At 48.0% G+C, this 72,089-nt stretch overlaps 1 protein-coding gene across 1 annotated transcript; it reads left to right on the top strand.

Moving 5' to 3' along the window:
• Window positions 1-38,250: 38,250 nt before the first annotated feature.
• On the top strand, window positions 38,251-67,460 carry KCNK5 (potassium two pore domain channel subfamily K member 5). Its single transcript, XM_073556290.1, has 5 exons — window positions 38,251-38,724; window positions 60,001-60,112; window positions 60,355-60,521; window positions 62,123-62,291; window positions 62,919-67,460. The coding sequence occupies exons 1-5, from the start codon at window positions 38,539-38,541 to the stop codon at window positions 63,722-63,724; spliced, it is 1,440 nt and encodes a 479-aa protein (XP_073412391.1). The 5' UTR covers window positions 38,251-38,538; the 3' UTR covers window positions 63,725-67,460.
• Window positions 67,461-72,089: the final 4,629 nt, after the last annotated feature.

Below are 72,089 nucleotides of genomic sequence, written 5' to 3'. Positions count from 1 at the left end.
TATTTTGAATGTGTACGCTATCCATACATGTTATCTGGGGATACGGTACCCTTTCTCACCTTTGTGCAATCACGTGTAATCCATACTGGGCGTGAGAACGGCTGGCGAGCTGTTAAGCAAGCTACAGCACCTGTGGTTTGCACACGTAAGTTTTTCATTTTTTCAGGAATGACGGTTAGGCCTAATTCCGGAACTGCGGTTGACCTGCACTTACTGGGAAATCATCGTTCGCGGGTAATAATTGTAATCAGTGATCCCCATCACTAACGTTGTTCAGCGGGTTATCTGCACCTGTAAGCGACAAACGCTGGCCTTTTCAGTGTAGCGCACATGCAGCCACGGACATGTAAGGGCATGACACACCAGTTATTGGCCAATCTCATGTGCCAGAGCCTCACGTGTCCCTCTAGTAAGCCGGACTCGGACCGCGGGGCATGACGGAGTCTCGTTCGTTAACGGAATTAAGCTTGCAATGTGTGCATCTGTTCTGTAGCTGGCATGGTTGAGGTTTCCCAGGTGGAGTCGAATTTACCCGTAGGCTCCACTCCTGGTGGTGCCCTTCTGGACATTCCTTTAAGGTTCAGCTTTGCAACCATACTGCCCATGTAAAACAAACACTTTGCCTTCATGAACGCTGTTTGGAGGGTCATGACTCGTGGGAATAACGCCGCCCAATCAGTTAACCTGCTAGAGAGATCCTTCGTTGCTCCCAAGCATGACATCACACTCCCTAGGAGGAAGGTAATGCCACTGTGGCGACCGTACTCCTGGGGGCGACACAAGTGCACTGATGCCCAGCCACTGCTCGATGAATCTGCTGGTACATTGACCCAGACCACTACATTCCCCTCGCACGCTACACGGCCTGAATCTGACCCTGATGAAACTCAGGTTACCCTTCCCATATACAGTTCCATCTTACACGGTGACAAAGAGGAAGCTGCTGATGAAAGTGCAGGTTCGGCCCACCCGCCATCAGACACACCACCGTACTATCAGGGGCCCTGTGCCAGTGCCGTCGCCAACGAGTAGGCCCCCCCTGCTTGCCCAGGATCACAGCACTTGCAAGGTTGAAATACTGTGCAGTGAGATGGAAGATGGGGACGACGAGGAGTCCAGACAAGTACAGGGATTCCCTAGCGAGGAGACTTATTTGATTGTTTTCAATGTTGGGACAGCAATTTTTGGGGAGCACTATACTCTGGAGAATGATAGATGGGGCCCACCATACACTGGAACATTCCAAAGGTGGACATCAGACACTGGAGCAGCATTTACAGGGCCCATTATACACTAGAGCATTAGAAATGGGGCCATTATGTTTGGAGCATTATTTGGGCCCATAAGACAGTGGAGCTTCATCCATGGGGACCAACATATACTGTAGCATTATGTGGAGCTCATCATATACTGTTTCAAACATTATATGGGGCCAATGATTCTGTATGGAGAAATAGATGGGCCTCGTCATGAGATGTAAAAAGTGAGGTATTTTTCATTGTACTATACCGCTATTTCTCTGCCGTATCGGAGCATGATGAGTTGTGGTATGTGTTAAAGGGGCGCTCTTTCGCCCAGGGCACATGAAAACCTGGAGCCAGCCCTCCCCCCCAACTGTAGCCAAATAACCCCCATTTTTCAGTGCGTTACTTTTATTATGAAGTTAATTAAGGTTGACAAGCTTAAGTAAGAAGAATTGATGCTTTTGGCATTCAAATGGGCACTGTAGGTGTGTTTCCTGTCCTCCTCTCACTGCCGACTTTTATTCCCCATTGACTTACATTGGGTTTCGTGTTTCGGGACGACCCCGACTTTTCCCTATAATCGGACGATCTTGCTCCACCCGACTTTTGGAAAAGTCGGGTTTCACGAAACGAAACGCGACCCTAAAAAACCAAAAGTCGCTCAACTCTAGCACTCACTATTCTGCTGGTGCAGTCACTGTGTACATACATTACATTACTGATCCTGAGTTACCTCCTGTATTATACTCCAGAGCTGCACTCACTATTCTGCTGGTGCAGTCACTGTGTACATACATTACATTACTGATCCTGAGTTACATCCTGTATTATACTCCAGAGCTGCACTCACTATTCTGCTGGTGCAGTCACTGTGTACATACATTACATTACTGATCCTGAGTTACATCCTGTATTATACTCCAGAGCTGCACTCACTATTCTGCTGGTGCAGTCACTGTGTACATACATTACATTACTGATCCTGAGTTACCTCCTGTATTATACCCCAGAGCTGCACTCACTATTCTGCTGGTGCAGTCACTGTGTACATACATTACATTACTGATCCTGAGATACCTCCTGTATTATACTCCAGAGCTGCACTCACTATTCTGCTGGTGCAGTCACTGTGTACATACATTACATTACTGATCCTGAGTTACATCCTGTATTATACCCCAGAGCTGCACTCACTAATCTGCTGGAGCAGTCACTGTGTACATACATTACATTACTGATCCTGAGTTACATCCTGTATTATACTCCAGAGCTGCACTCACTATTCTGCTGGTGCAGTCACTGTGTACATACATTACATTACTGATCCTGAGATACCTCCTGTATTATACTCCAGAGCTGCACTCACTATTCTGCTGGTGCAGTCACTGTGTACATACATTACATTACTGATCCTGAGGTATATCCTGTATTATACTCCGGAGCTGCATTCACTATTCTGCTGGTGCAGTCACTGTGTACATACATTACATTACTGATCCTGAGTTACATCCTGTATTATACTCCGGAGCTGCACTCACTATTCTGCTGGTGCAGTCACTGTGTACATACATTACATTACTGATCCTGAGTTACATCCTGTATTATACTCCAGAGCTGCACTCACTATTCTGCTGGTGCAGTCACTGTGTACATACATTACATTACTGATCCTGAGTTACATCCTGTATTATACTCCAGAGCTGCACTCACTATTCTGCTGGTGCAGTCACTGTGTACATACATTACATTACTGATCCTGAGTTACCTCCTGTATTATACCCCAGAGCTGCACTCACTATTCTGCTGGTGCAGTCACTGTGTACATACATTACATTACTGATCCTGAGATACCTCCTGTATTATACTCCAGAGCTGCACTCACTATTCTGCTGGTGCAGTCACTGTGTACATACATTACATTACTGATCCTGAGTTACATCCTGTATTATACCCCAGAGCTGCACTCACTAATCTGCTGGTGCAGTCACTGTGTACATACATTACATTACTGATCCTGAGTTACCTCCTGTATTATACCCCAGAGCTGCACTCACTATTCTGCTGGTGCAGTCACTGTGTACATACATTACATTACTGATCCTGAGATACCTCCTGTATTATACTCCAGAGCTGCACTCACTATTCTGCTGGTGCAGTCACTGTGTACATACATTACATTACTGATCCTGAGTTACATCCTGTATTATACCCCAGAGCTGCACTCACTAATCTGCTGGAGCAGTCACTGTGTACATACATTACATTACTGATCCTGAGTTACATCCTGTATTATACTCCAGAGCTGCACTCACTATTCTGCTGGTGCAGTCACTGTGTACATACATTACATTACTGATCCTGAGATACCTCCTGTATTATACTCCAGAGCTGCACTCACTATTCTGCTGGTGCAGTCACTGTGTACATACATTACATTACTGATCCTGAGGTATATCCTGTATTATACTCCGGAGCTGCATTCACTATTCTGCTGGTGCAGTCACTGTGTACATACATTACATTACTGATCCTGAGTTACATCCTGTATTATACTCCGGAGCTGCACTCACTATTCTGCTGGTGCAGTCACTGTGTACATACATTACATTACTGATCCTGAGTTACCTCCTGTATTATACCCCAGAGCTGCACTCACTATTCTGCTGGTGCAGTCACTGTGTACATACATTACATTATTGATCCTGAGTTACATCCTGTATTATACTCCGGAGCTGCACTCACTATTCTGCTGGTGCAGTCACTGTGTACATATATTACATTAGGACGGTGCAATTCTTCTTTTTCTAGCATTGAAGAACGTGGTTGTCAGAAACTTTATATACTTTGCTCAAGTCATTTTCACATCTTCAGGGACTCAAAAGGGACTTCCAGCTCTCCTCCTAAATTCATCCCAAAACATGACTCTTCCACCTCCTTGCCGTCGTCGCAGGATTGTTGGGACATGGTGGCCGTCCACCAACTATCCATTACTCCATCCACCTGCACCATCCAGGGTTACTTAACTTCATCAGTAATGAGACACAACAAAAGAAAACAAAATGACAAATTTGCAAAAATACTCTGCAGTAAAAAACATGACAGTAATCAGCAAGTGCTGTATAACAAATACAGGGTATTAAGTTGATACGTTTTTTGCAAAAAATGTATACCAAGCCGCTTCACCACGTCATGGTAATCCTTCACGAAGCAGTCCCTATCTAATGTATTTAAAACCTGAACATGTGAACAGTGTCTAAATGAACAGGATACTGACAGGCGCCTCCTAGTATATGGGCTTGTGGTGTAAGACAGCTAATTTATGTGCATGTCACACAGCAGAGGGGTGGGGTCTCCCAAACCATGCTTAGCAAGGAAAAACGGATTAAAAACATATGTGACATGCACAAGTGTGAACAAGTCTGTAAGACAATGCTTACACCACCCAATGGCTGAAACACAACAAAAGAGCACAAAATGACAAATTTGCAAAAATACTCTGCAGTAAAAAACATGACAGTAATCAGCAAGTGCTGTATAACAAATACAGGGTATTTAGTTGATACATTTTTTGCAAAAAATGTATACCAAGCCGCTTCACCACGTCATGGTAACCCTTCACGAAGCAGTCCCTATCTAATGTACAGTCACCACCAGTGCCACCACTACAGCCACCACCAGTATCACCACTACAGTCACCACCAGTATCACCACTACAGCCACCAATAGTACCACCACTACAGCCACCACCAGCATCACCACTACAGTCACCACCAGTACCACCACTACAGCCACCACCAGCATCACCACTACAACCACCACCAGTATCACCACTACAGACACCACCAGCATCACCACTACAGCCACCACCAGTACCACCACTACAGCCACCACCAGCATCACCACTACAGCCACCACCAGTATCACCACTACAGTCACCACCAGTACCACCACTACAGTCAGCACCACCAGTATCACCACTACAGTCACCACCAGTATCACCACTACAGGCACCACCAGTACCACCACTACAGTCAGCACCACCAGTATCACCACTACAGTCACCACCAGTATCACCACTACAGTCACCACCAGTACCACCACTACAGCCACCACCAGCATCACCACTACAGCCACCACCAGTATCACCACTACAGTCACCACCAGTACCACCACTACAGGCACCACCAGTACCACCACTACAGTCAGCACCACCAGTATCACCACTACAGTCACCACCAGTATCACCACTACAGGCACCACCAGTATCACCACTACAGTCAGCACCACCAGTATCACCACTACAGCCACCACCAGTATCACCACTACAGGCACCACCAGTATCACCACTACAGTCAGCACCACCAGTATCACCACTACAGCCACCACCAGTATCACCACTACAGGCACCACCAGTACCACCACTACAGCCACCACCAGTATCACCACTACAGGCACCACCAGTACCACCACTACAGCTGCTACTACAGTTACCATCACTCTTACAATTACTACCACAGCCACTATCAGTGCCACCACCATTAAGGCCCCCATACCTATTAGACTGTCGGCAGAATCCGCCAATATGAGGGTTCAGTTGCTAGTGTGGATGGCGGTGCCGGACAGCCATTTTCTTGGAGATCAGCTGCCGGTGATGTCAGTCGGTGGCTTTCTGATGGAGAACACAGTAGTGCTTGGCCGTGATGGCTGCTGGCCATGGAGGAGAATCATTTCCAGGATAGAGGAATGTTATAATACCTGAGACTTCCATGTTGAGCCGCTCACTCGTCATCCCGGACACCGGGAGGTAACGCTCTGTGATCAATGGTGTGTCCGGGCCGAGTAAATGGATGTTATTACAGGGGAGTTAGACTGCAGCCTTCTGCAGACAGCGGGAGGGGGGCAATTAGATAATTCTCATTTTCTTCATGTTTCCAAAAACATCTCCAAGATATTTCATGAATTTGACATAAAGTTATCTCCACTCCCTCCGTATCCAACAGCACAACCTGCACCACACGAGCACAGCGAGCCGAGCTCTGCGCAACTAAGTAGCCACACAAAAAGGAGCCGAAAGATCATAAAAAGTCATGAAGAATATGAGAACAGTTAAAGGGTTTTTTTTTCTGGTGATTTGGCACCAACAGTGTTGGACTGGGGTGCCATTGACTTTGGGGGGCCCAATTTTCACCTCCATACAAATATTACACGACCCGCAATCACAAATTTACCTGTATCTCTATATAATAATAAGCCGGGTAGTTTTGTTAATGAAGGATGAGATTTTTTCTGCTGCTTTTTTCTGTACAGAGAGAATCAAGTGAATTATGCCAAGTACTGCCCATACGGTAAGGTTGGGGCCCAGATCTGCACAGGGGCCCACCAAGGGATTCCCCCGTTACGCTATGGGCCAGTCCAACCCTGGGCACCAATTTAAAGTTCCTGTAAAAACAAGTAACTTTGCAATTTATTCCTTATTAAAAATCCTGCAGGCTGTCAGCGGTGGCCGGGTTCTTAGGCAAAGAGCGTGCCTGCAAACTCTTTCCTATAGAGCTGGTAAGCGCTGCTCAAAGGCTGACCAGATCTCTGTATATAGACAGTCTCTGTCCCCCTGCCATGGGCATCACTCAGGTACGGACTGGGGCTGAAATTCAGTCCTGGCATTTGAAATCAGTCAGGCCCATGTTGTCCCCATCCCCAAGCACCAGATGGGGGATATATTACTAATATTATCCTGGATGGAGGAAAGGAAGATTTTCTACAAGACCAATATTTCTAATGATACCCGTGGCTGCTGGGGTAAGTGATGAAGTCAGCGACTTTGTGCTCCATCACAACTCTTAACAGTATGGCTGTCTTGAGAACACCAATTCTGTTAACAACGTAGCAGACAGGGCAGCCCATGACCAGACAGGCCCTTCTGGCATTTGCCAGAATTACCAGATGGCCAGTCCGGCCCTGGAAGGAGGACATGATCTCGGGTGCAGATAGCTTTGCAGCTATCACATCACATGGTATAGTGCAGTTAATCAGGAGCAACTATCAAAATCTATAAAAAAAAAAGCCAAGGCAGGAATTGCAGCAGCCATTATGTAGTGAATCTGGATAGTAACAGGACCTGACAGCTTAGCAATGTAGATCGGGAGAGAAAGGAATAAAACACTGAATAAATATCAAAGATATTGTGTGACAGCAGAGAAGTGGAGAAGTTACCACCAACCTTTTACACATAGCCAAACATGCTGAGGTCACTCTGACATTACTAGAGCTTAAAAAGTGGTCACTCCTGTTCATCCAGCCTTAGGAGACCTTAGAGTGTTAGGCTACTTTCACACATCAGTTTTTTGCTGTCAGGCAGGATCCGGCTATTTTTAGAAAAAACGGATCCGGCATAAATTTTGGAGAACTGTAGAAATGGATCCGTTTTTTTGCTGGATCCGTCTCTGTTCCTGGCGGCTGGCCAATTGGATCTGAGCATGCGCAGACTTAAAAAAACCGGATCCGGTGGCTGGATCCGTCTTTTTCTGGATCCGGCGCATTCCGGCGCCCATAGACTTTCATTGTAGCAAAAAGCTGGAAGCGCCGGATCCGGCGCTTCCGGCTTTTTCGCCGGAGACAAAAAACGTTACAGTAGCCGTTTTTTTCAGACGCCGGAATGAGACAAGTTGCCGGATCCGGCAAAAAACGGATGAAACGCAATGCCATCCGGCACGATCCGGCGCTAATGCAAGTCAATGGGGAAAAACTGGATCCGGCATTGCATTTTGCCGGATCCGGTTTTACAAAAAAAAGCCGGATCGCGCCTGAAGGCAAAAAACTGATGTGTGAAAGAGGCCTTACATACGTCTCTTCAGGGCAATTGGAGAACTTGTGATTTGTGGTGAAACAATTTGTTGCAAATCAATTATTGGTGAAAAATTCCCGAAAAATGAAAAACTAGAATTTGGAATTTTAAAGGATTCAGTCTTTATTTTAATTCACCTTGATACCTGAGCCATTCCTCCAGATTGTACGCTGTAAGGACAGAGCTTTCTTCTTGTCCACTTCTCCTATGTTTGTGCCCCCTCTGATGTGTCCCCAAAAAGCTGAGAATATGAGGACTAATTACAATGAAACTGGTTCTACAACACCACCGCCTCCTCCTGAGAATCTCCTTATCTCATCTGTCAAGTACAAAGGGAACATTGTATCAACTGTTTTCTGCCAATTTACAAACAATACAGAGACTCCTGACTGATCCTTATTTACCCCCAGGAGACTTCTCTGAACAAGATCAGAAGGATCCTGGGTGAGTGACCACATCTTTAGCACTTGGTGGCTTCACATGGAGTCTACAACTCCAGATTACAGGAACACTCCACAGTAAGGACAAGGACAGCAGTAATCAGCACTTCATGATGGCCCCTATCCAGGAACCAGACTTACTGACCCCAAACATGCCCTAATTTCACAGAAAAATATCTCCCCACCTGCTTTTATTGTTCACTTCTGATGAAGAGGATGAAAGTGACTCAGTGGCCGAGTGTCTACTGATCTGACAACCAGACACCTATGGGGAGTTGTGAAGAGACAAGTTGTCATCACCCTCTATCCCGAATCCAGGCTCTAAAGCAGGGGTCTCACGCTCAGCTGGGTATATGGGCCGCACACAGGGAAAATGGGAATTTGAGGGGATGCATTCCTTGAAGGACAAAGTGAACTTTTTAGTCATATATTTTTTTTTATTTTTTTTATGTGCCATTCATAGTACGGGTTATGGTACAGTTTATAGCCTGGGTCATTATGGATGTGGCAATAACAAACATGCACTATTTTGTTTAGTTTTAGAGGTAAAATTATTTATTTTGCATTTATTTTTACATTTTTATCATTTTGTTTTCCCCATTTGGCCACATACAGTAATATTATCTTACAATTATTATTATTATTTATTTATATAGTGTCATTAATTCCATGGTGCTTTACAAGAGAAGGGGGGTTACATAAAAAGTTATAGATATTGTTAGCAAATTTACAATGAAAGACTGGTACAGAGGGGAGAGAGGACCCTGTCCTTGCGGACTTACATTCTCCATTCTTAGCACCATATAGTATTTCTGTAAAACATCTTGCAGTAATGGCGCCCATCTTGGTCTTCATCTTGTAGAAACATTCCCATCCTAGTCCTCATCTTGTAGGAATTCTCCATCCTGGTGTCCTTCTTCTAGTAATGCCCCATCCTGGTCTCCTTCTTCTAGTAATGCCCCATCCTGGTCTCCTTCTTCTAGTAATGCCCCATCCTGGTCTCCTTCTTCTAGTAATGCCCCATCCTGGTCTCCTTCTTCTAGTAATGCCCCATCCTGGTCTCCTTCTTCTAGTAATGCCCCATCCTGGTGTCCTTCTTCTAGTAATGCCCCATCCTGGTCTCCTTCTTCTAGTAATGCCCCATCCTGGTCTCCTTCTTCTAGTAATGCCCCATCCTGGTCTCCTTCTTCTAGTAATGCCCCTTCCTGGTCTCCTTCTTCTAGTAATGCCCCATCCTGGTCTCCTTCTTCTAGTAATGCCCCTTCCTGGTCTCCTTCTTCTAGTAATGCCCCATCCTGGTCTCCTTCTTCTAGTAATGCCCCATCCTGGTCTCCTTCTTCTAGTAATGCCCCTTCCTGGTCTCCTTCTTCTAGTAATGCCCCTTCCTGGTCTCCTTCTTCTAGTAATGCCCCATCCTGGTCTCCTTCTTCTAGTAATGCCCCTTCCTGGTCTCCTTCTTCTAGTAATGCCCCATCCTGGTCTCCTTCTTCTAGTAATGCCCCATCCTGGTCTCCTTCTTATAGTAATTCCCCATCCTGGTCTCCTTCTTCTAGTAATGCCCCATCCTGGTCTCCTTCTTCTAGTAATGCCCCATCCTGGTCTCCTTCTTCTAGTAATGCCCCGTCCTGGTCTCCTTCTTATAGTAATTCCCCATCCTGGTCTCCTTCTTCTAGTAATGCCCCATCTTGGTCCCCTTCTTATAGTAGTGTGCCCAGCCCTGTCTTCATATTGTAGTAATTCCCTATTCTAAAAAAATAAAGAATTCTTCTCACCGGTTCCACGTTCCCTCTGCATCCTCTTTTCTGCACATGCAGCCCCGCAGGCACTGTAGACCCCTTGACGATCTCAGCCCGGCCTTGGGGCCCTCTGACATTGGCGCGTCCCTGTCACGCAGAGAAGAGCTCCCTCCACAGCAATACCAATGCCAGCCGCCGGCCAATCAGAGGCAGGCCGGTGACATTGGTGTGCCGGCACATGGCATACATTCAACTGAAATAAAGCGTCGGCGGGCCCCAGGACAAGGCCGTGATCATCAAAGGACCTACAGTGCCTGCAGGACCGCGTGAAGCAGCATTAGGGGCCACATGCATGTTTGAGAATGGAGAAATATAGATGTAATATGTTGCCAACTTGTTCCTTCGAGGCTTAGAAGACTCGGTGCCTCCTCACACATCATGGAGGCCACACACAATACTAAATGTAGGAGGTTTTGATGGGGGGTGTACTAATTTTTGCATCAACTAATTTGAGTAAACCTGAAGATTTTGAGATAAAAGTTCTATTACTGACCTCGTGTTAGGGGGTAAAAAATGCTCAGTGACACTCAGAATTGTCAGAATGTGGAAATCGTTCTTGTTCTCAATGAGTTATTGATTAAAATGTCACATTACAAAGGGGGTGTACTCATTTATGCTGAGCTCTGTATATAGGTAATCGGTATAACCATGTATATATATATATATATATATATATATATATACACACACACTGTACGGTCCCGCTCTCACAGAAATCACGGGATGGAGACGTTACTCATCTGCAAACGAACAAAAAATGGTAACAAAATTTACAACACTTCCGGATTTATTCAATATGGTGGATGACCCACGTGCAGAGATCCCAGCACTTACAGCCTTCTCATGATATCAGTGAGGATATTATTGGTGCCTCCATTTCCTCAAAGTGTCCCAGGAGATACTTTTCCACACAACAGCTCCAGGCCGCGTGATCCTCGCACTACTGTGAGCCGCCTGTGTTGCTTAAATCTGCTCCCGTGGCTGCAGCATCTCCGGACTTGTCTCCATCGAGCCCATTGGGGACGTCATTAGTCGGTGATCACACAGGAGCTGCCGGCAGTAGATAATGATGATTTGTACATTCAGTGGCATAATCGTCCTCAGATGACAATAACCTCAGTGACAGCAGCCGAGGCCGGAAGTACTGGGATTGCAAAATAGAATGACTACAGACTCATCACAAACTTGAACAACCCCTTTAATGCTCCTAAAATGAATAAAAACATTGTAACCCTTAACTTGTCAGATGGCATAACACTTTATTAACATTGCCATGTAATACATAATCTTACAAGTTATGGATCGTTACATGTGTGCAGGATCAGAACCAATAACAGCACAAGAATCCATCAGTAGAATCATCATCAGTACAGAAATGCATCAGTAAAACCCCTATCAGAACAGAAACACAACATCACAACCCTCATCAGTACAGAAACACATCACCTGAACCACCATTAGTACATGAATACATCATCAGGACCACCATTAGTACATGAATTCATCAGGACCACCTTTAGTACATGAATACATCATCAGGACCACCATTAGTACATGAATACATCATCAGGACCACCATTAGTACATGAATACATCATCAGGACCACCTTTAGTACATGAATACATCATCAGGACCACCATTAGTACATGAATACATCATCAGGACCACCTTTAGTACATGAATACATCATCAGGACCACCATTAGTACATGAATACATCATTAGGATCACTATTTGTACATGAATACATCATCAGGACCACCATTTGTACATGACTACATCATCAGGATCACCACTTGTACATGAAAACATCACCAGAACCACCATTAGTACATGAATACATCATCAGGACCACCATTAGTACATGAATACATCATCAGGACCACCTTTAGTACATGAATACATCATCAGGACCACCATTAGTACATGAATACATCATTAGGTTCACCATGTACATGAATACATCATCAGGATCACCATTTGTACATGAAAACATCACCAGAACCACCATTAGTACATGAATACATCATCAGGACCACCTTTAGTACATGAATACATCATCAGGACCACCATTAGTACATGAATACATAATTAGGATCACCATTTGTACATGAATACATCATCAGGACCACCATTTGTACATGGATACATCATCAGGATCACCATTAGTACATGAATGCATCATCAGGACCACCATTTGTACATGAATACATCATCAGGACCACCATTTGTACATGAATACATCATCAGGATCACCATTAGTACATGAATGCATCATCTGGACCACCATTAGTACATGAATACATCATCAGGACCACCATTAGTACATGAATACATCATTAGGATCACCATTAGTACACAAATACATCACTAGAACCACCATTAGTACATGAATGCATCATCTGGACCACCATTAGTACATGAATACATCATCAGGACCACCTTTAGTACATGAATACATCATTAGAATCACCATTTGTACATGAATACATCATCAGGACCACCATTTGTACATGAATACATCATTAGGACCACCATTAGTACATGAATGCATCATCTGGACCACAATTTGTACATGAATACATCAGGACCACCATTAATACATTAATACAATTACCATGGCCATTTACCATTTGTATATGAATTCAGCACCAGAATGTCACGCACAGTGTGGGAAGACTAAGAGCAACACGTGGGGAAGGAAGCTCAAATGCTAGGGAAAGAGGGAGTGGAGACCCCTAGGCAGATCTAATAGCACCCTGCTTCTCCTACCGTCCCTATATTGATTCCACACCAATCGCTGACCAGGAACCTAAGCCCTGTATATGCCTACAGCTAGGCCCTGAATAGGGAAGTGGGAAAGGGATGAGCACTGGTCAGTCCCCAATGTACACTAATGCAAAGAAGGGAGACAAACAAGGGAAAAGCATCTTAGCTTAAGCAGATTCAGAAAGGTAACACCAAACGTCCTCCAACAGCACCAGAGAGGAAGTTAGCCAACTTCTATCGCTCCAAGCATTCACAAAGGAAAATGTGAATATCAGAAGCGACTCGCCAAAGCAGATTGGGAATGAAAAACACCCAGGTCCAGGTGTGTCAATTAGAGCCGGAGGGAGGTTGCCACTGGGTCCAAAAGTCAGAAGGATTAAGAAGGCGTCTGCAATGCCAAACACAGAGAGCATCTGCAACCAGATGCAGAGCGACTATCTGTAGCATCTGACACACCCGTGGCACAGAACACACTATCAGTACAGAAATACATCACCAGAACCACCAAGAGCCTAGTATATCTTTACCCATGATAAGGAGATGCTGGGAGTTGTTATCAGTCATCATCAGACTGCGGACAATGCAGGAATCACAGGACTGATGAGAAGTCAGTATCACAAATAAACATTTCCATCCAGATACCTTACAGATGTCTCTGATTGGAGTTGCATTCTTTGCTTTCTTCATCTTGTGCAGGCTGCATAATGACTTTTCTCATCCACAGCCGTCTATGAAGACTTCTGTGTTCTCTGATCTTGTGCAGCACCATCCGCACACGATGCGCTTACAAATAGAAGTGTGATTACAATGCTCCCGAATAAAAATATCTGCCCTATGATCAGCCCCTGAATAAATAATTGCCCCTCAGTGTCCTCCCTGCACAAAATATGACCCCCCCCCACAGTCCCTCTTGGGGCACTCGGACCGGAGCGTGAGGCTGTATAGAAATACATGTAGCCCCATGCTCCGGTCCGAGTTCCGGCGGCAGTGCCAGATTTTCATGCGAGAGACTCACACGAGAATGGTGCGAGTCTCCCTCAAGTGAGTATGAGCCCTGGTAGTCTTGCCCTCCACACTTCCCCTCCTCCCACTGTCTCCCCTATACTGCCTAGTCTCTACACTGTGCCCCTCATCACAGGTGTCGCTGCTAAGGGTGGCCTGACCAGTTATTAGGTTTAGGGGGCAATCACCTTCTCACACATCTGTATATACACCGTATGTGAATCAGCCCGGCGTCGCACCATGGTTATGCAGTGGACTTTACAATCATTTGTACTGGAAATAAAACCTATAGATGGATACGTTTATACTGTATCTACATAGAATACAATTGGAAAACTATATAGAACATATGCACCGGTGTGACATTCCTCTCTGCATGTATCCATTCCGATACATTGTTTACAGGCTACAATCTATGTGCTCTGTTGCGCTTTTTTTTATTTAAAAAATGTATTTTTGTAACATTGCAGTCAGTGGAGATTTGCACATATCTGTCTGCATTTGGTTTTTTTTTGCCTTTTTTTTTTCCTTTCCCAGAAAACAAGTCAATTGACCTCCTGACACAGACTCCTTCCTATGACTGTTAGAAGAATATGCAAACACATCCAACGTATATATATAAATATATATATCTGCGCGCTACAATCCGTGTTTGACATCAGCTTCACAACAGATCATTTCATTTTTTGTTTACAATATAAAATGTGCGTCTTTCCTACGTGTGACAATAACGCGGTGAGAACCAGGCCGCAGACAAGCGGAGTATAAAATCCATTATATGGAAAACTCTGGGCGGGGGAGGGGGAAGGGCATAGGAAACAAAGGGTTACTGTGTCTCCCCCACATTCTGAATTTCTAGGCACTGAGCATCTATTCTTCTGTATGTAGCATGTAGAAAAGGCTATCTGTCCGTCTCAGCAGCAACGACAGCATCTGCCTCAGTAGTGCAGCTGTCTGCCTCAGTAGTGCAGCTGTCTGCCTCAGTAGTGCAGCTGTCTGCCTCCTGATTATTCCTCTTCTGCCTCCGATAACTTCGATAAGCCCAGCGGCAGAATGAGGAATAATCTCTCCGGTCTTCTCCACTTCCATCTTAAACTTATATTAAACAGTAACTAAACTTCATTTTTTTATTAATTTTGATCATCATGGAAACCTACGAAACTTTGTAAATCAATCACTTTATTACAAGATTTGCCTCCATTCCTGTTAGATTATTGCAGATTGGTAACTTGTTTCTAATCCCGGCTTCTCCCCAGTTTATTTGCTACTTTCAGTTGCATTGATATCTGAGCATTCTCTTTTGGAGTACAGATGATGGCAGTGATGGGTCAGCTCCGCACCTGTGTCACACTACCTCAGGTGATAAGCTCGAGGAGATCGTTCAGAGGAGGAGACCGGAGCTGACCCGTCACTGCCATCATCCGTACTCCCAGTGAGTACATCCTGATATCAGTGCAGCTGAGGGCATCAAATAGACTGGAGAAAAGCTGGAATTGGAAGTCACTTACACACAGAACTTTCTTACCAAAATGAAAACCGCTCCCTTATAAAGTGATTTGCAAAATTTCAGAAATTTCCACCCTGGACAAAATATATTTCTATATATGAAAGTTTAGTTACTCTTCAATGTACTTGAAAAGTGTTAACTTTTTTTGTAATTTTTTCAGTGTCTCACTTTTTTTAAGATCTCTGCTTGCTGTGACTGAATATTGAGAACATAGTCCAGGGGCTGTGGAATGACTTATGACCCCCGAACTTAAGCCCCATATTCATCTAAGATGGCTGTCGGCCAATAAAGGGCTCGGCCAATCGTTCGGTCGGTTGGGCTCTGGCCCGTCTCTCCCATACACAGGGTCTCTCTCTCCTGACTGCTGCTGTGTTCTCTATGAGAGATTTCAGGGAGAACAAAATGACCGTCAATCCCAAATCAGACATTTTGGATCCTTATCTTTCCCGACCATCATCCGTCCGGACCCCATACACATTAGACTGTCGCCACATCCCATCAACATCGATAGGTTTGGCCGATGTTAATGTAACGTGTTCTGGGGCTTCAGCTTTATTCTTACATCAAAGGTATTTTACAATTGTACCCATTGCTCCAAACTGACACATAATGACACATTCTAGCAAACAAGGACTAGTGAACTGAGACATGGTAGCAAACCTTCAGCTGTGGGTGTCCAGGACCAGAACAGGACATCATTTATATACACTGAGCCGATCCTGGCTATAAAGTCATTTTACATATACTGTAGATACATAGAAGCAGATACACAGAAATCGATGGACACATTGCAGTCATGAGAATCCTGTTGACTATAATGGGGCTGATCACTTATTGCTTATTGATATGTTATCTGTTATTTTAACAAAAAAGAAAAAGAGCAGCATCGTACCAACCCTATAATTCATGTTGGATGTATTTAAAGGGATTGTCCATCTTTGTGTCCATTTTTCATTGTTTACATAAACGCATGTATTTATGACTAAAAATCAATTTTGCAATTGGGTTTCATTAAAACTTTTGCACCGTTTGGCTTTTATAGGCTCTTTATTTCCCTGCACATTCATCTGTGATGTAGCCTGTGATCACAAATCAACTAAAAAAAACATAAAAGTTGCAGGCTTTACAGTAAGACCATCAGAACTGTACATATATATATATATATATATATATACACACATATACACCGTGGGTACGGAAAGTATTCAGACCCCTTTACATTTTTCACTATTTGTTTCATTGCAGCCATTTGGTAAATTAAAAAAAGTTCATTTTTTTCTCATTAATGTGCACTCTGCACCCCATCTTGATGGAAAAAAACAGAAATGTATAAGTTTTAGAAACTTTATTAAAAAAGAAAAAAAGAAACATCACATGGTCATAAGTATTCAGCCCCTTTGCTCAGACACTCATATGTAAGTCCCATGCTGTCATTTCCTTGTGATCCTCCTTGAGATGGTTCTACTCCTTCATTGGAGTCCAGCTGTGTGTAATTACACTGATAGGACCTGATTTGTAAAGGCGCACACCTGTCTATATAAGACCTCACAGCTCACAGTGCATGTCACACCAAATGAGAATCATGAGGTCAAAGGAACTGGCCAAGGAGCTCAGAGACAGAATTGTGGCAAGGCACAGACCTGACCAAGGTTAGAAAAGAATTTCTGCTGTACTCAAGGTTCCTAAGCGCACAGTGGCCTCCATAATCCTTATATGGAAGAAGTTTGGGACCACCAGAAGTCTTCCTAGACCTGGCCGTCCAGCCAAACTGAGCAATCGTGGGAGAAGAGCCTTGGTGAGAGACGCAAAGAAGAACCCCAAGATTTCTGTGGCTGAGCTCCACAGATGCAGTAGGGAGATGGGAGAAAGTTCCACAAATTCAACTATCACTGCAGTCCTCCACCAGTCGGGCCTTTATGGCAGAGTGGCCCGACGGAAGCCTCTCCTCAGTGCCAGACATATGAAAGCCCGCATAGAGTTTGCTAAAAACACATGAAGGACTCCCAGACTATGAGAAATAAGATTCTCTGGTTTTATGAGAAGAAGATAGATCTTTTTGGTAATAATTCTAAGCGGTATGTGTGGAGAAAACCAGGCACTGCTCATCACCTGCCCAATACCATCCCAACAGTGAAACATGGTGGCGGCAGCATCATGCTATGGGGGTGTTTTTCAGCTGCAGGGACAGGATGACTGGTGGCAGCTTATTTGTAGATGCTTTTTGAAATACATGCTCAATCTTTAAAGCATTTTGCACAAAATCAGTCACTTTTATTGTGAGCTCATCATAGAGGTGGATTCCCGACATGTACACTGTTTTATTCATTTCTTTGAAATGTCACAAAATCACTCCAGTAGCGAAGCGGCAAAAAAAATGTCCACATCTAAAGAGGAGTCAAATGTAACAAAGATTTTGCGACATCCAGTCTACAGCGCTTCCACATTCACCTTAAGACCACAGTCTCTTTAGGGATGAACACAAGCCTTCTCCAGTCTCCATCCCACCGATACCCTCTCAACAGACAAATCTAACAGTAGTATAGGCCCATTCTATAGGCGCCACATTCTTCCTGTGCCGTCCCCTCAGCGCTGCTGTCACCCTCTTGCTTACACTCATATTTATCCTCCTCCCTACAACACTGCCCCCTACATGCAGGCATCTCCTCCTGCAGACCTCTGCCTGCCATGTGGCTTCAGCCACACACCGACCACCTTCTGCTGAATCAGAGACTTCTAATGGTAATAGTTAAAGGGATTGTCAGGTTTTCTTTTTTCAGGAGTGCTCCACTACCTCTTGGCTTCCTGATTGCCAGGGGAGGTGCGCTCCAATGATGCGCCCCCTGCCTTGTAAGCTGGCCACTTCTGGTAGACTACAGAGGCAGCCAGTAACCTAGGCAATGGACTATAACATTAAAAAGCCTGAACAGTCACTTTGGTGATTACCCCGGGCCGTTATAAGTACAAGCGGTCCAATTGGAAAAGATGGGAGTACTTACATATAAGCGCCAGAGAGTTTGGCCCAAAGCACCTAATGGCACAGAGGGTTCACTACAGGAGATTGTAACCACTGAGCCTCCTTCTACGTCGTGCATTAAAGTCATCCATACAAGAAGCAGGAGTCCTGTACAAGACTTACCCTGAGTCTTTTGTTCCTCCTCCATCTTTCCAAGATTTAAGCCCCGTAATTTCCCCGATAAGCAGGGATGATAACATTCTGCAGATGACCAAACTTACGAAACCATCTCTGAAATCTGCATAAACAGAATAAGAAATAAGCCAGGTCATTACAGATGACGGCGGGAAATGGCCTCATCACCGCTGAGTGCTGGGCGAGGCGGCCCCAGGCCTAGGTCACTTTTGGCTTTGTCATCGCCCTGCACATTCGTAAGCACTCGGGGAGCGGTCACTTGGAGCGATGGACAAGAAATCAGAAGATGATCTCTCTGGCAGGAACAGTCGCAGTCCACGTGTCTAATCAATGTGTTTGGTCTCAGGTGACGAAGATGGATTTGGCAAGGCGACATCTTGTGCGAGGAGCTTGATTAAGACGTCTTCAAGACTTTCCAACATGAAAATGAGAACAAAAAAAGACAGAAGAGTGAAGAGTCTAAGAAGATCGAATCATGTTCCATGTCCTGAGATGAAAACCGCTTACACGGCAGAAGTGTTCACAAAGTAGTGAGCGCTTCACAAAGCTCCATAGAGGGAGTCAGGAGATCTGCAAAGGGATCCACTTAATGGAGAGGCCTGGGTCAGGTGTTTACTGTCCCGGAGAGGCCTGGGTCACATGTCCTCAATCCCAGAGAGGTCTGGGTCAGGTGTCTACAGTCCCGGAGAGGCCTGGGCCACGTGTCCTCGATCCCAGAGGGGCCTGGGCAAGACGTTCACAGTCCCAGAGGGGCCTGGGGTCAGATGTCCACAGTCCCGGAGGGGCCTGGGGTCAGATGTCCACAGTCCCAAAGGGGCCGGAGGTCAGATGTCCACAGTCCCGGAGGGGTCGGAGGTCAGATGTCCACAGTCCCGGAGGGGCCTGGATCAGGCGTCCACAGTCCTGGAGGGGTCTGGGTCAGGCATCCACAGTCCCGGAGGGGCCTGGGTCAGGCATCCACAGTCCCGGAGGAGCCTCGTTCAGGCGTCCACAGTCCCGGAGGAGCCTGGGTCAGGCGTCCACAGTCCCGGAGGAGCTTGGTAAAGTCATCTACAGTCCCGGAGGGGCCTTGGTCAGGCGTGCACAGTCCCGAAGGGGCCTGGGTCAGGCTCCACAGTTCCGGAGGCACCTGGATCAGGTGTTCACAGTCCCGGAGAGGCCAGGGTCAGGTGTCCACAATACCAGAGGGGCATGGGCCAGATGTCCATAGTCCCAGAGGGGCCTGAATCAGGCGTCCACAGTTCTGGAGGGGCCTGGGTCAGGCATCCACAGTCCTGGAGGAGCTTGGGTCAGGCATGGACAGTCCCGGAGGAGCCTGAGTCAGCCATCTACAGTCCCGGAGGGGCCTGGGTCAGGCGTGGACAGTCCCAAAGGGGCCTGGGTCAGGCTCCACAGTCCCGGAGGGGCCTGGGTCAGTCGTCCACAGTCCCGGAGGGGCCTGGGTTAGGCATCCACCATCGCAGAGGGGCCTGGAGCAGGTGTCCTCAGTGCTAGAAGGACCTGGGGCAGGCACCACCGTCCGGGAGGGGCCTGGGGCAGGTTTCCTTATCCTCCATTCTCTTCATGATATGGGAACGTTGGATGGACAAGTTTTGGGAAGATCTGTGCTGGTTTCGGTTATGTGGAGCACTGAGGGGGGCTTTAGGATGTTATGTATATGATTTTGCTCACTGTTTATTTTGTTTAGCTTCCTATTCTGGACAGTTCTGATGAAGGTCCAATGTACAACCGAAACGTTAATTTACTGCAGATTTCCATTAAAGAAACTATCTATTTTTTTCACCGTAATCTTCCGAGTGTCAAGTTTTCTCTATTACCTAATTTACGGGTTGGACCCTACTTGGGCACCTCCTCACACTACAGGAGTGCCATATAGCTACCAGTAATACATTTTTCCCCTATACGGGCACCTGACATTGACTATGTCGCATAAAGTCTTTTCCTACAACGCTACTGATACAGCGGAAATCGTCACCAAGGTCACCACCCCCAGTGATTTCTTACATGTTCCAACACAGGAGCTGAGGTCTAGGGATGTGGAAAGAGAATTAAGGTCACTCAACCTGGAACTCCAATCAGCCACAATGGTGGAATGTATATGTGTTCAAAGAATACCAAGGGGCCTCAGAGAGCCGCTACACACAAACTTTTTCAAAGACGATAAAGATTATTGTACCAAGTTTGAACATATTCTCAATAACTGCTCCTTCGACTTGATCACCATTACCCTTTCTTTCCTGCAGAAGAATCTAGAAGAAATCAAGACACAGATACACCCTTGCTCCGACAACCACATTGGTAACTTGGAACGTAAATAGCTTATATACGTCCATCACACACAAAAAGGGACTGAGATAATCTATCTCTAGATCCAAGGCACTTGCCATGGGCCCGAACGTGGCGCCTCTGTACGCTATGGCGTACATGTCATCTTTGAAGATGAATTCATCTACACCAACAAGCTATACCGTCAACATTCCCAGATGTGGCGAAGACACATAGATAACATATTTTGAACATGGGATGGACCGCCAGACACGAACTTTGAGTTCAATACACAAATTAACAACATCCGGCCTAAGTTGCAATTTACCATGCAGCATAAGATGAACAAAATTAAGTTCTTAGACACAATAATATGTAAGGATGACAGTGGCAACCTCACCATCAATCTGTACACCAATGTAAACGCGTAACCGATACCCACGCTGAATGGGCCTGTAAATTACGGCGGTCACTGCTACAATGAGTACAAGAGAGCCAAGAAACCACTAAGGAGGACGTCCTCCAGCTCTTCTTGTTAGAACGATTCTTTAATGGACTAACTCCCGAGACACAGGAATGGCTTCGGGACAGGCGGCCAATGACTCTTGAGGAAGCCGCTCGTCTGGCCGATGAACATCATGATGCCAGGAGGCCGCAGTTCTCCGGATCAAAGGTGGTCACTAGGGGCCCGCCCATGGACCTGGAGGGCCCCAAACCACCGAAGATTGTAGGGGGATCAGCTAGAAACCCGGCCTACCACAGTCCTCCTGGGGCGCGATGCCACACCTGTCGTCAGCTGGGCCACCTGCAAAGACAATGCCCCAACCGGACTCAGCATACCCAGTGGCCAAAGGCGGGAACGGCTACCTTCAGCCGGGCTGCTGTACACTGCTACCAAGGCGAAGCTGACCCGGCATTGGGGGCTACGACTAACCAAGGGGTGGAAGAGATGGAGGAAGTGCTGCATGAAGTAGACCCCGTGCAGGCAGCCCGGGCAGATACTCGACAACAGCATCGACAGGTCGTGTGGGTTAATGGGAAACGTATGCAGGGACTAAGAGATTCCGGAGCAACTTTGACCCTTGTGAAGCCTCATCTCGTCCGGGACCAAGAGAAGACGGACTGGACAGTGGCAGTCTGTGTAGCAGGGGGAGCCATACATCGACTGCCCACTGCCAGGATTAACCTGAACTGGGGAATCGGGGATGGCCTTGTTGAGGTCGGTTTGATAGAGGATTTAGCCAGACTTCCCTTGACGGATGTCTTAGGGGAAAGGACTCAGTCTAAAACATGAGACCAGGTACACTTGGGTAAAGACCTAGGCCCCCGGGAGAGACAGCAGGCAGAGGAGTTGTTGCGGCAGTGACAGAGGATGTTTTCGGGGAGACCAGGGTACACTCGCCTGGCACAACACAAGGTTGAGACCCAGGATCAGACCCCCCCTGCGACAAAACCCCTTCCGCGTCCCTGAGTCTGTACGAGAGGTGATGCGACAAGAGATACAAGAGATGCTGCGTTTAGGGATCATTGAAGAGTCAGTCCCTGGGCATCCCCCGTAGTGTTAGTGCCCAAGAAGGATGGGACTACACGGTTTTGTGTAGACTATTGTAAGCTCAATGAGAAAACAGTGACGGATGCATACCCCATGCCGCGTGTGGATGAGTTGTTAGACCGGCTGGCGGGGGCAAAGTATTTGACCACCATCGATCTATGCAAAGGCTACTGGCAGATTCCCCTTAGTCCTGACGCTATTCCCAAGTCGGCATTTGTCACCCCGTTCGGCTTATTCCAGTTTCGAGTTATGCCATTCGGGATGAAGAATGCCCCGGCGACCTTCCAAAGGCTGGCTGACCAGCTTCTGGATGGTCTCCAGGATTATGCTTGTGCCTACCTGGACGACATCGCCATCTACAGTGCGACATGGAAAGAGCATCTAAATCACCTAGAGACAGCATTGGACAGGATCCACCAGGCCGGAATCAACCTGAACCCAAACAAGTGTCACGTGGGCAAAGCAGAGGTTCAGTATTTAGGGCATTGGGTGGGAAGTGGGAAACAGCGACCAGAACCAGCCAAGATTGAGGCCATAGCCAAGTGGCCCATCCCACGCACTAAAACCCAGGTCATGGCGTTTCTAGGGACAGCGGGGTATTACAGGAAATTCGTTCCCAATTACAGCAGCGTAGCCGAGCCCCTCACTGATCTGACCCGTAAGAACCAACCCTGCCAGGTAACCTGGAGTGTGAGGAAGCCTTCCGCCAACTAAAGGACGCCCTCACCAATACCCCTGTATTGGCCGCACCCGATCCAACTAAACGTTTCCTTGTTCACACAGACGCTTCTATGTTTGGATTGGGGCAGTACTGAGCCAAGTCGGGCCGGACGGCCAAGAACACCTGGTAGCTTACCTGAGTCGGAAACTACTGCCCCGTGAAGTAAGCTATGCGGCCATCGAGAAGGAGTGCCTGGCGGTAGTATGGGCACTCAAGAAGTTGCAACCATATTTGTATGGACAACAGTTTTCCCTCCTAACGGACCATAATCCCCTAGTCTGGCTTAATCGGGTCTCCGGAGACAACGCCAGATTGCTGCGGTGGAGTTTAGCCTTACAACATCTGGACTTCACCATCCACCACAGACCCGGCAAACAAAACGGTAACGCCGATGGACTAAGTCGACAAACGGAACTTGTACCAACCCCATAAACTTCGGTCATCCCCAAACCGATCTGTTGAGGATCAGATTGTGTATGCCGATCGCGTCGCTGAAAAGGGGAGCTGTGTTACGTGTTACAGAACCACTCAGCACCCAGAATATGTTGTGCAGTTATATGTATGTATAATAGGTTCCATGTGAGATGCATGTCCCTAATGCATTAGTTCACAGGCTGCGCCCCTGGGCAGAGGGGACACGATATTCTCCTTTTGTCCGCCCTCCCCCCACCTTTGTAATTCCCACAGTAAACATCGGCAGGCTCCGGCCACCTGCGGCTTCTGTAATGTATGTCTGGCCTGCCGCTTTTCTTTTGGCCGGCCCTCTGTATCTGTGTGATATATTCTGTGTCCTCTCTGCCCAAGGGCACAGCCTGGGAACTGATGCATTAGGGACATGCATCTCACATGGAACCTATTATACATACATATAACTGCACAACATATTCTGGGTGCTGAGTGGTTCTGTAACACGTAACACAAGGAAAGTGACCACAATAGCCTATTACACTACTCCAGTTATCATCCGCAGGCCACCAAAAAAGCTATTCCGTCATCCCAATTCTATAGGTCAGAGAGGATATTATCCCAGGAACAGGTTAGAAAAACCAGATTAGATGAAATGGAAAACAAATTCATCACTAGGGGATACCCCATAAAAGTACTGAAAGAAGCCAGGGATACGACGCACAGTCCTAAAACAAAGAGGATCGCCTTCATCCACACTTTCCACCCCTGTTCATACCACATGCAAAAAACTATCAGAAAACATTGGTCCATTCTTAGACACAACTATCCTGAAATTGAAGAATTTAAAGAACCTTTTCACACTTGCTACAGGCGTCTGCCCAATTAGAAAGGTAAACTAGTCAGAGCCCAAAATCCACAAATTTTCTCCGTACCCAAAAGCAGGGAACATCCCACTGTCTTGGCTGCTTTCAATGCAACAATGTGCAGAAGGGTAACCTATTTTATCCACACACCATCACGTCATCTTCGGAGGACACCCACTTTATTGGATATACCAATAAACACAGGTTCAGTTAAAATCTATTGCCATGCGGGCCTGCACGGCAGGGCCGGACAGGCCATCTGGCAATTCTGGCAAATGCCAGAAGGACCTGTCTGATTGTGGGACACCTTGACTGCTACATTGGGGCCTGTCTTATCGTGGGCCGCCTTGACTGCTACATTGCTAACAGAATCGGTGATCTCAAGACACTCATACTGTGAACAGTTGTGACGGAGCACAAAGTTGCTGGCGCCGAAACTTATCCCAGCAGGTCACCGGTATCATTATAAATATTGGTCTTGTAGTAAATCTTCCTTTCCTCCATTCAGGGTAATATTGGTAATATATCCCATCTGGTGCTTGGGGACGGGGACACGATAGGTCTGTGTGATTTCAGTACCAGTCCGTACCTGCTGCACGGCAATAGTTAAAAGCCGTCAGCCAATCGGAGGCTGGCAGCTGACGTCAGCGCGCACGTCGTCGGTGTATGACATCATTGTCATTCGCCAGCGAGTGCACACTTGAAGTGCATGGAGGGAGCATCGCCACAGGAACGCGGCCATGTAAGGAGAAAGGTTTTTTTTATTTTTATTGAAAGTAGCATGGGGGCAGGATGGGAGACACCGGGGTAGGATGGGAGACACAGGTGGGCAGGATGGGAGACACGGGGGGCAGGATGGAGACACAGGGGGCAGGATGGGAGACATGGGGGGCAGGATGGAGACACAGGGGGCAGGATGGGAGACACAGGGCAGGATGGAGATAGATGGGGCAGGAATATGTTGCAGGATGGAGACATGATGCAGAATGGAGACATGGGGCAGAATGGAGACACAGGGGGCAGGATGGAGACACGGTGGCAGGATAGGAGACACGGGGCAGGATGGGGGGCACAGGTGGGCAGAATGGAGACAGGGGGCAGGATGGAGACACGGGGCAGGATGGGAGACACAGGGGGGCAGGATGGAGATAGATGGGACAGGAATATGCTGCAGAATGGAGACATGATGCAGAATGGAGACATGGAGAAGAATGGAGACACAGGAGGCAGGATGGAGACCTAGGGCAGGATGGATACACAGGGGGCAGGATGGGAGACACAGGGGGCAGGATGGGAGACACAGGGGGAAGGAATATGGGGCAGGATGGAGACATGGGGCTGAATGGAGACATAGGGGATAGGATGGGAAACAGGGGGCAGCATGAGACACAGGGGGCAGGATGGAGACAGGTGGAGCAGGAATATGGGGCAGGATGGAGACATGGTGCAGAATGGAGACATGGGGCAGAATGGAGACACGGGGCAGGATGGAGATACAGGGGGCAGGTTGGAGACAGATAGGGCAGGATCATGGGGCAGGATGGAGATAGATGGTGCAGGATCATGGGCAGTATGGATACAATGGAGACAGATGGGGCAGGATCACGGAACAGATGGGGCAGGATCACGGGACAGATGGGGCAGGATCATGGGACAGATAAGGCAGGATCACGGGACATCACATGGGGACAGAATGGATACTCATGAGGGCAGGATGGGAGAACACATAGGCCCAGGATTGGAGAACATATGGCTGGAGCCAAGAATGAGACACACGGGGGCCGGGATGGGGGATGTTATTTCCATAAGGGCTAATTAAGGGATATTATTACTGCAGTGATGTATTTGTTTTATTTTTTGAGGATACTGTTTTCAATGGGGAGGCGGTCCTGTTGCTGTGCAGAGCAACACTACATCGCCTTCTTTTCTTCATCTGGTGTAGTTTAGAAGTTGGGAAAAAATTAAGTAATGTGTTCTGCAAGCGGTGCTCTAGATAACTGTGTTATTTCCTGCAGAGACGAGCCCTGGCTGGAAGACGTGATGGCGGTCTGTGCTGGATGATGATGAAAAGCAAAGAGGAAGGCCTTCACCTAGAGACGTCACTGGTGAGTTAGTGTGTTACCTGTACACTGACACTATACACTGTATATTATATACAAAGCTCCTGTGTATAATGTCAGCAGTGATCACTGTATTATCTTTACACTGACACAATATACAGAGCTCCTGTGTATAATGTCAGTAGTGATCACTGTATTATCTTTACACTGACACAATATACAGAGCTCCTGTGTATAATGTCATTGATCACAGTATAACCTGTACAATATATACAGTGCTCGTGTGTATAATGTCACTGTTGATCACTGTATTACCTGTACACTGACACTATATACAGAGGTCCTGTGTATAATGTCACTGTTGATCACTGTATTACCTGTACACTATACACTATATACAGAGCTCCTGAGTATAATGTCATTGATCACTGTATTACCTGTACACAGACACTGCATACTAAGTACAGATCTCCTGTGTATAATGGCACTTATGGTGATATTAATATTGTGCTTTTTTATTAATGATCAGTATTGTAGTATTCTGTCACTATGTGGTGGTAATATGTTGTCCGGCCATGGTGTGTCGGTATTTATTCCTTGTATGTGCTATTATTTGGTCACTATGTTGTGGTAATATGTGATCTGGACATGATGAGGTGGTATTTGTCCCTTGTATGTGATATTATTTGATCACTGTGGTGGTAATATGTGGTCTGGACATGGTGTGGCGGTATTTGTTCCTTGTATGTGGTATTGTAGGTCATTATGTGGTGGTAATATGTGGTCTGGTCATGGTGCGGTGGTATTTGTCCCCTGTGATATTATTAGTCATTTTAAAAATTGAAAAATAAATAAAAATATACCTAAATTGTATTGGATATTGTAACAAATATTTAATAGGTTAGAGTAGAGTAGGCCCAGTCAAAAGAGTCTACCTTGTCGTGGTGGCGGCTTAAAAAATCTTTTGGCCAAACCAAAAGCTGCCGGCTATATGTGTGATCTGGTGATGGGAACTGTTAATGTGTGATTGGTGAGAAGTGGAGTTTCTCCAAGAGAGGGTGGTAGGACTGTGGACAGTTCGAGGGTTGGAGCCTGGGCCCCGAAATTCCTAGTGGCAGCCCTGAGGACACCCACATCCCTAAAGTCAGTATATCCCACTGTATGGTGTCTGATCATGCTTTCTACTTACCTCCCAAAAGCAATCTATTGTCCTTACATAATTACCCCATGATTATGGATGTTCCACAATCAGGGAATCCTGATACTTGTGAAGCGCTGGACATATCCCTTTATAATTCTCTGTATATGTTTGTTATATGATTTTGCTGTTTATTTTGTTTTGTTTTCTGTTTTCTGTACAGTTCTGATGAAGGTCCAATACAGGACCGAAACGATAACTTACTTTAGAATGCCATTAAAGAAACTATTTTTCACCGTAACCTTCTGAGCGCCAAGTTTTCTCCATTACTTCACTCACGTCTTGGACCCTATTTGGGCACCTCTTCACCCTACAGGAGTGCCTTATAGCTACCAGCTATAGACTAGAAGACCCGGTTATGGACACTTCTACCTCCTGGTGCCTGCAGTCTTCCTGCTCACACATGGTGGTGAGAACATGATGGTTATGATGGCACCATATAGCGGCACTCGGAGCACCTACAAGTCAGTAATACATCATGCACACCCATTCAGACAAAATATTTTGCTGCAGAGAGTCTGTGCTAATGGGTTCGCCATGGTCTTGAGTTGTCCTGTAGGTGGAGAGGCGGCCATGTGTCTGCCATCTAGGGTCTATGGAAAACTGGATGACCCCAAAATAACATAAACCTCTAATTCGTAACAAGAGGATGACCCAGGGACGGGCACCGACACATTAACATACATTTGCATCCTTGTCCATTGGATACATAAGACCTCCATCACCGGCGGTCAGATCTATAGAGGGCAAGCTCTGCGGCCCCCAGGTCAGGAGAATGTCACCGTCACTTCCCCATCTGTACAGCACAGCCGGATCCCAGCTGTGATAATATTAATACTTCTGATCCTTCATCTTTCCAATGTAAACCATCAAATCGTGGAAAAACACAAGAGGCTTGTCGGTTCAGCGTACGGACAACACTTGCACAATGCACAAGAAGTGGATGGCAGAATTTTAGCACCTGAGGCACAGGACGCTTCATTACTTCCCCATAGACACAAAAACAAGCAGCGAGTAATGATTGGTGCTATTGTATGTAAATCCCTGGTATTTCAGGTGTAAACACGGCTAGGGGGCTGACACTGAAGCGGTGGATTTAAGGTCTCATTGTATTAGACGTATGGGATAAATAAACTTATTATCAGAACTGTCCTGGGATAAAGGAATAACCTGACCCCAGAGATCAGCGCAACATATCCCAAAATCCCACATAATGTCCCAGAAAGCGATGGTTTAGAGTGTGAATATGGACGAATGGAAAGAAGATTGTGAGGCTTTAATGGGGCCAGAAACAGTGGTCAAGGCCGAAAGCAGATTACAACTGAACATCACAGGGCAAATTTTCACCATAGGAAAGAGAACGGCCGAGAGATGGCAGCATATCCTGGTCTAATTGATGATCCTAGGGCAGAGAAAAACGTCATGTGATCAGCAAAGGGGTAAAATGAAGCATGTCATGTGACAGAACACAGGACAGCAAACCCGAGGACATTCGGAGCAAGGGCACTAAACCCGAGGACACTAGGACAAGGGCACTAAACTCGAGGACACCTGGAGCAAGAGAACTAAACCCGAGGACACCTGGAGCAAGAGAACTAAACCCGAGGACACCTAGAGCAAAACCCTAAACCCGAGGACACCTGGAGCAAGAGAACTAAACCCGAGGACACCCGGAGCAAGAGCACTAAACCCGAGGACACCTGGAGCAAGAGAACTAAACCAGAGGACACCCGGAGCAAGATCACTAAACCCGAGGACACCTGGAGCAAGAGAACTAAACCCGAGGACACCCGGAGCAAGAGCACTAAACCCGAGGACACCTGGAGCAAGAGAACTAAACCCGAGGCCACCCGGAGCAAGAGCACTAAACCCGAGGACACCTGGAGCAAGAGAACTAAACCAGAGGATGACAACATCAAGGGCACCAAACCATATGGCACTTGAAGCAAGGGCACAAAACAATTGGGCAGATGGAGCAAGGGCACCAAACCACTAGGCAGCCGGAGCAAGAGCACTAAACCCGAAGACAGCAGGAGTAACGGCAGCAAACTACTGGGCAGACGGAGCTAAACCCAAGGACACCTGGAACAAGGGCACCAAACCACATGGCACCTGAAGCAAGGGCCCCAAACCACATGGTAATTGAAGCAAGGGCATGAAACTACGGGGCAAATGGAGCAATGGCGCCAATCTACTGGGCACCCACAGCAAGAAAATCAAACCACAGGGCAGATGGAGCAAGGGCACCAAACCACAGGGCAGACTGAGCAGGGGGTTCAAACCAGAGGGTACACAGAGTAAGGGCACCAAACCACAGAGTAGACACAGCAAGTGTACCAAACCAGAGGGCACATGAAGCAAGAACACCAAACCTAAAGACACCCAGAGTAAAGGTGTGACACCCCAGAGTCCGGTTGTCACAGTGACATTGCCTCCCACTATGAGGTGAAGTCATGCTTGGAGGCAGAAAGGGGACCCCCATGTCAGGTAACATAGATTAAATCACAATTCCTGCTGCAGGACAGAAAAGGAAGCTGCCTTATAAATTCTGGCCAGCAGAGGGGGTTGGGGAGTCAGCTAGAGGTGAGCTGAGGGGGTTGTCATGGAAACGAGAGCAGCTGTGAGGGAAATGACAAGACAGTTAAACGTGCGGTAAAAGATCTTTCTGGAAGATCCAGTCAGTTCAGGAGAAGTAGCTGATCTCTGAGGCGTTCAAGACAGGGAGCTGATCTATGAAGAGGGAAAGGACAAGAGCAGAGACGGAGAGGCTCTGGGGAAGCTAAAAAACTGCACATAGCCGCCCCCAGAGCGAAGCGCTAATAGAGAGAAAAGGGACGTCAGAGTCCTTGTGGTCAGGAGCTGTATGTCCTGACCGCTGAATCTGAAAGTACAGGGGATTGTAAATTCCTGTGCGACATTGAACACCTGAGGGCACGGCAGTGGTTAAGGAGCCCGGGGCTGACGGTGAAAAGGACGGTAGCCGTGGAGTAGGCTCATGCTGACAGCCGTACAGGTTAGTGGAATCATCACGAATTGAGGGTCGCAGCTTAGTTATAAACAGCGGAGACCCACACACATAGCGCAGAAGGAAGGTCCTAGACCCCCACCTGGCAAGGTGGATCCCCTGAATGCCTCCAGGCGAGCCGGACTCATTCCATCACCTGTATGTGGTACTCAGGATTACAACCAATTACCAGTAAAAGGTAAAGAAACTGCACCTCTCTGTGTCCTCTCATTTCTCTGCACCCCAACGTCCACAGCCATTTTAACTATTAATCAAACATCTTCGCCCTGGGACTACAGCCCTACCTGTGGAGAGCTATTTTCACCTCAGCTGCGACACACCAACAGTCTCAGGGGAACAACACCGCAGCGCCGACCGAGTACCCCACGGCCTTGCACCGCAGCGCACGCTCTTATGCCGCCGCGAGCGCCGGGCGCTCCCCAGGCACCAGACCAATGGGCACCTGGAGCAAGGGTATCACACTACAGGGCAGATGGAGCAAGGGCAGCAATGCACACGGCACTCGGAGCAAGAGGATCAAATCACAGGGGAACTGGAGCAAGAGCAGCAAACCACAGGACAACCGGAGCAAGGTCACTAAACCACATAGCAGTTGAAGCAAGGTCACTAAACTACAGGACAGACATAGCAAAGGCACCAAACCACAGGGCAGATGGAGTAAGGGCAGAAAACCACAGGGCACTAAACCTGAGGACACCTGGTGCAAGTACAGCAAGGCACTGACCACTCAGAGCAGGAGCACTAAAGCCGAGGACACCAGGAGCATGGGCAGCAAACCACTGGGCAGGCAGAGCAAGATTACTAAACCCAAGGACATTAGTAGCAAGGGCAGCAAACCACTGGCTGGGTACCAGGAGCAAGAGAATTAAACCCAAGGACACCAGGAGCAAAGGCAGCAAACCACAGGGCAGATGGAGTAAGGGCAGAAAACCACAGGGCACTAAACCTGAGGACACCTGGTGCAAGGACAGCAAGGCACTGACCACTCAGAGCAGGAGCACTAAAGCCGAGGACACCAGGAGCATGGGCAGCAAACCACTGGGCAGGCAGAGCAAGATTACTAAACCCAAGGACATTAGTAGCAAGGGCAGCAAACCACTGGCTGGGTACCAGGAGCAAGAGAATTAAACCCAAGGACACCAGGAGCAAAGGCAGCAAACTACTGGGCAGATGGAGCAAGAGAACTAAACCCAAGGACACCAGGAGCAAGGGAACCAAACCACTGGGCACAAGCAGAAAGAGCACTATGGACACTCAGAGAATGGGCGGCAAACCACGGGGAACCCGGAGCAAGAGCACTAAACCTGAGGACACCAGGAGCAAGGGAACCAAACCACTGGGCACAAGCAGAAAGAGCACTATGGACACTCAGAGAATGGGCGGCAATCCACGGGGAACCCGGAGCAAGAGCACTAAACCTGAGGACACCAGGAGCAAAGGTAGCAAACTACAGGGCAGATAGAGCAAGGGCAGCATAGCACTCGGCACCTGGAGCAAGGGCAGCAAACCACAGGACACCTGGAGCAAGGGCAGCAAACCACAGGACACCTGGAGCAAGGGCAGCAAACCACAGGACAATTAGAGCAAGGGCCCTAAACCACAGAGCACTGGTAGTAAAGACACCAAACCAGCAGGCAGATACTGTAGATAAAGAACACCAAACCTAAGGACATCCGGAGCATGGGCAACAAACCACAGGGAAACCTGAGCTCGGGCACCAAACTGCAGGGCAAACTCAATATGGGCAGCAAGCCAAGGCCACGTGGAGCTAGGGCACCAGACCAGAGGGCACCAGACCAGAGGGCACCAGTCAGTAGGGCTCCTGATTGGCAGCTATTAAGCGCGGACCGGCTGCTGGACTTGGGTCCTGACAATCGATTCGCACATTTCTAGTATCAATCTATTAGGACATGAAAGATTTAAACAAATTCTGGTCTCAATTCATAAAAGCGATTACACCCGAGTTCGGCATTAATTGCTTTGAAGTCGTAAATCTCAGCCTTACGCATATTTTTTCCAACTTTTTGCGTTTTCATCCCGGTTTAACCAAACTCTGCCAAGATGCTTGGAGCTGGGATGGCCCAGGGGGTCACAAGATGACAACGCTGACTGGAGTAGGATTTATGGCGAGATGCACAACACTTGTCAGATGCTCCGGAGTTATTAAGCGACGTGCGCCTATTAATGAATTGGAGCTTCTGACTCCTCTCCGTCCATCTTGATGAATTGGGGCCCAAGCTTTTATCTCAAAGAGGTTTGTCTGAGCTGGATACATTGTAACAAACCCTCGGCTGTGAGCAGTACTAGGTCTGTTCAGGCTGTCAGTCTCTGGATGTAAACGAGGAGATGTCCATACAGTGACAGCAAGCAGACATATTGAAAATGCTACAGAAACGATCGTCGGCCTCCTTCTATAGCAAGAATTTTTTTTTTTTAAATAAAACCTGGAAAACTTTCTGCTCCTGAAATCACAAGTCCACGACATTAACCCCTCACCCTCCTTCCTGAGACCTAAAGACCAGCTATTACTACGCGGGGTTAATAATAGAGATGTAAAATTATTAGAAGACGAGAACAGCAACAGTGACACCAAGCGGGAACGAGACCGCCATCGACGCGCAAATCCCAAAACTGCTGCCGGACGGGGCACGAGGGCCAGGGGGGCACTTACTTCTACCAAACATATGATGTCATTGTGTTATACAAAGTTCTAATGATCTGTCGGGAAACTACAACTCTCAGCATGCCCTGCTGATCTACCTGCACTCGGAGGATCTCATCTCCCCCTTCTATTACTCGTCATCTAAAGTTCTTGCTACTAGTCCCAACATGCCCGCCACCTCTGAAGACCACCCCGCAGCTAGGAAGCCGCAAACTAATGAACCCCCTCCCCCATAATCCTAATACCAAAGGCAAAGTGTCTCTGCAGGGAAGATGCAAGCAACCCCTCACCCAATCAGCCATCTGAGACCCCCAGAGTCAGATATATCCAATGCCATAAGCTGAGCCCCCTATTGATGTACACCCCATCAGCTAGAAGTCAGCTTTGGGGGCCCCTTATACACCCTGTGGGGGCCCCTTACACACCCTGTGGGGACCCCTTATACACCCTGTGGGGACCCCTTACACACCCTGTGGGGACCCCTTATACACCCTGTAGGGGCCCCTTATACACCCTGTGGGGGCCCCTTACACACCCTGTGGGGACCCCTTATACACCCTGTGGGGGCCCCTTATACACCCTGTGGGGACCCCTTATACACCCTGTGGGGGCCCCTTATACACCCTGTGGGGACCCCTTACACACCCTGTGGGGACCCCTTATACACCCTGTAGGGGCCCCTTATACACCCTGTGGGGACCCCTTACACACCCTGTGGGGACCCCTTATACACCCTGTGGGGGCCCCTTATACACCCTGTGGGGACCCCTTACACACCCTGTGGGGACCCCTTATACACCCTGTGGGGGCCCCTTATACACCCTGTGGGGACCCCTTATACACCCTGTAGGGGCCCCATATACACCCTGTGGGGACCCCTTATACACCCTGTGGGGACCCCTTATACACCCTGTGGGGCCCCTTACACACCCTGTGGGGACCCCTTATACACCCTGTGGGGGCCCCTTATACACCCTGTGGGGACCCCTTACACACCCTGTGGGGGCCCCTTATACACCCTGTGGGGGCCCCTTATACACCCTGTGGGGACCCCTTACACACCCTGTGGGGACCCCTTATACACCCTGTGGGGGCCCCTTATACACCCTGTGGGGGCCCCTTATACACCCTGTGGGAGTCACTGTACAATAGCTGCTCACAGTGCCCCCCATATAACATCAGCTATTAGCTGACCCCCACTCCAACAGAATCAGCCTCAACCACTAAGACTCCCAAAATACTCTGTACGTTCCACCAGAAGTGGTCTCCTATTCACCAGCTCAGTGCCACCTGGAAGATGGGACCTGGAGTCCCCTAGTATGAGAAATGGGGGCTGCTGCTACCCCACAGTGTCAACCAGAAGAGGGGTCCCTACTACTCCCCTAGTGTCATCTAGCAGTGTACCCCCCTCTGCACCTGATGTGAGGAGCAGGGCACTACTTGTAGACCTCCCAAAGTCACCCAGCAATGGGGATGCTGTGTATTATATGTAATATCTCTGCTCACAAGTGGTGTTCAGGGGACTATTTGTAGCCCCCCAGTACTGGGGTTCTCTCCTCTCACAGATTGGGTGCATCCAGGGCAATGTGTGTAGCCCCCCATTCTTCCAGTACTGGGGTCTCCCTTGCTGTCAGGTGGGGTGCAGCCAGGGCAGTGTGTGTAGCCCCCCAGGTCTCCCAGTACTGTGGTCTCCTTTGCTCTCAGGTGGGTGCAGCCAGGGCAATGTGTGTAGCCCCCCCAGGACTCCCAGTACTAGGGTCTCCTCTGCTCGCAGTTGGGGTGCAGCCAGGGCAACGTGTGTAGCCCCCCAGGTCTCCCAGTATTGGGGTCTCCTCTGCTCTGAGGTGGGTCGCAGCAAGGGCAATGTGTGTAGCCCCCCAGGTCTCCCAGTACTGGGGTCCCCTCTGCTCTCAGGTAGGTGCAGCCAGGACAATGTGTGTAGCCCACCAGGTTTCCCAGTACTGGGGTCTCCTCTGCTCTCAGGTGGGTGCAGCCGGGGCAATGCGTGTAGCCCACCAGGTCTCCCAGTACTGGGGTCTCCTCTGCTCTCAGGTGGGGTGCACCCAGGGCAATGTGTATAGCCCCCTGGGTCTCCCATTACTGGGGTCTCCTCTGCTCTCAGGTGGGTCGCAGCAAGGGCAATGTGTGTAGCCCACCATTCTTCCAGTACTGGGGTCTCCCCTGATCTCAGGTGGGTATAGCCAGGCCAATGTGTGTAGCCCCCCCAGGTCTCCCAGTACTGGGGTCTCCTCAGCTCTCAGGTGGGGTGCAGCCAGGGCAATGTGTGTAGCCCCCCATTCTCCCAGTACTGGAGTCTCCTCTGCTCTCAGGTGGGGTGCACCCAGGGCAATGTGTATAGCCCCCTAGGTCTCCCATTACTGGGGTCTCCTCTGCTCTCAGTTGGGGTGCAGACAGGGCAAGGTGTGTAGCCCCCCAGGTCTCCCAGTACTGGGGTCTCCTCTGCTCTCAGGTGGGTGCAGCCAGGGCAATGTGTGTAGCCCCCCATTCTCCCAGTACTGGGGTCTCCTCTGCTCTCAGGTGGGGTGCACCCAGGGCAATGTGAATAGCCCCCTGGGTCTCCCATTACTGGGGTCTCCTCTGCTCTCAGGTGGGTCGCAGCAAGGGCAATGTGTGTAGCCCCCCATTCTCCCAGTACTGGGGTCTCCCCTGATCTCAGGTGGGTATAGCCAGGCCAATGTGTGTAGCCCCCCCAGGTCTCCCAGTACTGGGGTCTCCTCAGCTCTCAGGTGGGGTGCAGCCAGGGCAATGTGTGTAGCCCCCCATTCTCCCAGTACTGGAGTCTCCTCTGCTCTCAGGTGGGGTGCACCCAGGGCAATGTGTATAGCCCCCTAGGTCTCCCATTACTGGGGTCTCCTCTGCTCTCAGTTGGGGTGCAGACAGGGCAAGGTGTGTAGCCCCCTAGGTCTCCCAGTACTGGGGTCTCCTCTGCTCTCAGGTGGGTGCAGCCAGGGCAATGTGTGTAGCCCCCCAGGACTCCCAGTACTGGGGTCTCCTCTGCTGTCAGGTGGGATGCAGCCAGGGCAATGTGTGTAGCCCCCCAGGTCTCCCAGTAGTGGGGTCTCCTCTGCTCTCAGGTGGGGTGCACCCAGGGCAATGTGTATAGCCCCCTAGGTCTCCCATTACTGGGGTCTCCTCTGCTCTCAGGTGGGGTGCAGCCAGGCCAATGTGTGTACCCCCCAGGACTCCCAGTACTGGGGTCTCCTCTGCTGTCAGGTGGGATGCAGCCAGGGCAATGTGTGTAGCCCCCCAGGTCTCCCAGTAGTGGGGTCTCCTCTGCTCTCAGGTGGGGTGCACCCAGGGCAATGTGTATAGCCCCCTAGGTCTCCCATTACTGGGGTCTCCTCTGCTCTCAGGTGGGGTGCAGCCAGGGCAATGTGTGTAGCCCCCCATTCTCCCAGTCCTGGGGTCTCCTCTGCTGTCTGGTGGGGTGCACCCAGGGCAATGTGTATAGCCCCCTAGGTCTCCCATTACTGGGGTCTCCTCTGCTCTCAGGTGGGTGCAGCCAGGACAAGGTGTGTAGCCCCCCATTCTCCCAGTCCTGGGGTCTCCTCTGCTCTCAGGTGGGGTGCACCCAGGACAAGGTGTGTAGCCCCCCATTCTCCCAGTACTGGGGTCTCCTCTGCTCTCAGGTGGGTGCAGCCAGGACAAGGTGTGTAGCCCCCCATTCTCCCAGTACTGGGGTCTCCTCTGCTGTCAGGTGGGTGCAGCCAGGACAAGGTGTGTAGCCCCCCATTCTCCCAGTACTGGGGTCTCCTCTGCTCTCAGGTGGGTGCAGCCAGGACAAGGTGTGTAGCCCCCCATTCTCCCAGTACTGGGGTCTCCTCTGCTCTCAGGTGGGTGCAGCCAGGACAAGGTGTGTAGCCCCCCATTCTCCCAGTACTGGGGTCTCCTCTGCTCTCAGGTGGGTGCAGCCAGGGCAATGTGTGTAGCCCCCCAGGACTCCCAGTACTGGGGTCTCCTCTGCTGTCAGGTGGGATGCAGCCAGGGCAATGTGTGTAGCCCCCCAGGTCTCCCAGTAGTGGGGTCTCCTCTGCTCTCAGGTGGGGTGCACCCAGGGCAATGTGTATAGCCCCCTAGGTCTCCCAGTACTGGGGTCTCCTCTGCTCTCAGGTGGGGTGCACCCAGGACAAGGTGTGTAGCCCCCCATTCTCCCAGTACTGGGGTCTCCTCTGCTCTCAGGTGGGGTGCAGCCAGGGCAATGTGTGTAGCCCCCCATTCTCCCAGTCCTGGGGTCTCCTCTGCTGTCAGGTGGGATGCACCCAGGGCAATGTGTGTAGCCCCCCAGGTCTCCCAGTAGTGGGGTCTCCTCTGCTCTCAGGTGGGGTGCACCCAGGGCAATGTGTATAGCCCCCTAGGTCTCCCATTACTGGGGTCTCCTCTGCTCTCAGGTGGGGTGCAGCCAGGACAAGGTGTGTAGCCCCCCATTCTCCCAGTCCTGGGGTCTCCTCTGCTCTCAGGTGGGGTGCACCCAGGACAAGGTGTGTAGCCCCCCATTCTCCCAGTACTGGGGTCTCCTCTGCTCTCAGGTGGGTGCAGCCAGGACAAGGTGTGTAGCCCCCCATTCTCCCAGTACTGGGGTCTCCTCTGCTGTCTGGTGGGTGTTTGTAAACTTTCCGCAGAGCTGGAGAAGTCCTGGCCGAGTCCTCGGTGCCGGTCGTGTCCCGGGGCGGTGTCAGTCCCTATCTCCTCCCTGCTTCACTGTCTACAAATATGAACCCCAGTGAGTCAGTGCAGCACAGGACACGTGTCTGGCCGCCGCGCTGCTCCTCCATGCTGACGCTCTCCGCGGCTCCGGTCTCGCACTTTCTCTGCGCTGCCGGAAACTTTTAAAACAAACTTGTTACTTTGTATCACCGAGAAGTCGGTCAGCAGCAGCGCGCATGCGCGGAGGGTGCACCAAATTCAAACAGCTGCTGCCAGGGGCTCCCATAGAAGAGAGCAGGAGGCGGGGGGCAGCTCACAGCCCATGCCAGGCTCCGGCAGGGGGGCAGCTCCCCAGTGAGTGCAGCCGCCATCATGGTGGACAGGGGGCCCCTGCTGACCTCCGCCATCATCTTCTACCTGTCCATAGGGGCAGCCATCTTCCACGTCCTGGAGGAGCCCAACTGGAAGCAGGCGACCAAGGAGTATGATGAGAGCAAGACCAAGATCCTGGACAAGTACACCTGCCTGACCCTGAGGGACCTGGAGGAGATCCTGGAGGTAAGAGACCCCGGGGCCATCAGGAATCCATCAGCAGCAGCAGGGTCCCACTCCCACCCCGCCCCGGTCCACTGTCTGATGCAATCACATCACTGGCTCCTGACATGCTCTGTGCTGCTCTGGGCGCTGACTGCAGCTTCAACTATAAGCAGCTTGTGTGGTCCACGGTAACTGTTGTCTGTCTGGGGGGTCCACGGTAACTGTTGTCTGTCTGGGGGGTCCACGGTAACTGTTGTGTGTGTGTGTGTGTGTGTGTGGGGGGGTCCACGGTAACTGCTGTGTGTGTGTGTGTGTGTGTGTGTGTGGGGGGGGGTCCACGGTAACTGCTGTGTGTGTGTGTGTGTGGGGGGGGTCCACGGTAACTGGTGTGTGTGTGTGTGGGGGGGGGGGTCCACGGTAACTGGTGTGTGTGGGGGGGGTCCACGGTAACGTGTGTGTGTGTGTGTGTGGGGGGGGGGTCCACGGTAACGTGTGTGTGTGTGTGTGTGGGGGGGGTCCACGGTAACGTGTGTGTGTGTGTGGGGGGGGGGGGTCCACGGTAACGTGTGTGTGTGTGTGTGTGGGGGGGGGTCCACGGTAACGTGTGTGTGTGTGTGGGGGGGGGGGGGGGTCCACGGTAACGTGTGTGTGTGTGTGTGTGTGTGGGGGGGGGGTCCACGGTAACTGGTGTGTGTGTGGGGGGGGTCCACGGTAACTGGTGTGTGTGTGGGGGGGGGTCCACGGTAACTGGTGTGTGTGTGTGTGTGGGGGGGGGGGGGTCCACGGTAACTGGTGTGTGTGTGTGTGGGGGGGGGGTCCACGGTAACTGGTGTGTGTGGGGGGGGGGTCCACGGTAACTGGTGTGTGTGTGTGTGTGTGTGGGGGGGGGGGTCCACGGTAACTGGTGTGTGTGTGTGTGTGGGGGGGGGGGTCCACGGTAACTGCTGTGTGTGTGGGGGGGGTCCACGGTAACTGCTGTGTGTGTGTGTGTGGGGGGGTCCACGGTAACTGCTGTGTGTGTGTGTGTGTGGGGGGGGGGTCCACGGTAACTGCTGTGTGTGTGTGTGTGGGGGGGTCCACGGTAACTGCTGTGTGTGGGGGGGTCCACGGTAACTGCTGTGTGTGGGGGGGTCCACGGTAACTGCTGTCTGTGTGTGTGTGTGGGGGGGGTCCACGGTAACTGCTGTCTGTGTGTGTGGGGGGGTCCACGGTAACTGGTGTGTGTGTGGGGGGGGGGGGGGTCGTCCACGGTAACTGCTGTCTGTGTGTTGGGGGGGGGGGGGGGGGGGGAGTCCATGGTAACTGCTGTCTGTGTGTGGGGGGGGGTCCACGGTGTGTGTGTGGGGGGGGTCCACGGTAACTGCTGTGTGTGTGTGTGTGTGTGTGTGTGGGGGGGGGTCCACGGTAACTGGTGTGTGTGTGTGGGGGTCCACGGTAACTGGTGTGTGTGTGTGGGGGTCCACGGTAACTGGTGTGTGTGTGTGTGTGTGTGTGGGGGGTCCACGGTAACGTGTGTGTGTGTGTGTGTGGGGGGTCCACGGTAACTGGTGTGTGTGTGGGGGTCCACGGTAACTGGTGTGTGTGTGGGGGGGGGGGGGGTCCACGGTAACTGGTGTGTGTGTGGGGGGGGGGGGGGGTCCACGGTAACTGCTGTGTGTGTGTGGGGGGGGGGGGGTCCACGGTAACTGCTGTGTGTGTGTGGGGGGGGGTCCACGGTAACTGCTGTGTGTGTGGGGGGGGGGGTCCACGGTAACTGCTGTGTGTGTGGGGGGGGGGGTCCACGGTAACTGCTGTCTGTGTGTGGGGGGGTCCACTGTGCGTGTGTGTGTGTGTGTGTGTGTGTGTGTGTGTGTGTGTGTGGTCCATGGTAACTGCTGTGTGTGTGGGGGGGGGGGGTCCACGGTAACTGCTGTGTGTGTGGGGGGGGGGGTCCACGGTAACTGCTGTCTGTGTGGGGGGTAGTTCTGGGGGTCCACTAGAGGTTTGTTAGACTCCTGGCTCTCACTGGTCAGGTGTTGTCTGGTGCTCTGTATGTTTCCTTTATATGATGGTACAAAGTTGTTGTGGCCGCTCCCGCTGATGGAGGCTGTCAGTAATGAAGCGCCAAACTCCCAGGGACTGGCTGATAATGACTCCACTGTCTTCAGTAGAAAGTGCTGAAGTCCAAAGTCCCGGCCATCTCCTTCAGGTCTGGGACTGTCAGGTTTTATAGCTGGAGAGATTGTGGATCCAGAGAAGAGCGCTCCTTGGGATAAGTCTCCTGAGGGTTTTTTATTATTGTAACGTATACTTTGAAGCAGAAGCCGCATCAAAATCTTCTTCCAATACTTGTTCTATTGATATCAATGTTCACATGATGGTGTGTGTGTGTTGTGGGTTTTTTTTCCCAAGGTAGAAAACAAATTAACATTTAAATCTTATGATGCTTCTGCCTGGGGAAAAGAAAATTTGACCACTGAACTAATAGAAGTAGTAAAGCCATTCACATCCCCCCCATGTAGCTTCTGGGAAATGCTCTTAAGTTCTAGCGTTCCTCACATTGCTCTGTCCGCGCTCCCCAATGTCCTCCCTCACCCTGTTCTCGGCCATAGACGTGAGTGACCGTGTTCTTCTTAGGCTACTTCTACACTTGCCGCATTTTTTGCGTTCCGTTATTGCGGCCAGTATCGCCACATTTTTTGTGGTCTGCCGTAATAACGGACTTTTTTTTTTTTTTTTTCCCCCAATACTATGGAAATAGTATTGGGGGGAAAAAAAACCCGGCATTCCGCAAAACCAGAAGTCACGGTGCACCGAAAAAACAAACTTCCGTTTTTGCGGCCCCATTGATTTACAGTGGGGGCCGTGTCCGTACGTTGTGAAAAAGATCGAGCAAGCTTGATCTTTTATTAAGGGCCTGTCACACTAAGCGATATCGCTGTGTCTGATACTTACCTACGACCGGCTCCCCCGCTGGTTATCACTGATCACGCGAGAACGTTCAGGACCGTTTCTCGTCGTCAGCTTCCTGCTGTGGAGACGAGCGACGCGTGGAGCCGGGCGGGAGGACACAGGATCGCCTGGTGTGACAGGTAAGTAGCGACCCCCGACCCCTGCGATGTCGCTGGTGAGATCTGCCTGTGTGGCAGCTCACTAGCGACCACTTAGCGATGCACCAGCGATCCTGACCGCGTCATATCATTATCGGGATCGCTGGTGCATCGCTAAGTGTGACAGTACCTTTATGGCCGCAAAAACAGCCGTACGGCGCACCGTGGAGTTTTTGCGGGCCCCATGGTAAGTGTAAAGCAGCATTATTATATCCAAATTAATAAAGGGAAAATCGTATTGATCGGTGTCTAATTAAAGTCCGTGGAGGGAAACGAGGGGGTCGCTGGTGCCAGGGTCAGGGGTCTCTTTGCCCTGGAAATTGCCACCATCACTAAAGCCCCTGTGCGCATGCACCGATGATCTGTGCACACCTGGCCCCCGGTATCATCAGACGCCTCCAGTACAAAACATCTGTTCTTGGATGAATCTTTCCCAGTGTTCTGATGGCAAAATCCTCACCCACTTTATATAGAAGATTAAACTTCTAGTTGTGTCCAGTATAGTGTGTGGGGGGGGGGTGCAGTATAATGTTGGGGACCTCAATAATAGGACGGATGTAATGACGGATGAGTTGTCTTGTTTCTCAGTAGGGTGGGTGCAGCTGCCCCCTATATCTTTGCCTCCATTTTCACTGTTGTCCCTTTGTCTCCTGTCCAGCTATTGTGTAACTACTACTCCCAGCATGATCGTTGAGCTTTCACACTAGTTTGAGACCTCTGATAGAAGTGGATAGTGTGCAGGGGCGTCGGACTATGGATACATTTTTGGCTGATTTATGAATGCACTTTTTTTTTTTTTTTCTTTTACAGATGTATTTATTGGGAAGTCTGCTTCTAAGAAGTGAAGGGTTAAATGTAATGCCTTGCGCTCTGCCCATATAATGTACAGTGTGTCTGTGGGGGGGCCACATTGTATAAACTGAGAGCAGTGTGGTGGGGAATAATCAATAGTTTACAGATCTCTGTATTGGTGGCAGACGGGATTGGGGCTCAGGGCGATCGCCCCTCTCCTCCTCGTCTTTAGCTGCTTCCCTCCAGGCTCGTGGTGAAGGTGGGTCCGTGAGATAAGTCCTTCATGGGCGCTGAGGTTAGCGCTGCCAGTGGCCGAGCAGATGATGAAGTGCTGATAATCCGGTGAAATGACAGCAGAGATCTGGGATCGGTTCATCTGCGAAAAAAACCTTTTATTAAAAGTAAATCCTAAAGTTTGAGAAGCGGAGTCTTCTCCTGCTCCATTGTAGGTGCAGGGTGTGCCGGACACCGAGGTCTGCTCTACCTGCGGTAACTGAAGCTATTTTGGGCGAGGGGACACAGTGTGTGGAAGTGACGTCAGTGGTTGTTGGGAAGTGACTCCACTATCGGCCTCTTTCTCTGCTTTCTCTTAGGCTCCTTTGTGCTCCTCCGATGATCCTGTCATTACAGTTTGGCTGAGGTTCTGGGTGTGCGGCCATTGTACTGTGCCCAATGGCCTCTATAATGGGTGGGTATGTGACTGACGGAAAGCTGGAGATGAGCAGCACCAAGGTGTCTGGCGGCCTCTTCTCTCCGCTTTCCAGCCACATTGACATTACATTGGTGACGGCACCAAGGCTCTAGTAAGCTTCCATCTTTGGGCTCCCGGCTTCCCCCTATGCCAGTCTGGTTACATTGTGGTTTGGCATCACCAGAGGAGTGGAGGGGCTCGGGGGCAGTGTGGGACCCCCTGATGACTGCTGTGGGGGTCCGGGGGGACGTTTGGGATGGTTTGGACTTCCCCTTTAATGAATGTTTGTGGTTTCTGTGTACATTGCTGCAGTCTGCGCTGTAATCTGCCACTTTGTACACTTGTTAAAGGCTCTGAAGACAGAACTAGAAAAACAGGTTCCCCAACTCCGGGCGCTCATTGTCTGGCCCCATATGTGTTCCACAAGGCGGCGGTGTGTGTGGAGGGCTGGGACTTGTGGTGCTGCTGCTCTCGCACCCTACTGGCTCCTGGGGTGGACATTGTTGCTGGTTGTCTAGAAGAAACATTGGGTAACAATGTAGCTTGTGTTATCGTCACGGCAACAGAACTCGCCGCTGCTGTACATGAATGTGAAATGGGGATGGACTGAAGACACCCCCCCCCCCCCCCCCCCCCCCGCCATGAACCAGGGGAGGTTATTGTATCGATCCCAGCAAAATACACAAAGACTTGAAAAAGCCAAAAGCAAACCTAAGACCACCCACCATCATTGCTGGGGTTTGTGCAGTTCGGCCCTGGTCGCATTTTCGTTATTTCCGTTTCTTAATAGGAGACTAATTTAGAAAATAACAGAAGTGCCGGACCCCTCACACAGCGGCCAGGCTGAGGGGATCGTAGCCAAAGCGGATGTTCAAGGCCCCCACACTATGGCCGTCTGAACAAAACCTTAGCAGGCCCCTTGGGGGGGGGGGATATAAATATGTCTAATTGTCAAGAGATTGTAACTTACAGCCATTTCTTATTGGTGGACTTTCCATATTCACCCTCTGTAGCGACCAAAGAAAGGTGACGTCTTGTGTGTTTTTTGAGATTGAAGCTCCGCAGGTCGAACTTCTTAAATGCTGCTGGGGGAATACGTACAAGAACGTGTCTACATATCCATCCTTTCATCTCCGGTGATGGGATCGTCACCCGATTACTACAGATACCAGTGATTCTGTCTGCTGTCTCTAACATCATGTCCTCCCTCTATATAAAACTGAATCTCTCCAATACTGAGCTCCTTGTGGTTCCTTCTCCACTGACCTTCCCTGTGCCCGATATTGCCATCTGTGTCTGGTTCCACCATTACTCCCCAGTAGTACGCTTACTGTCTTGTGGTCATATTTGACTCTGATCTTTCCATCACTTGCTCGGGTCCCCACACCTCAAAAAATCTCTACAATTAGACCTTTTTTCTCACCTTTTGACTCTGTAATATGTCTTGCTAATTCATTCTCGTCTGTACTAAACTCTCCCCCCTCCAATCCGTCCTGAATGCAGCAGCCATGCTCGTATTCCTATCCAGCCTCTACACTGATGCCTCCACCCTGTGCCAGTCATTGCACTGGTTACACATCCGCTATAGGGTCCGATATAAACTTATTCCGCTCACCCACAAAGCGCTCCATGGTTCATCGCCGCCCTACATCTCCTCATCTGTCTACCACCGTCCCATCCTCTCCACAGTGCTGCACCGCCTAACATCTCATCGGTCTACCGCCCTACCCATGCCCACCGTTCCACTAATGGCCTAAATGCCCCATTACAAGCATCAATGTCCCAGCGATCCGACGTCGATGGGATCGCTGGGACATAGTTAGCTGATTGCTGGTGAGCTGTCACATAGACAGACCGACCAGCGAGCGGAGCTGGTTTCCAAGGTAAGCAGCGGGTATCTAAGAGCCGGCTAGAGACCGAATCATTCAGCGTTCTGTGAATCCAATATTTATAATGATGGTCGGACCGTACATGACGGCACCTTCTACATTGTGTCCCTCCCATCTCCAGGCGCAGGACCCTCGCTCCTCCTGTAACCGGTGGACGATGTGTTACTCTGTGATGTCTTCATTGTCTGTGCTCGTCTCCGCTTATTGTACAGTGCTCCAGGTTATGTTGGCGCAATAGAAATAAAAATGATGGGAGTTAACCCATTATTGGCTGGCTGTGCAGTCTGGACAGAACATGACGGTTCCTCCGCTGACTTGCTCGGCTAATAACGTGCTGCGATATTATTCCTTAGATTGTTTTTCTTGGCTTTTGTCTTGAGCCTTCACAGCTCGTCTTGCTTTGCGGAGCTGCCAGGGAGCGAGGTCAGCGCACTATTCGGAGATGGGAGCGGCGGACGTGTGTGACCCACTTCTACTCCTGTGCGCTTTCCAAGAGTGAATAGCTGATGTCTCATGCACCGGGACGTGAACACTGAATCCTGGGACACCGGAACGTAATGATGTAACTGCATTGTGTGGGTGCTAATATATATGCAAACTGTTTGACATGGTGCTGCTGTGAGGTCCTTGTGCTCTTTCAGATCACACTATATGCATCCTCATGCACCTTGTGTGATGACTTCTCCTGCTCATCCTGGTCCTTGCTGCCGCATGGCGACTTCTTCTGTCTCTCCCACCGTTCTCTTAGGCCCACGATATAAAGCTCTGCACTTAGTAATGGAGAGGATGATGCTGGAGATGGCCCATGACTTCGGAGGGTCGTGATGCCACTTATTCATGGTAAATTGTTGGCAAAATTATCAGGTGCAAACTAATCCATTTTCCGAGGACCCATGTAGGAATGCTTAGTGATGGGGGGTGGGGGGGGGGGGGGTCCCGTGAATAGTCCAATGTGTATCACGTGTGCATCAGAATTCACTTCTATAGATGCTGTAATTCTCATCCGTGACACCAAAAAGTGTCCTGGGTCGTATACCGTGCAAGGCATAGGTCTCCTCACCTTGGCATGCCAGTCTTGACATGTCACTCTCCGCAAGGAGACGCGTTGCCTCTTGAATCCCGGTATACAATGATCGCTCAGAGGGACAGTATCTTTTTGTGTCTTCAGATTTTATCCGCCTTACCATTTACCAATATATGAATATAAACTTCCTTGTCTAATTTTAGACGTTTCTTCCTTCCACTATGATTACTGCTAATGGCGGCCATTGATCTGCCACGCGAGGGTGTTCTTTCCTGGGATCATTCTGCAAGTTAAAGCTCCTGTCCTGTGTCAGTCTATACTGTAGTTTAGGCATTCCGTTCTTCCACCAGGAGGCTCAGGATGAGCAGAATGCCAGGGCTGCAGCTCACGGTATGGGCCTCCTGTTCTGGGGACTGTTGCTGCCTATTTGGCACAGCCTCCGACCCCGGCACTCCAATTCTGCGCTGTCCCTCTGCACCTGCAGCGACGAAGGGGAAGTGGATTCTGCTGACATCGGCGCAGCGTTTCCTGGAGGCCTCTGATCTGCTGAGAATGGATGAGTGCGCAGAGCAAAAGTGACTGTCAGCAGCGAGGCCGAGACAGAACGGTCTCCTTCAGCATGTCAAAGAAGATCTAACAACACAACTCCCAGCCAGCCCAAACAGGATCCTTTACGGTATTCCAATCAGAACTGATTACTACATGCAGTAATCCCATAATGTCACCTACAAGAGCTCTATTCATCCTGAGCCTCCAGGTTCATCAACACTGACACTCATACAGGCAGAATTTTTAGAAAGAAGAGAATTCTTCTTTTCTCCTTTCAAAATGACATGCCTGTAATTGTGACACTTTGCCTTTAAGAGATGTGTGACATTTGTGGCAGTGTTACATTGTTTCATTATCTCCATCAAGTATCAAAAGTTTATCCCCAGTGAGAGAAACTGAACGCATCGATACCTGGATGACAGCCGTGAATCTTGGCAGATGACTCCATTGAGGAGGTTGTCGGTGACGCTATTGAGGAGGTGATGGCCGCCTCTTCCGTGGAGGGCAAGGGTCTTGTGTGACACCACGCTTCGTTTCCCTCCTTGTAGAACCCTCTTACAGGATGAGATCGGTGGATCTCCATCTCCTCTCCAATATATTATTACCTATAGATGGAAACTGTCACCAAGCAGGCCATATCTCCTGATTACAGCTCTTCTGTATCGGCATCCCATCTCCTGTGACTATCCATGACGAGCTTGTCATGGCCCCACCGTCGGCGATGGCAGCAGCCACCCTGAGTAGTGACATCCTTTGTATTCCTTTATGGAGAACACCACCCAAAACCTTTTTTCTTTCCCACCTTTTCTCCTGAATCCTCTGGTGCCTGCAGTTACTGGAGTGGAAGTGAATCATCTGAGTGTTCGCACTACATCATGGCCTCTTGTCTTCTCCGAGGAAAGGACAAGTCCACCCAGAGTCGCCCCGGTTTTCCTCTGGCTTCATCCATTGCTTTGCCGGCTGATGGCCGCTTCTGTGTCACATTCCTTGTACGTTGGGTAACTGGGGAGTTTACGGCGTGGAGCCGGGGGTCTGTTTTGTAGGGCTCTCGTGCACGAGTCCAGGATTTCCTGACTTCCACATCCTATTCCCATGCTGTGAATGCTCTGCAGGTTGTGCTTCTGCTCTGTTCTCAGGGTTGCGTGTGTGATGCCACCATAGTTCTTGGACTTGTCACTTTTGATGCTGGATGGTAAAGGGGCACTTCGCATCCAGGAAGATATGTGTCATCCTACTTTGTCCAATATGGCGGTTCCTTCCCTTCCTTGTCCTAGGACTAAGATCTGAGATGTTCTGAGGACCTGCCCTGAAGAGTTTAAGTTTAGAGAACATGGTTCTTGCGTGATGGTGGTAGACGTCTTCTGTTGGCTGTGTCCTCACACTTCTTCAGAATGAGACTGTGGAGAGAATACACAGAAGAGTCTTCAGGTTTTAGTTGATTATATTCTTGGGTTCATCCAGTCCAATGAGTAAGAAGGAATCCTACCTGAAAGAGAAGTGTCTGATAGACTAAAACTATGATGGTCATGACTCTGAAACGGGTCCTGCTGCAACTTTTTCCCTGTATTGCAGATGTGACCTGTTCTACATCCAGGGCTGTGGAGTCGGTAAGCCAAACCTGCGATTCCGACTCCTCAATTTCCCTTACACCGACTCCGACTCCACGACTCCGACTCCCACACATATTGCTTATATTTAAGTGAAAAATTTATTGTAGTATAATGTGAACCTCAGACATTTAATCATTTTTATGATCCAATAATCAAGATATTTAGATAGAACAGAATATATATTGGTGTACTACCCGGTTTTCATTCTTTTTGGTACAGATATGATATGGATAGACAGATATGGATAAATGGATATATAGAACAGATTTCTAATCTGCTTTTGCTATTGAAAACATTATCTATGAGCTCAAAAACCTTTCAGGTGATGCAGTTTTTTAAAAAGATGATCAGCTTTTGCAGCTGAAAAACGTATCCTCAAAAAACACAGGAAAAACGCTGTGTGTGAATGTAGCCTTAGATCAGGAATAGAACAGCCATTTATAGGACATTTCATAACTTTCCCAAACTCCTATGAAAAAATATTCAGCACATCCTGCATTGAATTACTGTACCCAATTTATTATATATTTTAGGAGTCGGAGTCGGTCCATTTTAAACCAACTCCAACTCCGACTCCACCAAAATGAGCACCGACTCCGACTCCGACTCCACAGCCCTGTCTACATCTACAATGGACAAGCCTAAGCCAAGTGGAAAGCCTCATCTTCCCAGCTGCCTCCTTCATTCATGACCTGCATCTGTAATGATGAATTCCAGGAGCCCATCTGTCTTCTGGAGTCGCCACACAAAGCCCATCAGACTATAGGGGCAGCTCTCGAGTCTCCTCTGGAATGGAAAAACTGAGTTCAGCTTCCGGCCCGAAGTCTGTAACCTTCACTGCTCAACATGTGGCTCAGCCGCCTGATAATGTGTTTTCTCTACCTCTTATCTTGTGTAACATATATGTCTGATCCTGGATTTCATAGCAGGTGTTTATACTGACAGGCAGGGAAAAACCGAAACCAGCATAAATGGCATAGGCTATCCCCTATGTACAAGAATATAACTACTATAATACTGCCCCCTATGTACAAGAATATAACTACTATAATACTGCCTCCTATGTACAAGAATATAACTACTATAATACTGCCTCCTATGTACAAGAATATAACTACTATAATACTGCCTCCTATGTACAAGAATATAACTACTATAATACTGCTCCTATGTACAAGAATATAACTACTATAATACTGCTCCCTATATACAAGAATATAACTACTATAATACTGTCCCTATGTACAAGAATATAACTACTATAATACTGCCTCCTATGTACAAGAATATAACTACTATAATACTGTCCCTATGTACAAGAATATAACTACTATAATACTGCTCCTATGTACAAGAATATAACTACTATAATACTGCTCCCTATATACAAGAATATAACTACTATAATACTGTCCCTATGTACAAGAATATAACTACTATAATACTGCTCCTATGTACAAGAATATAACTACTATAATACTGCTCCTATGTACAAGAATATAACTACTATAATACTGCTCCCTATATACAAGAATATAACTACTATAATACTGCTCCCTATATACAAGAATATAACTACTATAATACTGCTCCTATGTACAAGAATATAACTACTATAATACTGCTCCTATGTACAAGAATATAACTACTATAATACTGCTCCTATGTACAAGAATATAACTACTATAATACTGCTCCTATGTACAAGAATATAACTACTATAATACTGCTCCTATGTACAAGAATATAACTACTATAATACTGCTCCTATGTACAAGAATATAACTACTATAATACTGCCCCTATGTACAAGAATATAACTACTATAACACTGCCCCTATATACAAGAATATAACTACTATAATACTGCCCCCTATATACAAGAATATAACCACTATAATACTGCTTCTGTGTATGTGATGAGTAAGGCTATGGCCACATGGTCAGTAACCGGCAGCGCTATGGATGCAGCACATGTCTGCACTGACGGCTTTTGAACGCAGGTGATTCCGCATGTGGTCATTAAACCATGCGGAATCGCCGTGCCCAGTACATTTCACTGGTGATATTTATCTTATGGAGACCCGCGTCTCCACAAGATAGACATGCTGCAGTCTGGAAAGATGCGCCACGTGTCCATCTCCTCGGGTGAGCCGCGGGCATCGGTGCCCACATAGTGGAGATGGGATTTTCTTGAAATCCCCTCCACTATGCTGTAACATTTGGCCGCTGTGGATATACGCATGGTCCAACCCGCAGCGTTTACTGACCATGGAAACATGCCCTAAGAGAACTTAAGGACATCCTTTGATGTTTTGCCAGTAGTATTGTAGTTTTTCTTCCTCCTGTTACATTTTACATCGATGTATCACACTATTACTTCCTCATCTTTGATTTTTCATATTTTCTTCCTGTTTCTTGCTTCACTCCTTTTCTCTGGCTCTGAGTCATGTTACATGTGGGACATGGAACCTCCTCAGTCCATCAGATGTGGTGGCAGGATAATTATTTGTTTCGGGGGTCCACATTGGGGGAATTACTGTGCAGTTTGTGTTTGACCTGTTCCCAGGGCCTGTGACGTGTCAGGAGGGGAATGGTTGAGGTCGGACAGAAGAGCTTTCTTTTTAGCTTTGCGTGTTGATGGAAAGTGTCCTTGGTCCTGGGGGCTTTTGTGGTCTGCGTTATCTCCTGATGTGAAGAGCTTCCATTGTGTCTCCTGTATGTGATCTTCTTGGTGACGTAGGACATGAGATACATTGTAAGGGCTTGACGTGGGCACATACGTCTGTAGGCTTGGTGCCCATGTTTAGTGTCTAAGGAGGCAGATGATCTGTGTGGTTGATAGAAAATTTGGCTTGTGAAGTCTCCACGTGTAATAGTTTGGTATAAGATATATGATCGGCCCCATACAGGGTGGAAACCTGTTGAAAACATTGTAGCCAAATACAATGTATCTTCTTGGCAAGAAAATGGCTATCGTGGCGTATTGGCATGAACGTAGATGTGAAACCTGGGCAATAAAGAAACCAGACAGAAGAACAATCGGCGCCTTCGAAATGTGGTGCTGGAGAAGGATGTTATCAATGCCATAGAGGATGGCAAGAAGAACAAACTTCAATTTTGGATTGAATCATGCCAGACATGTCTCTAGAAGCAAGGGTCACCAAGATACGACTCGCCTACTGTGGACGCATCGCATGTAAAGAGCGTTTACTGGAGAAGGACATCATAGCCAGAAGATCAGGAGGAAGACCAGCAACATGATGGCGTGATACGATCGCGATAACTGCGGAGAAGACCCTGGTGGACCTATCTAGTCTGCTCAAAATCAATGTTCCTTGTTCATTCATCAAGTCACCATGGCTTCAGAACAAGCCAAAGGCCATTAAATAACTAGTGCTAAATCCGTCGTGGCTGATAACCTGTTGCTGAGCAGAGCCCCATAAATGACCATGCTCGGACCCCCACAGTGATGAATTTATTGTGTTCGTAGTGGTATATTGACAACTTTTGCCTGCAAAGCGAATTTAAGGTCCAGGGGCCTCGCCATCACGAATACACGACTGACCCCACCACTGTAGGACCTTCTCATCACGGTGTCCTCCCCTCGTCCCCTACAGGTTCTTCCAGCCTTAACTTTATTTTTTAAGCAGTTTATTGACTTTGATCATGTCATTCGAGGCCCGATCACTTCCTCCAGCCGCAGTGTTTGCTCACACAACACTCCACATTCCCAGGAAACAATAGATCTCGTGTCAAGACTTTCATTGTGACCGTTCCCCCTCTCTGCCCCTTGTGTATCTGCACATTCTGTCACCTTGGCAAAATGTCTGTATATAATAGAAGTGAGGAGCGCCGGGACTGAAACGTCAAACTCTAGAAAAATTAAAAATGTAAATCTGGTCACTCCCCACAATGAGTTTTGGTTGATAAATCTTTTGTTTTTTCAGGGTTTGAGACCTCAGGGCTGCGGTTTTGCATTAATGGACCCTAGGAGTAGGTGCAGGTGACATGGGGCTGCGTGATGTCAGCGTGGTGTTTGCCTCATGTGATCTACAGGAACATCTGGTGAGGACGCCGTGGCTGCCCGGGCTTAGATGATGCAACTGCACACGTCACTTCATCTGCCTGACAATCCGTAACCGTGTGATACAGAAAGTGGCGGACTGAGCTCCTGCGTGACTTACGCTGTGTCGCACGGTCATTATTTGGCCAGTACTGGTATTTTACATTATTTTCCCGCACTCCTCGTCTCCGCTTACTCCTACAGAAGTGACGAGTTTCTATTCTACGTCTCCTCTGATTGTTCCACTCCTGGTTACAAACTGATGGTGTGAACATGGCCTTAGGGTCTCCTGACTTTCCTGCGCAAATCACTTGGGGCAAAACGAAACTCTGGTCTGCAGCTCATGGTCAGACGTGGAAACTTTACTCCCAACACTATTGCTCTCTGGTAGCAAGAAAGTGGCAGAAGTTTGATTGCAGCTCTGGCTGTAACTGGGGGAAGCAATGATAACACTCATGATCACTGGAAGATAAATGAAGCCAAGATGGAGGCTTCCCGGTGACCTTATGGGGCCGGCTCTCTGCTGTATTTTTGGCAGGTTGATCAGACACTGGGACCTGTAGGACTCGCTCTTCGCTCTTTCCACATTTTTGTGGCTATTTATGGATGATTATCACTTTACACTTTTTCCTTACAAATCACCCCTCCCCGATCCACGCCGTCCTCAATCTGTGGTGGTTGGTAATTATATACAGATTTGGACAATTAGCGAGGCGGCACGCGGACCTTCCTGCCATGTGACGTCCCCATAGAGCCAATATGATCTCGCCATGTCCTTCAGCTCCGATCATCCTGAGCCTCCTGATTCAGGAGCTGGCAGAGAGAAGAAGCATCGAACTTTGGAGAGAGTCTTATTTTATAAACCATTGTTTCTTCTTGTACGATGCAACTTGTACAGTCCTCATGTCACCCAAAAGAAAGTCTGAGGTCTACAGATAACACTCAATCCATACTGGGCTTCCTATGACTTCTGGCCCCGGCCGGTCTTGTCCTGTGTCGGGGCGTCTGATCCCTCTGACGCACAGCACATAATTCCAGGTCTATAAGTCATTTCCCTCAGATTGTGATTGTGGGTGAGTAAACCAGATCTGTCGCCAGATTTCACAATGCAATCTGCATATGTTACTCGCTTACTAGATCTGGGATTTACGTTCTATGAAACTCTGAATTGTAATCTATTCTACACCATAGAATCATAGAATCGTAGAGTTGGAAGGGACCTCCTGGGCCATCTGGTCCAACCCCCTGCTCAAAGCAGGATTTGCTAAATCATCCCAGTCAATCCTCTGCCATTAGCCTGATGGCTCCACAGTGTCCCTCCTGCGCTTGCCAGGGTCCCTCCTCCGCTCCCATGCTCGCCAGGGTCCCTCCTCCTCTCCCGCGCTCGCCAGGGTCCCACGCCCCTGCTGAGATCTCGCACTGCTCAGTAGCTGCTGTCAGTGCGGTCCTGCGCTTTGTTGGTCTCGTATAATGCTGGTCTGAATATCCGGATTACATGACCACAGCGATGTGGATTATCACAGTAGGTAAGAGACAAGAGGAGATCCAGCAGTAGGACTCAAACCTTGATAAAAATGCATCTGAAAGTCTTGTGGAATTAATGGCGCTAAATAACCAAACTACATCTTTATTGTAGATTAGTAAAAACAAGTTTAAAGTAGCAAACACGTCTCAGAGCTCGGTCCTCTCTTACCTCTTCTCACATGGATCTTGCTGTCCTGCGGGTAGAGGACAGACCGGACTTGCATAACTGGGAAACATAGGTGAGCTGACTGTTTTCAAATGTACATGCACAATAAGTACACCAGATTCATCAGGTCTACAATCTGATTTATAATGTAGCCATTCTTTATTGTAGAGTACATGATGTAAATTCGTGAGCCCTTTTGGCTTGTGTTAAGGCGGGAGGATGGAGTGGTCCTGAATATATATTCCACCCCGAATGTGGGAGAAAGCCGTTGCCAGACTCCTCCAGAGGGGAGAACAAGCGGATCGGGCAGAGCAGGGGCTCAGGCTCCACATGCCCTCACATTACAGCTCTGCGCCATTATTGGGGTACCTCTCTAATCCCTATCACACATCCCTACTACAGGTGTACGGCTCCGCACTAGAGGCGCCATATGCTGCCCTCACTGCCTCCTGTAAATGCCGCATCACTGACTCTTGGGTTCTCTGTCCGCTGCGCTCCGGATCTTCTCTGACCATTTCCCAGGGTCTCTTCCATTCCCCTTTTGGGTATTCTCCCTCTCCCGCCTTTCTGCCCGGAGCTCTGGCTCCATATGAGTGGACCTGCACTCTCCATCTCGGAGGCTTGTTCTTGGGCCTTTATGGCCGTTCGAGTCTGTAATCTATCGCACAATGGGGTCCTCTATTCCGGTCGCACCGTTGTGGCAGCACGCCCATCTCTCTGCCGTACAGCGGCCGCTCCTCGGGTCCTTGGCGTGCTCCTTTAGGCCACTTTTGGGTCCTCATTGCCCCCCAGTATTGTGCTCTTATTTACCTCCATTATAAAATTGCGTTTTTCTCTGTTTTTCGGCTGGAGCTTACGGGAGAGTGGGTTTGAGAACCTGGTATTTCCATGAATGAGGATGTCACCAGGAGCAGGTGGAGACGCTGCGCCGTCTTTCTACAATCCTCCGGTTGCTGCTAATTCCTTTTCCAGTTTCCTCCGCCAAACGCTCGGCAGCTGGGACGGAGGCGACAGAACGCTGGTTCATCGCCACGACATCTGCGGATTGGGCTGAGCGGCCGCTCCGACACCGTATCGGCTGCGTCTGGGGTGAATTCTTGTGAGCTCTTCATAGGAAGGTGGACCACGAAGTCGCGTCAGACGGGAGGGGGTGACGGCGTAATCTCTGGGGTCATATAATCTCCAGCGAATGACTTATTATTCTAATCCTCCTGTAATAACTTCGTTCCAACCCATTCTCATTCCCACTCACTTTCCTGTTTATTGTGTGTATGGGAAGGAAACGTGGATCGCCACTTTTGGATGCGGGGAGTGAAGTGGACGACGGTGGGAGCGGATCCCGCTCTGTGCAGCTACAGACGAGGCGCCAACACTACTGTAAAGGAAGTGTTTGGCAGCTTTCTAATAACTTCAATTCCTAACATTTGTTATTTTTATCTCTGCTTGCTGTCAGTGGGTGAGAATGCGTTTGTGTATTTCCATAGGTTGGCCATGTATCCTGGTCCTGCTCACACAGCTGAGGTGCTTGTTACAATGAATCACATTCCCACGCCTTTTATGTCGGGATCCCTCCAAGGTTCTTGCTCTTTTCCATCCTGTTCCACTAGTGCAATCTTTTACTCCCAACAAGCTACTGCTCCCTGTTATCAGCCACTACAAGCTGAGGGGGGAGTCTGACTGTAGGTCAGGTGTATACAGTATATTGCTCCCTGCTATCGGCCACATGGAGCACTGTGACGTGTTCTCCCTCATTCGCGTTCTTGCTGGATACTTGCCATATTTTTCCTGTCTGGGATTTTTTTTTTTCTTCGCTTGTCTTTATACTTTTTTTAAAGTAAAAATATTTGCTCTCCCTTTTTATTTATCAGCCCGGTGATGACATTCAAGGCTGATGGGTCATTCATTAACCTGGTGCTGATCACGTCCGGGCATGACACATTATTAACCGCTGAGTGCGCACGTTCCTGCGGACCTGGCCTGAAACGCGTTGTATCAGTGAGTTATTCTGGGTCTTGTGGTTGTGCAGTGATCAGACTGGAGTAGGCAGTGGTGCATACACGAGTATATACCCTCTGACCGCCACTTTTATGCCCTGTGGTGCTGACGGTGGGTTGTAGCTCTGGCACAAGCACAATTTATAGATCATGCCACTTTTTGTGTCATGTGACAGTCCGGCTGAGCCATTTGCTCTGCTTTGATCTTAATTGAGTCATTTAATGCCTCCATAAATGTTTGTAAAGACTATTTATACATATGCAAATTGCCTCTTCAGAAAGAGGACTTTTACTCTACAGCGCCACCTATTGGTAGTAGCGATCCTACAAGTCACAATCAACCCTTTAACGAGTCTTGTAGTAGGACTTAGGATACAAGCCAAATCAGAATCTCAATTTGCAGACACGGTGTTTCGAGCTGTTGGCTCTCGTCAGTGCAAAGTATGAGATCTGATTTGGCAAGGTGAGAGGCTCTGGACTAGGGTCTAAGAAGTAAGGTTTCTCCTTGCGGAGAGTGACATGCCAGCTGTGGCTTGTCAAGGTAAGGAGACTTATTCGCCGTGCAATGCTCCCCTGGGAAAATAATATGCAAATTGCCTCTTCAGAAAGAAAGAGGACTTTTACTCTACAGCGCCACCTATATACCTTGACAAGCCACAGCTGGCATGTCACTCTCCGCAAGGAGAAACCTTACTTCTTGGACCCTAGTCCAGAGCCTCTCACCTTGCCAAATCAGATCTCATACTTTGCACTGACGAGAGCCAACAGCTCGAAACACCGTGTCTGCAAATTGAGATTCTGATTTGGCTTGTATCCTAAGTCCTACTACAAGACTCGTTAAAGGGTTGATTGTGACTTGTAGGATCGCTACTACCAATAGGTGGCGCTGTAGAGTAAAAGTCCTCTTTCTTTCTGAAGAGGCAATTTGCATATTATTTTCCCAGAGGAGCATTGCACGGCGAATAAGTCTCCTTACCTTGACAAGCCACAGCTGGCATGTCACTCTCCGCAAGGAGAAACCTTACTTCTTAGACCCTATTTATACATAAACATTTATGGGTTTTTCTTCCATATAAAATCCCAAATCCATGTTTAGTAAGTTTCCTCACACCTGATGAAGGCCTACATGGCCAAAACGCACTTTTTTTTTTTTTTTTTTATAAAATTTTGTATTTTACCTAGCCTATAAAATATCAACTGATTCAACATCAGAGATACTCTGAAAGAAGTGCCCTTGAACCTCCTTATTCGTAAGTTTCCTCACAGTGACGTTTTGGCAGTGATTCAGCCTTTCGCTCGCTCACAGTTGATTTATTCGATCCTATTAACGCCCTATTAATCGTCCATCTTGCGGAGCCGTCTCCTTGCAGCTGGTGATGATAAATCTGCTTCATCCATGTTTTTTGATCCCCCACTTCATTTCTGGCCCCAGAGGGGCTTTTTACAGCAGGAATTTGCTCTATTACATAACGAGAAGCCTGAAGACAGAGAGGCAGCCAGCTGTTTGCGTGCCTGAGATGTCAGACGTGGCCTGCAATGAGCTGTCTGTGGAGCTGCCGGCTATAGGCTCCTGTATGTAGAAGCTTGCGGTGGCCATGACAGTGTCTGTGGTGGAGCGCCCTTGTGGGAGACATTAAATCTTATCAGATTATCTATGGGAGTTCTATAGAGCTGATTGATTCAATCCTTATACAGACCATCTTGATGGAAAAATGACTGTAACCACATGTGGCCGGGAGATAAGGAATGTTACTATGATCCCTGGCACAGAGGGCATTGTGTCCTCTGCAGCCTCACCCAGCAGTTTGTTATGGCATCTACAGGGCAAGGCTAGCTTCTTGCCTTTTGGCAGCAAATTCAAAAGTAGACGGATAAATGTACAGTCATGGTCCTGTTGTGGGGGCGTCTGTGGGGCCCATTGCTATTAAAGAGGACTCTGCAGGTCCTGGTACTGTTGAGGGGAGCTACTGCGATCCTGATGGTATCAACTGGACTCTTCGGGTTCAGCCTTCAGGAGGAAAGGATCCTGATGACTGTGAGGTGTGGGCTCTGCCAGTTCCGGTGATTAGTAAGGAAGGCTGGAGAATGCTGCTGCCGTTTTTGGATGGACTGTCAGGCCTGTTGTAGGATATTCGGTAATTTTATCAGATCAAATATAAATTAAGAAACTTTCTAAGCTCTCAGACATCAGGTTTCACTCTATGGACTTTGATCATTTGTTAATCTTGAAATGATCGCTGGACTTTTACCTGTATGAGAACTTAGATATATATTTTTTTTTTTTTCATACAATGTGCTTACAGAAGATCCTATGCATGGGAGATGCTTCCTGCGTCACCTGTACACCTCTCCTTACATTCCCATGCCTTTCCCTCATTATACAGAATCCACAATAAGAAGCTGTCAGCTCCCTATAAAATGAGGTTAACAGATTACAGCTACTTAACCATAAACTTTTAAGAGAACAGCCGCTGTGCAGACCTCCGCCTGCTGTGCAGATGTCATAATGAAGGCTTAAGCATACAGAGAAATTACAGGATTTCTGTGCATTTAAAAAAAAAAAACAAGGCACCATTTTCGTACTTCCCAATAAAGTCTCATTTTTGCCTTTTGTCCCCTAAGTAGAGTTGGGACAAAGTCAAGGAGACATGGAAAGTTTTATATGTGGAACCGTAATGGGGTCTGCTGCAACACCAAGATTGGAAACCTGAAGCCAAAATTCAGACCAAACTAGCTGCTTATCAGCCATGTGAGTCTTGACTGCAGAAATTAAGCAACTGACTAGGAACATTTCATTTCTCTTAGTAAGAGAAGCACCAAAATATTCTTGTACTACATCTGACCAAGGTGGAATGGGATCATAAAGGTAGTGGGACTCAAAATTTGTGGCCATCACATCTTACAGTAATAGTGTTCTCTATGGCAGGAATTTGATTTCTGAAGAGATTGGACATGGCTATGATGTCATCAGTGGGTGTGTGTGGTCTATGGAGGGCTTCTCATTTTTGCATGCTTCCTTTTACGATTAAGACATTTTTCCTTTTTTTTTTTTTTTCTTTTTTTTTCTTCCTCTGAAGATGAGCCTGGGCAGCTAACTTGCTTGTAGGTTTGTTTTGTCCTTCCCATGAGCCCATTATTTGTCTGTTTACACAACTTTATTCAGAAGCATCCGGATAATCATAAACATCAAAATAGTTTCTAAATTTGATCCCATTGCGTCAAAGCAAAGTAATCTATGTTAAGCTCCATGGTGCAGAATACACGTCCTCCACGGGTTTCTTGTTCTGTCCTGTAGTCCCTTAGACCCCCTGATGTGGGACAGACCAACATTTGCCATATAGAAGGGCAATAGCCAGAATTTTTTTTTTTTTGTCTTTGCTGCTCTAAAACCCAAGAGACTTTTTCTTCCACATCTGGACTCATGATTGTTTTCCATGAGTCCTAAATTGATTTTCCAGTCTCTGAACTAGGATGAGGAGGAAATGAAAAGCTTCATCCAACGGCCCTTAGAAACTGTGGGTCAAGTACTTGGAGGAGCCTGGAGGTCATCTTGTTTGATGGCACGTGTGCCATGAGGTCGGTGTCAGGTGCTTGAGCACTCGGTCTCCATGTGTTGTCTTGTAATCCTTCTTTATCACATTCCAGGAAATGCAAGGTATAAGGGGTTAATCTGAATGTCAAAATTTAGGATTTTGCAAAAAGAAATAAAATTTGAAAGGAGTTTCCATGATGTGGAAGAGCTCTGCTCACTACGAGTCGCGCACATAGACCAGGGGTCACTGGCCGGATCTGGTGATTTTTCCCCCCCCCAACATATATTGTTTAAGGATCCATCGGACTTAAGTGGCTGATAGAGGAGAATAATAGCTTGCACTAGAACTTTTCCTGTGTTTCTCTCTGCAGACGGTTTCCAATGCTGCTGGTCAAGGTGTGACGATCACCGGGAACACTACCTTCAACAACTGGAACTGGGCGAACGCCGTGATTTTCGCAGCCACAGTCATCACTACAATCGGTGAGTGGGGGGCCACAGATATGGGGCAGACGGAGCCTTATGGGAAATGTCTAGATTGTGGACACCTTGCTTATGGCTGGTTGATGTACCCCACCATACTGGGGACAAGAAGGTCCCGTGGAGCCCTGGGGTTCTGTTCCTATGAAGGACAATGGCCCCCGGTGTCTACTGAGCAAGTTCAGGGAAGAATAACGCCTGAGTGAGCAGTGTGTTTATTGGGTTTTACCGTTTTTCTCCTCCAGGTTACGGTAATATCGCTCCAAAGACGTCAGCCGGGCGGCTCTTCTGTATATTCTATGGATTATTCGGGGTGCCGCTGTGCCTGACCTGGATCAGCTCCTTGGGGAAGTTCTTTGCCGGACGAGCAAAAAGATTGGGCCAGTTTCTCACCAAAAAAGGAGTCACTCTGGTAAGAAATCCTTTGTTTGGCCACTAGAGGCGCTGTTTTAATAATTTTCTCAATATAAGAAAGAAGGCAGGTGTGTACAGCCATGAGTCGGCTAAAGTGGGAACTTGTCCTGTGTTCTACCCCATAGCTGCACTTACCATTCTGCTGGTGCAGTCACTGTGTACAGACATTACTGATCCTGAGTTACATCCTGTATTATACCCCAGAGCTGCATTCACTATTGTGCCGGTGCCTTCACTATGTGTATATACAGTGGCTTGCAAAAGTACTCTTGTACATATAAAGGCTATGTCTGGTGCCAAACCAACACCGTTAATCACCAAGAACACCATCCCCACAGTGAAACATGGTGGTGGCAGCATCCTACTGTGGGGATGTCTTTTGGTGGCAGGGACCTGGAAAAATGGTCTGAGTTGAGGGGAAGATGGATAGTACAAAATACAGCCATATTCTTGAGCAAAACCTGTTTGTTAGTGATTTGAGACTGGGATGGAGGTTCACTTTGCAACAAGACTGACCCAAAGCATCCTGCTAAATCAACACTCGAGTGGCTTAAGGGGAAACATGCAAATGTTCTGGAGTGGCCGAGACATTAATTTAATGGAGAGTCTGTAGTCAGACTTGAAAATCGCTGTTCACCAGAAGAAACTTATAACGTTTCACATTGAGGAATGAGCAAAAATCCCAGTGACAAGATGTGGAAAGCTCATAGAGACTCATCAAAAGTGACTTAAAAGGAGGCTCTACAAAGTACTGACTTGAGGATGAATAGTTCTGCACACTGAAGTTTTCAGTAATTTAGTCCAATTTATTTGCTTCTCAATAAAAATAAAGGTAGCAAAACACAACTGCAGGGGGGATGATTACTTTTAAAAGCCACTGTACATTACATTACTTATCCTGTACTGGTCTTGAGTTACATTCGGAGTTGTACCTCAGAGCTGTCATCACTATTGTGTTGGTTAATATTGGAAACGGTCGGCAAGCTGCTGAAGGGCAATCCTAAAAGTGTATTCTGTGCTCATAGAATGCAATGGGGGGCAGTTAGTTTTTATTATTTCAGATGACTGTGGGAATACTGTGAACGTTGGGCCCTGAAGCCTACAGAATAGTGAATGCAGCTCTGGAGAATAATGGTAGCATTTCATAGAAACTCGGAGCTGTTAATTGTAATTTTATAAGAAGGTGAAAACTTCTTGAAGCTGCAGTCTGTTGCGGGTTCGGTGTCTGTAGTCGGCTACTTGCAGCATATACATCTCGTGACTTTCTGTTCTCCTCTCGGCAGCGGTTTAGGGTGTTGGTTTTTTTTTTTTTTAATCTAAAACTTGCTGATTGTAGCATTTAGTTTGCAGTCTGTGCAGGAACTTTGTAAAAGCAGCTGATTGTGCAGAAAATGTATATAAAGGCATTGTCCGGTCATTACATAAGGGATGGTGAATTCATGTTTCCGTAGCTTAAGTGACACTCCGGCCCCTTCCAGTCGCCGTGTGGCAGACCCCAATCACCTGGTTTACGTTTGGCCGCAGCATGGTTTCTTGCACAACGTTGACTTTTACTAGTATGAAGAGTAAACCTGTAATTTCCTCTCTATTTCCCTACAGAGAAAAGCTCAGATCACCTGCACGGCCATCTTCATCTTATGGGGTGTCGTGGTCCACTTCGTCATTCCTCCATTAATCTTCATGAGGACAGAAGGGTGGAACTACATCGAGGGTCTCTACTTCTCTTTCATCACCATCACCACCATTGGCTTTGGAGACTACGTAGCAGGTTTGTTCTATGTGAATTCCACAGCATCCAAACATTGTCTCCAAACCTCCTCCATTGAGATCCCATCACTCCTTTATGTCCATTATAACCAACTATTGGACATCCTATTTTCAGTTACGTCACCGTTCTCCCATACAAAATACTATTTAACATATTCACCGTCCCCAAAGGCCTCAGTTAAGTGTTCCCCCTCCCATACCCTTTATGCTGAGTTGTGTGGGGTTTTTTTTTTTTTTTTTTTTGGAACATCTGTTGGGAGAACGTATGGCTCATTCCTTTAAATATCTATTTATGACGATACTATACTCCATAACTAATTAGGATTGGTACTTCTATCTTCCTTCCTGCATTCCCTGCACAAATCTCCAACTTAAGAGATCCTCGTGGGCGGAGACTTTGGTTCTTCACTTTTGACTGACCTGTAACAGTTCACAGCACGACACAATGTATCATATTGTAACTGTGTCCTTCAGAGAAGGGTCTGTTGTAGGGGATGTTCACACTAAGTGCTCCCTGAAGGCTTGGGGATCATGGGCAGATCGGGGGTTGTCTGCTAAAGTTTGAAGAGTATATGATTTACATAATACTTCATATTATTATATCCAATACTTTCTTTTTTTCTATCAGGTGTGAATCCAAAGGTGACGTACGGTCCCCTTTACAGATATTTTGTGGAGATCTGGATTTACCTCGGCTTGGCCTGGCTGTCCTTGTTTGTGAACTGGAAGGTCAGCATGTTCGTGGAGGTCCACAAAGCTATTAAAAAGAGACGTAAAAAAAGAAAAGGGCCCTTTGAAAATGACCCACGGGCAAAAAGGGACAAGCAAATGCCAATGGCGAATTCGAAGGAGGTCAACATCTTAAGTTTCCTGTGTAGGAAAGAGGAAACTTATAATGATTTAATTAAACAGATCGGCAAAAATGGATTAAAGAACGGTGGCGACAGAATACTAAACGGGGATCTTCCTGGTAACGTGCCAAATAAAGGCAAGGATATGATGGTGGTCTACACTAAACGCAACGGCTATGGCTACGATGCTGTAACCTTCTCTAACAGTCAGGAAAAAGAGAATGGCGTAAAGCCCCTCCAGGACAAAGAAGCCACCATTTTCATCAACCAGCTAGATCGGATCAGCGAAGAGGAAGGAGAACCTTGGGAGTCGAAGGATTATAAACCCTTGATTTTTCAGAACAACATAACCTTTGTTAATGAGGAGGAAGAGGAGGAGGAAGAAGATGGAGATAACTCTGAAGATGAAGAAAAGTCTAAATCTTCTATAGAGGAAAATATTGAGGACCCCGAGACTCCCACTGGGCTGGATACATTTACGTGTCTGGACGAATCTTCGTTTTCCAGTAATGATATTGAGGTTTCTGTTCCGTACGAACAACTTCTGAATGAGTACAATATAATGAGTAAGGGAGAAACGTGACCCGACCCATGACCAGACTGGTTCTTCTTGGACTCGTGTTCCTTAGGCGAAATCTAAGACTGTTGTGGTATTGTTTTTTGACGGATCTGGTTGATAACGAGGTCCTCCGATTGGGTCAACAGCCTGTAGATGTTTCCAAGGCTAATCTGGAGCTGATGGTGTATCGCTTGTTGCCTCATTCTTGCACTGGACTTTTGTAAGATTAACGTAGGAAAAAAAAACTGAACAAGAGTGAGTTTTTCTTTCTGAAGGTGTTGGTTGGTGAAATCCTACCATCTTCAGACTGTGCACGTCAGACTTTGGATTTCTCCTGCCTTCTGTGTCCATTTTATTTCCTCCATGAAGATACTTGAATTTTACTAGGTCTGTGGACTTCTTGTATATATGTCCATTTTTGTTTTTTTAGTCACTCGGTCTTCTGATAATATACTGGCATATACCGTTTTTATCTACTGACATGTCTACGTGAAGAAAAAAAATGATGGACCATTTTTATTTATTTGATTAGGCAAGGTCATAGTTCTCAGAGTGTCGTAAGATTTTAAAACTATTTATACCCGTAAATAATAATGTGACCTCCTGCGCTAATGCTGACACTCATGCTGTCCTGCTAGATGTTTTGAGGGCCGTTGGTTGGTGGAATTGTGGACCATTCCAAACGAAAAACCATTGAAGCTTTTTTTTACTTAAGTTTTGTCTTTTTATTTTTAACTTTTAGGGTTAGGAACCTTTTTTTAATACAAGTAGTTTTTATAAATGTCTCCACCTGCACTCGACCCGAAACACTTGCTGTAGAGCCTGGCTTCTGCTCCTCCTTCGTAAGCAGCTGGAATATTTGACCTGGAGCTACAATCTGTTTTCTTGATGTGCCAATGTCTCGTTAATTGATTATTTGTGTTATTTTGATGTGTTTTTATGTTGCTCTCAGTTGGTAATGGATCGTACACTTGAATCTTCCAACGCTGCGGCCGAGCATCGTTGCTGAGGCCAGAGATTAGCCGTAGTAGAATGCATGTGATCACTGGCAGGGAGCACCTGAGAATGGGCGCTGGAATTGCCAAGAATTTACCATAACTTGCACAACTTTTTTTTTTTTTCAAAAAATTGATCAAATCCCTTTTAAGTTTATTCAAATACACAAATGTCTTTAAGAGGTGGATCACCTTCTCCCTTCAGGAGCCTCCCAGCTGCCTGCTTGTCCATGGGGGATGCTGCGCTCCTGATGATTGACAGTTGGGGTCAGCGATCTGTTTGAGCCGTTATTCTGGAATGTGCTCTCTGATTCTGCTGACAGAGGTAACGTTACCTCTGCACCGGTGATCCTGACAGAAGTACAGGCACTTTGCAATTTTACCCATTTTTATTAAGATGATGAAACAGTCGCTCTTAATTGTGGCAGGAGTTGAGTATAGTTGGTGTCATGCGTGTCCTAAATATTCTTGACTTTTTTTTTTTTTTTTTTTTTTTCATTCTATTCCAAATCTGCCTTCAGAGATGAGGTTACATTGTGAGTCTGCACGCCGCGTCTATCCGCTGGTTACACTCGAGACAGTGTTACAGCACAGTTTCTACATTGTAGCAGCTCGTGCTCGTCCTATAGACACCACTGCTGTCAGTCTGTTATATGGGACTGTCACAATTTTATTTTTAAATGGACATTTCTTCATGTGTATAGATGTCAAAGGGCCATTGACGGCCATCGCGTGCTTCCACATGTTATGTAGAGGTCTGTAGGTGTTTCTAATTCCTACAGAGAAGGTCCCCGTCCTGTACAATTCTGTATATAGAACCCCATTAATCCATGAACCTGCTGCTAGTGACTATCACCCCCCCCCCCCCCCAACTTCATCTTTCCCCTTTTTTTTTTTTTTTTGTGTGTGTATTGTGTTTGGACCTAATCACTGTGACGAGATCGGGTAGATGTGGGGTGTCGTTCATGGACTACGCCCTCCACATTACAGGTACGCGGGCGGCAGCTTCGCTCTGATGATAGTTTTGATTGTCATCGCGTTACAGTGTTTCAGTCGCCCTCATTTGGGGAATCACTCCTTCATCTTGCAATGTCACCCTTTTTTTGGGAGACTGGTGGCATTGTTGTACTGTGGGTTTATGTGACGGTCGATCCATCCTGATCGGAAACACTCCCTGGTTGGATGTTGCACATTGTCACGGCTGCTCAGTTCGGTTATATGGCGCATATTGAATGGTTTTGGATAATTACTATGGCGGCTCTTCATTATGGGTCTTGCATGGCCGATAATAAGGGTCCTAGAAAGTGAAATTGATCGGGTTGTCGATCTCTTGACCTTACTTTGCAGAAAGTAATTAGCACTGATCACCTGATCGATTGATTGTTCTACACTCCCAATTCTGAGGCTTCCGCCTTGTATGAGCTGACACTGATCTAATGAATGGGATAGAGAGCCGCGCGGAGTCCGCCTCGTACCAATGTGACGGGTCTGGATATCCTGGGGGACGCTGGCGGTGGCCACTGCTTGTTGCCTCCTTCTTTCTGTGTTTGAGATAATTGATGTCGATCGTATCATTAAAATTCACAAACGTTTTCCAAACTGTAAAAATTTCATGTTACATGCACTAAAAAAAATAAATTAAAAAAAAAAAAAACCTTGCAATTTTCACACTGGCCATTGGGGCTTTTTTTGAATTTGTAATTATAGAAGGATAGGGAAAATGAAGGGAGGTCAGCTCACCAGTCTCGGTTGCGATCCATAATCCTCCTGCGCACGGAGTCACCTTGATCAGGGGCGTTGACTGACGCAAAATAAAGGATGGAATCTCCAGCGCTGGACTTCAGTTAAAAATACATCATTTATTGTAAATTCATGGTGAACCATGAGAAAGACCCTCTAGGTCGAAACGCGTTGGTTGGAGACCACCAGAGACCCCATCTGCCTGTATGTCCTTATCCATACTTTTTTATGTTCGATTTTAAGAATTTACAATAAATGATGTATTTTTAACTGAAGTCCAGCGCTGGAGATTCCATCCTTTATTTTGAATTTGTACTCGCGTTTTTTTTTTTTTTTTTTTTTTTTTTCTCAAGAAGAGTTTATAGCAGTATCCTTATTGGCAGTGATGGGATTTCAATGACTCATTTAGAATTCATCATTCACAATAGATGTCACAGCTCGCCTCCACCACATCCTGTACCTTTTTATACATAGCTGATAACACCGAATCCACCATTCACAATAGGTGATATCACAGCTCACCTCCTCCTCCTATACAATGACTGACACCTATATACAACTGGTAACACAGGATCCATCATTCACGATGGTTGTCACAGCTCACATCCTTCCCCTCGAATCACAATGACCTTAGCACACGCTCATTAGATGCTTCAATACACTGATGTCTGTTCATTGCAGCTAATGTACCTGTGTTTCCTGAAACAACCAGGAATGAGTGTAGATAACGCCCCAGTGCAAAAAAAAATTGCAACTGTTTTTTTAAAATTCAGACTGTGATATGGAGGAAAAAACACTTTTTAGCAGACAAACGTAACTTAAACAATAAGTCCTTTTCTGATGACACTTCTGCCATTTCCAGATTTCCCCAAATTTCTGTGAACCCCACCCCAAGTACAATGTCTTCCTTGGTGTAGTCCTCGACCGTCTTGTCCTGGACTAGTTGTATGTAAATATCCCGCTACTTTTATGTAAAATAATGTAATTTATTTTAATATTTTTCAATAAAAAAAATTTGATACCGATGTCTTGAGTATTTATTTTGGAGCCTTATCCTGATGTTTGTATTGGGTTATTAACCCATGATGTTCTTAACAAGCCTCATTTACTGTAGTTTAAACTGACTTAAAGAGAATCTGTGCCCAGATTTTTGCCATCTAATAGGCGAACAGCAAAAGGTAGGGGCAGAGACCCTGCGTCCAGCGATGTCACTGGGCTGATTGCTGCCATTTTGATAATACACTGCTATGTGATTTTTATCTCTAGAGGACTAGTAATCCTGCTGACCTGTAGTCCAGCCTCACCACTGGTAGATCTGTGTACACTGTACAGGGGGAGCGAGCTGCCAGTCACTGGTGTGGGCAGAGTTATACAGGGCTCAGCATTCAGAGCACTGTTAGACCTGCAGCACATAACTGATTTTTATCAAAAATAACAGGAAGCAGACACATCATCAGAATTGGGGTCTCTGCCCCTACATTATGCTGCCCCTAGACTGGTAATCCATCAAAGTTTGTTAGACAGCTGCGACACATGCAGGAATTGTCTAACACCCACGATAAATGCAACCGCGCGGTCTCGAACATATAATTTGAGCATGCTGAAGTCACTCAGCTAGCACCCGAGCGTGCTCAGATGATGCATTATCTGAGGACGTTCGGTCAGCACTAGTGACAAACCAGCTCCGTCAATCCACAGTAAGTTTGTGAAAAAATGGAGGAAATTCACGAGCATTATGAGCTGCAACCAACGAAGATTACTCCGAGAATAAGGGCTTGTGCAGACGACCATTAGATCGGTCTAAGTGCAATACAATAAAACGTCGCATTGCACTCTGACGTCTGATTTCCACAGACTGACAAGATGGAGAAATGATTTTTCACCGTCTTCTCCTCATTTGAGAGAATCGGATCACATTATGATCAGTTTGATTTGCATAATCCACCCAATGCTCTCGTCTCGTAGGAGATGATACAAGCTTGTGTGACACTGTCCTCAACAGTAATTGTTCACAAGGTTATAGAGAAACCTAAGGTCACCTCTAAACAACTAAAGGCCTCTCATATTAGCTAATGTTCATGAGTCCGTTATCAGGAGGACATTGAAAAATGATGGTGTTCATGGCTGCTCATCTGCAGTTTGTAAAGAGCACATGGACAAGCCAGAAGCAACTGGAAGAATGTCCTGTGGACGGAAGAGAGCAAACACAGCTTTATTGGCTTAAATGAGAAGCATAACCGCATAATTCCTCCTACAGCGGCGGTGGGATCAGGGCTTGCGGTCTGCTGCATCGGGGCCAGGATGGTGCCATCTCTGCCACTTACAAGTGGTCACAGACCACTCCTGCCGGCGATTCTGCCGGATCTGTTGACATCAAATCGAGAGAGCAGCTTTTTCTTTTCTCTGTTGACAGAGCATCTCTGCCAATGTCCTACTGATAGGCAGCCGGCTGTGCTACTGCATGACGCTGGCAGTGATTGCTTGTCATCAAAGAAGACCGGAAGTGGAATCAAAGCAGCGGAATTGCTGGCAGGGGTCATGCGTGACCGCTCATAGACAGCAGAGATTGGTAGTGGCAGATAACAGGGAGTAATAGGTGGTAGGTCTTTTTTATTATATATAAATACATCACAGGATAAAACAGAACAAAAGAACCAAACTCCAATCGGATGACAAAATCCGGCACGTCACAAAAAAATAAACCAGAAAAGGAAACAAAATGGAGGAAAGTTCTCAACCTACTAAACAGGATAAAAAAAAAGAAAAATTCAAATAAAATAAACAAAATAAAGAAAACGAAACTAAAGGGAAGAAACAAAATAACCGTAACTACATGAATACCGTTAAATAGTATAAAATCATGTAAGACCCCCGGCCCAGCTTCATTCATACTATTATATACAACCCCAAACTACATTCACACCGTCCTATATACAATATAAACTGAATATTATACAACACCGCAAACACAACAAATACCTGCTGGTCCCACCGCCTTACCTTACAGCCACCCCCTTACACCACCACATTCACACTACAACAAACCGAAATACAACACAATATACAAAATTAACAATTTTTTATATGTATATATTTTCACTATACAGTATATAAACACACAGTTTCCCGCCACCAGCTCTGGCCAAGTTCAGGAATTCTCCGAGTTAGGATCAGGACCCAAAGTTTATCCCTAGGTGGGGCCGGGCCAGATCAGTCTCTTATCACCGCTGTTGAAACCAGGGGTGGGATTCAGCCGGGTTCTCGCGTTCGTTCGTTGGAACCGGTTGTTAAAAAAGCAGCCGCTTCCCCGAACTGGGGAGATCAAGAGCCGCGATCCGGTACTTTGTTGCAGGAGGAGCAGAGGAGGACTCTTGCTCTGCTTCCTAGCCTCGCTCGCCGGATACCATGCACTGATACGTGTTCTGACTACTGGGACTGAGCACACCCTGGCGGCCCCCGCGCACTGATACTTGCGGCAGTGCAGTGCGGCTATTGGCGGGTAACTGGAGATGGAGGAATCACCGCGCGCCACTGCCCAGTGGCAGTGATCGGAGAACTCCACCTCCACAACGGACAACGGCGAGGAGACGGTCTACTCCTTCAAATAAAACCTGTCTATCCTAGACCTGCACTGACTACCTCTAAAAAAGGTGAATCCAGTGCTGCCTGTGTTGTGCCGGATATGGACATCCTCTAGGCGTGCCTCACTTACTATCCTGTTTATTGTAAGGCAGCCGGTCTCCGGATCCTCCTCTATCACAGGGTTTTGTGACATTGTTGGAATCTCCTCCAAAGACCACATGCCAACTCGGTTTGATCTTCAGGAGGAGACATTTGTGGTCCCACTTGGATTGGGGACCGTAGATATTAATGAGCAAAAGCTCCTGTCCCCCCATGGAGACATCTGGGATCAAGAATCTTTCCATTTCTAATTTGATGAATCATCTGCATTCAACCGCTGCGGTCTTAAAAAAGGACCACCACCCGCTATACGGCTCGGCCGCAAGAGACCAGTAGGAGGGCCCATGCCTCCACTCCCGCCTTGCTTTATGCATGGTTGATAGGTCAGTCAACCTGGTTTCCTGCAAAAACAAAATGTCGGTGTCAAGTTGGCCGAGAAAATGAAAGACCGTGTACCTTGCTGCTTCTGACTTTATGCTGGATACATTGATGGATGCCAGCGTCAAAGGGGTGGGTGCCGCCATCAAGATTGGTTGAATTAGATAGCCTTTTTCTTCCCACCCCTAACAGCTTCACCCTCCTCCTCCGACAATGATGAGCTTTTAGTGCGCTTAAGACAAACAGACTCATTCATTCTCTCCTTACAAACACTCTGGCCCTTGTCTGGTGGTCCTGAGGTAGTCACCCCCACCCCTCAGAGGACCTATTATGTGCCCCCCGAGAAGAAGACTCAGCGACCTCCTGTGTCCCAACAACCCTGTCCGCAATTTCCGGCTCCGGGTTCCCGTCCTCCCCCTCTGGAGAGGAGTCCTGGAGGGCCCGGAACCGGTTGGAGAGATCCACCAGAGGGGGGGGTGGCTGGACCTTCCAATGGCACCTGGATCAGGGCTAGAGAATCAGAGGGGTCGCACTCCAGGGCGGAGGCTCGAGACCCGGACCTGCTCTTACCCTTGGCTGTTCTCCTGTTATCCTTTTTCCTTTGTTGTGACCATTCCCCCTGTCCCTCATCCAGACTGTCACCGGATGAAGGTTCCTGGGAAGCCATGGCGTCCGCCTGCTCCTCCCTTTCAAGTCTCCTGACTTCCTCACTCAATTCGCTGTCTTTAGGATCCTCAGCAGCAAGTGAAGTACCCGGGTCAAGGTTTAGGGTCATTACTCCCTGCCCCCCGTTCCCATGGCGCTACTCCTGCTGCCTGATGTTGGATGGTGGCATCTTGCTCCTCACCGGTTCCCTGCCTCCTCCGCCCCTACTGGTCCCTTCACCGGCAAGATTTGTCCCGGCTTTCGTCTGTCCCGCACTCGCCGCTTTCAGGACTACATTGCAAGGGAACGCGGACAGCGACTGAACGGATGACCGAGGTCACCACACAAGTTACACCTAATACCGCCACAGGTAGCAGAGAGATGGCCAAGGTCCCCACACAGTGTGCATTTCTGCGTGGTACACTGCGCACTAAAGTGTGTGGGGCTGCCGCACCTGTGACAGATCTTAGGCTGCCCCTGGTAGAAAATCAGGATCCTGTCCCTGCCCAAAAATGTTGGGGAGGGTATATGGGTAACAGTGTTTCCTGAAACCTTCAATTTCACCATGAAGGTCCAGGCCTCTGACTAGATACCATGGTCGTCGTGGGTCTTCTCAGGAATGCCGACGATGTCGCCATATCAACCAATCCAGGTGAAGATTTCCATACAGGAAAGTGACTCGTTACTGGTCAAAGCGGTCACCTTCCTGACTGAGTTCTGGCGGGATATTGCGACAGGAAAGAAACTCTGCCATTTGGGGCGACCCCGAGCCAGCTCATGGCGAGACCAAAAAAGCTCAAGGCTCTCTGATCTCACGAAGATGACATCGAAGTAGGAGGTCCCATAGGGATGGATCAAGGCTAAGATGTCATATGCCGTGAAGCCCATCTGTGGTGCCCCTGAGGGTTCAGTCGCCACAGAGGTACTGCACCTCCTCCTGAGGTGTGGAA

Source organism: Dendrobates tinctorius, unplaced genomic scaffold (genome assembly GCF_039654945.1).
Source record: "Dendrobates tinctorius isolate UK_male_01 unplaced genomic scaffold, ASM3965494v1 ptg000232l, whole genome shotgun sequence".
NCBI classification, from domain to species: domain Eukaryota; kingdom Metazoa; phylum Chordata; class Amphibia; order Anura; family Dendrobatidae; genus Dendrobates; species Dendrobates tinctorius.
Note: the sequence above shows the minus strand (reverse complement) of the source record. Positions and strands in the feature narration are given on the sequence as shown.

Bases quoted from the DNA above. Each gene is read 5' to 3' on its own strand.
- KCNK5 (XM_073556290.1), top strand. From the start codon at position 38,539: ATGGTGGACAGGGGGCCCCTGCTGACCTCCGCCATCATCTTCTACCTG. The intron at 60,522-62,122 runs GTAAGAAATCCT...ATTTCCCTACAG, and splicing joins CCAAAAAAGGAGTCACTCTG to AGAAAAGCTCAGATCACCTG. The intron at 62,292-62,918 runs GTTTGTTCTATG...TTTTTCTATCAG, and splicing joins CTTTGGAGACTACGTAGCAG to GTGTGAATCCAAAGGTGACG.